General features: G+C 43.5%; 2 protein-coding genes across 3 annotated transcripts; one reads left to right on the top strand and one right to left on the bottom strand.

Annotated features, from left to right (window-relative positions):
• The first annotated feature begins 10048 nt into the window (after positions 1-10048).
• Positions 10049-17918, top strand: TMEM243 (transmembrane protein 243). Its single transcript, XM_005143346.3, has 4 exons — positions 10049-10188; positions 15292-15342; positions 16143-16247; positions 17446-17918. The coding sequence occupies exons 1-4, from the start codon at positions 10111-10113 to the stop codon at positions 17566-17568; spliced, it is 357 nt and encodes a 118-aa protein (XP_005143403.1). The 5' UTR covers positions 10049-10110; the 3' UTR covers positions 17569-17918.
• Positions 17919-18301: 383 nt separating this feature from the next.
• DMTF1 (cyclin D binding myb like transcription factor 1) lies at positions 18302-48236 on the bottom strand. 2 transcript variants are annotated; one of them, XM_034062993.1, is made up of 17 exons: positions 48131-48236; positions 41772-41888; positions 41137-41253; positions 40164-40258; positions 39353-39467; positions 35942-36018; positions 34272-34429; positions 33478-33510; positions 32390-32499; positions 31445-31673; positions 29655-29806; positions 27880-28095; positions 25383-25468; positions 24278-24436; positions 23084-23464; positions 20122-20269; positions 18302-19323 (listed from the first exon to the last, which is right to left on the bottom strand). In XM_034062993.1, exons 2-17 carry the CDS (start codon positions 41878-41880, stop codon positions 19214-19216), a joined length of 2295 nt encoding a protein of 764 aa, XP_033918884.1. In that variant the 5' UTR covers positions 41881-41888; positions 48131-48236; the 3' UTR covers positions 18302-19213. The 2 variants fall into 2 exon arrangements, with proteins under 2 accessions (XP_033918884.1, XP_005143404.2); XM_005143347.4 differs by lacking the exon at positions 48131-48236 and adding an exon at positions 43297-43353.
• Positions 48237-70484: the final 22248 nt, after the last annotated feature.

The raw sequence follows: 70484 nt of genomic DNA, 5'->3' as shown, positions 1-70484 counted from the left end.
CTCTTTAAAGAGAAACAGGTACAGGGATTCTTGCTTCAGTTCAAGCTTGTCTGTGATCTCAAGATAACATTAATGAAGTATAAGGATGTTTGCTTGAGTTAATTCTTAGAATCAGAGTGGTTTGGGTTGGATCTACTTATTCTAATTCACTTGATGCCTTTGTACGAGACAAGAATAAACACTTTCTGTGTCAGTTGAAGCTCATAAAAGGAGGTAAAACAAACTTTTCCAAGACCTACTTTTCAAGCTTTGTGTTTGACAGCCCCAAATGCAGTGGCAAGGCTGCAACCTCTCTGAATTCACCCCTTTACACTGGGGGAATAAAGGCTGCTTTAGTGTGTTCTAGGCTGATTTTCCATGTTTTCAGCCTTCACTTGAATTCATTATGAAGCAGTGCTGTCTGTAAGTGATAACTGTGGTTATCTGATTGTTTTGCAGCCACACAGAAAGACAGTTCAAGCATTTTAATTTTCACTGTGGTACCTAAGTTGTCTCTCCAGCTCTGCAGAAAGTTGGACCTCAACCCTTTGGTTGGTTCACAGACACAGTGCCCTTGTTTTAAGGTGTTGAAAATGATTGAATGGGTTCAGACTCCCTAAAGACAACTTTCTAGCTCACCAGTTCTTGGTGCTGCTGTTCTCATGGTGTCTAATACAAGTAAAGTCTGACTGAAAACAGCTCAAGTGGAGTTGCCTTATGGTCTCTGCAGGGTCTCTCCTGTTATCCCAGTTCCACTGGTTTTATATTTGTTTGTAGGAGGTGCTTTCTTAGTATCCTGCCTGTGCTGAGCACCTCTTGACAAGCTGTAATTACTTAATAAAACACATTTTCTTTCTTGTTGCAATTGAGAATTTGCATTTACTTCAAGTCTGAAGCACAGCGTGCTCTTGAGCAGCACTTGTGAGGGTGACTGGTGAATGTCTGCTGTCAGGAGAGTTCCAGATAGGCACCAAAAAACCCCTGTAATGTAACTTTGAACAAACATCACCATTTGTATGAATGCACTGTTCAGCCAGTGTTTGACATGTCTCACTGCTGGGATTGTCCAATACCTTGTACTCAGCTTTGGCTCAGACTTTGAGTCTTCTGCTCACCACCTAGTGCAGCTTGATATTTCCTAGCATGTTGCATACACATGGGACTACATTCACTAAGGAAATACAGACACAGCCCAGTTGCTGCGCGTGCTGGTGCTTACACCCTCAGATGAGCATATACATTGCCATCCCTCTAGTGATGGCACACAGACCTGCAGTCCCTGTTACACATGGCCTCTTCTTCAGGCTCACAGGATAGACAGTGAGATGGCACTGAAGAGGTAGCTCAGAGTGGGGTTTAGCAAGAAGACAGCCCGGACTTGCAGGAGAACATCCTGCCAGACAGCCTGCTCACATATATCTCAGCCCTCCAACCCTCCTCCTAGCTGTCTGCCTATACTCATTCCACCCTGGTCCTTCTCCTAAACATCGCATTGTAAGTTTCATGCAGTCCCCTAAGATCCTCACACTTCATATTCACACTGATTATGTCTCCTCCTTCTTATCAGCTACAAAATCCAGGCTGACCCTCTCCAAGGCCAGAGTAGTTCTTCTAATGGCCCGTCACTCAGTGCCTGACAAGTTCTGGCCTCTGGTGTTATCTCTTTCATGACCTGCTCATTAGTGTTTGAGTGTCTCTGTGTTTAATTTAGTGTATTCCTCATTATTTGTTATTTATGATATTGGGTAATCCTTAACCAAATAACTTTCTGAACCAGATGCTCTCATACCTCACATGTCCCTGTGCCAACCTCCCTCAGGCAGGCACCGTGGCTGCAGTGTGAAGGACGATGCTGTGTGGAGACACCTACACAGCAGGCTCTCTGCAGTGCTGCTGCACCAGATGTCCAGGCAGCTCTAAGAACACGGAGACAGAGGGAAAGGAATCCCTAAAAACAGGAGTAGGAGGAGGATGGGGGGAAAAGGGCACAAGTTCAGGGGAGGATGAGTGTGTGTAAGGAGTAAGCCACAGATGCATCAACATTTTGCCAGAGATCTGGTACCCGCAGAAGCTTCCTCCCTTGCTGGCAGCGGCTCAGCTCTTGCTGGCTGGGGAAGCAGCAGCACATGCTGCAGATGCTCATCCTGCCTTGGCAGGAGCACCTGATGCCTCAGCCAAGGGGAAGGTGTCCTGCTTGGGTGGGTAAGCTGTGTGGGTTTGCACGGGGGATGGAGCAGATAGGAGGAGGAATGGACATGGGGCATGTTGTTTGCCCAGGGTGTGCAGAGTATGTGAGCTGTGCTGAATTATACTGGGGAGCATCCTTGTGCCAAATACATGGTGTTTTTGCGGAACAGCCAGTGCTGGGATGTGAGTAAGGAAAGGCCAGCACATGGGCTGTGAGTGCTAGGAGCCAGGATGCTGTGCATGGAGAGATGGGCTGGAGCCAGGCCTGTTCGATGCAGAGATGTGTTGGGCAGTGTTTCTGGAGGAAAGGACCTGCAGATCTGCCTCCTTCCATGGCTCTGCTCTCCTGAAGCTACTACAGAGAGCAGAACTCTTCCTCTATAGCCCTGTTATGCACCTGCAGTGGGAAGAGGTGCCAGCTCCCATCCTAACCTCCCTGAGGAATTCATCTTTATCTTGTTCAGCAGGAACTTGAGTTGCAGCCCAGAGGATCCCTGCCTTTCTCTTCCAACTCCTGAAAAAGGAGCAGGTCTGTGTACCAAGGGCTGAACGTCACTGCTGTGAGGAGATGCTCATTAAAACCATGAAATACCTCTGTTGTACCCTATCCCTTACAGCCTTGGTCTCAACCAGTGAGGAAGATACACTTAGAACAATGAAGACAGAGATTTATTTCGAATGTCATTGGGTTAATATTTGTCAGATATCTGTCAGAGCTGTATTTCAGCAGAGAAGAAACATTTATATATCTGAAGGATGAGTTCAGAAGAGGTGTTTAGATGAGATATTCACTGGATATTGCAAGCAGATTATTGAGAATGCAAGAAAAGAGAAATAGAAGAAATCTAAGAGCTTAAGTATGCTGCAGACAGCAAGAAGACATTAAAATGCTATTGGGGATCTAAGTTTAAGAACAGCTTAATTTTACCATTTGTATCTATCAGATAGGAAAAATCCCACAGCAAATGTTCGTAATTCCTTATTTACTATATCAGAGGACAGCAGCAGGACCCATCTACAGATGAACTCATTCACCATCTGTAACTGAGGAGGATGTGTGGCATTACCTCCTAAACTACAAACACTTTCAGTTCAGAAGCCTGGCATCATGAACACTCCCGGTCTTTAAAGCCATAGCTCAGGACCCAGTACTGAGGGGTGATACTAGACTGGATAAGCAGCCTCTAATCAGGGATAAATTAATGAAGTGGTTACATGAGAACTCTTCCAATAAGGAAAGGTTATTGGAAGTGTTTTCCTCTGTGCCCAGCTGACCAGATACATCTTGTCTGATATGAAGTATGATCAGCAAGCCACAGGAAATAGGCACTATAGAGGTTTTGTTTCTGGAACATCTCATTTTCCTCCCTGAGGATCAGCACAGTTCCTCACCACTATCATCAGTCTCAACCCATAGTTACCTAACTATGAGCAGCGTCTGTTGTTGTGAAGTCCCACCTCTGGTGGGAAGGAGCTCTCCCCCTCAGATCCATGAAATCCATAAAATTCCATAAAATACCATCTCTGCTGTGCAAACAGGGTTAAATTCCTATATTAACTCACTCGGAGGCTGTAGGTCTGCAGGTTTTGCATTGCAAAGAGAAGGCTTGTGGCTGCTGACAGTGCCAGCTGGAAACAGCACAGGAGGCAGCATGCTGGGTTTTGTGCAGGTGTTTTAGTCACCCTGAGGCTAACCGCCAATTAATGCAGCCCGGGATCTGAGCTTTGGGAAGGAAGCTTCCTTCTTCTGGATGCAGGAGTCACAAAGACCCTCGCTGTAGTGGGATCACCTCTCCTGGCACAGCAGTGAATGCTTGCTGTGGACAGGGAATGTCTTTTGCATCACCTCTCTGCAGAGAGCATCACAAAGCCCCTTGTTTCAGTGATGTGGCTGTGCCAAGGGGACCGTATGCACATAATGAGGAAGGAATTTTTTCTTTCCTGTTCATCCCACTGTGGAAAGCTTTAATGACAAGACAGAAAATGTGCAAAATCAGGAGGTGGTACTGCTGCTCTATGTCCTTTTGGCTTAAACCGATAGGGTGGAGACTGAGATGAGCTCTTAGGCACAAGTTCTTTCCTGTGAGGGTGCTGAGGTGCTGGCACAGGGTGCCCAGAGAAGCTGTGGCTGCCCCATCCCTGGCAGTGTTCAAGGCCAGGTTGGACACAGGGGCTTGGAGCAACCTGCTCTAGTGGAAGGTGTCCCTGCCCATGGCAGGGGTTGGAAAGGGATGAGCTTTAAGGTCCCTTTGATCCAAACCATTCTGGGATGCTATGATTCTATCATTGTTTTTTTCATCTTGAAAATACAGCCACAAACCAGATTTCCCTATGATGTTAGTGCCACACACACACACACACTCCGCAGCTGACAGGGGATGTGTTCACAGATACAGCAAGGGAGAGGCTGGTTTCGCTGCTCAGGCTCCAAACAGAAGCCACTGGTGTCAGTTTGAGTGTCTTTGCTCTACTCATCAAAGAGCTCTTCTGAAGCAGGCCCACAGGTGCTGCCCCACTTACAGGCTGCCTCCAACCTGAAAGAAGAGCTGTATGTTGGTAAATTGCTTATACATGTATCAGAAGGGAAATTTTCACAATATATGTATATATATATATGTATAAATTAAGCATTTATTTAATTTAAGAGATATTTTCCCTAAACCAAAACATCTTAAGGACGTTTTTCTCTAAATCTTCTGCTGTCAAACACTTACTCTTTCAGGTGAAATTTTAGGGCATGAAGGAGCAGATGAGAAAGCTTCAGTGATACATGAAATAGTGTGAAAGAGGGAGAACCCACAATAGAATGGTTAGGGTTGGATCCTCCTGAAACTCAAACTGCTGGAAAACCCATCAGAAAGTGAGTACTGTAGCAAGTAATTCAAGCAGCACATCCCTGGCTGAGTGTTTCAGCTTCCTCATTTGTTCAGTCTCTCTCATGATCTCCAAGAGCTGACTGTCAATGCAGACACGGTAAAACGGAATAGCTCTGCAGCACGATTTAGAGCCTTCTGCCTTGTATTTCCCAACACGCAGGGCTGAGGCTTGCATTGGATCTGTGAGCTCCTGCCTCCCTCTGCTGACAGCATCTGCCAAACCTCCCTTCCACTGCAAGTGATAAAAGGTTGGGATTGCTTTTCCTGTTCCTAATGTTCGCCACATGTCTCCAGCAATGAACAGAGCATCCCTGGAGCTGGTGGGTATGTGCTGCCCACATCAGACTCAGCCCTGTGGTGCCACATTGCCACACATGGCATCTGCCCCTCAGGTCCAACTGGAGCTCTCCATTAACACCAAAGTGATGCAGAAATCCTTGTTTAAGGGAAAACCTTCAAAAGCTGGAAGGCAGAGCCTTAAAGACAGTTGCTATAGGCTGAGAGAAGCAAGCAAGGGCCTCTGGCTGGCTCCCTACGTGGCAGCTGGTGAATGGCAGAATATTTTTGCTGAATTTTGATTTTTTTACATGTATTTCAGTTTGAACATGTCTGTAACACATGGCATAGCCTGAAAATCATCCGTACTGGCAGCTACTAAGTAAAACTGACCATGGGAGCTGCAAAACATGAAGGGTTTGGGTTTCTCTTCTCTTTTGACATGCAGTTTTCAGGAACCCCGTGTACTTGCAGCAGAGCACATCCCCTTTGCACATGCAAAGGCAAGAAAAGTCCAGTGTCAGCTTTGTTGGGTTAAACTGGAATAAATCATGGGTCTTCCTCTGGGATGGAGGAACAACGCTAGAGGTCCTCGAGCTGGTTTCCCTGTCATGATCTGCCAGAGTCAAGTGACCCTTCCTATAGAGGGAGACAAACACAACTCTTGTGGGACAGCAGAGCTGGATCTGTGTCATAAACACCCACTGTTTCCTCTCCCAGGGCATTTCCTTGGGTTGGGGGCTGACAGAGATGCGTTTAAAGTCCATAATCTATAACCAGGACTTACAAACACAAGTGAAAACAGCTCCTGGGTCCTCCAGGAATTCTGGCTTTCTTTGAAAGCCAGATCATATCCTTTCATAATAAAACATGCCAAATAGAATAGCCAAAGGGTCATTGGTGTGGAAACTGAAGGCTGATTTAACGATGCAAAACCCAATTACTACCCTGTAATCACTAACCGCTCTGTTGGGAAGCTGAAACCACCACAGGGAAGGAGATGGGAGAGTGGTGGCTACTGGAGCTGTGACTAGGATAGATGGCAGCAGAAAGCCAGTGCTAACAGAGTTACAGGACACATTGGTGCATTGGAGAACAGGAGATCACTTGAAAGGGCACACAGAGCATCAGGAAGCTGGGTTGACAAGAAGCAGAAAACAGCATTGCCTGCACAGATGAGTTACAGACTCCACCTTGGGCCTCCCACAGCCAGCTAATGGGGGACAGAGGCAGCAGCATCAGTTGCAGTGATGTATAATTAGCCTTGGGATGTGTTACAGTTCTCATATATGTGCTGAATTAAATCCTTGCCCAGAAAACCCACATGATGGCCTTTAGGATAAATAAACTATTAGGCAGGGGAGAGTTTTTTATGAGTCTGTGGTGCTGATGGTCTGAAAAGGCTCCAAAGCTTGCTGCAATTTATGGGCCAAATGCACTTCTTGGAAGCAATACCAGGACTGTTTCTCAGAAAGCAGAGCTGGAGCTCAGCTTGTAAACCTTGGAACTGCTCTCAGAGCCGTGACAAATGTGAAGCACCATAAACGAGAACAAGTGGAAAGCACATTGTGTCTATCCTGAGCAGAACAAACCTCTGCAATGCACACACGAGGTTCATGTTATTTCCTCTATTAAAAAGCAGGCTGATTTTTATTTCAGACTTCATTTCACTGAAGGTTTATATATTTCAAATTACAGAGGGAAGTGAGCCAGTGTTATGGGGCATCAACACTGGCAGTCATGGATGCCCTTGTTTTGGACTGGGTATCAGCAGCTTGTCTTTGTGCTCAGACAATACAACTTGATTCGATTTTTGCATCACCAAGCAAATGGAGCACATCCTTCCGTCATCTGTCCAATTCCACAGGGTGGTAAAGAGGGAAGGGAGGATCCCCTAAGCAAGCACATCAAATGCACCCAATTCGATGGATGGAGTAGGATCTGCTGCCAAATTGATTTATCTCTCAGTTTGTGCTTGTGTAAAGAGGGCTTCAGGCTGAGAAGGATGTTTAGTTTCCAATGCCAAACCCCTTTCCCCACTTTATGCTATTTTTCACAAGTCAATGAAACTCTGTTTTTAAAGCAATGGCATTTTCTGCTCCCCACAACTCTGCTTGGAAGGATGGCCTAGAGCTGCTTCTACTGAAACCCCCCAGTCTGAACACCACACTTGCAAGAGCATCCTTCACAGGCATTTGCTCTTGTGCCAACATAACCCATTAGCTTAAACATTTATCTCACTCACTTAAACGTTTATTCCTCCCCGTGCTGTGTGTAAAAACAGGGTCCTTGTGCCTAGCACTGAGCTCCTCCCAATGCCTGTTTCAGAGCAAAACAGCCATTCCTGAGCTTGAGTGGCCAAATGGATGAACAGATTCCAGTTGGGATCTCACTGGTACCTGTCACCATGGCAGAAATCACTCCTTCTTCATAACATCATAGAATGGTTTGGGTTGGAAGGGACCTTAAAGCTCCTCCATTTCCAACCCCTTGCCACGGGCAGGGACACCTTCCACTAGAGCAGGTTGCTCCAGGCCCCTGTGTCCAACCTGGCCTTGAACACTGCCAGGGATGGGGCAGCCACAGCTTCTCTGGGCACCCTGTGCCAGCGCCTCAGCACCCTCACAGGGAAGAGTTTCATGTGCAATAAAACCCTCTTTCCCTTTAAAACCATTGCCCCTTGTCCTGTTACTACTGTTGGCAAGTAAGGAGTAAGGAGGGGAGTAGTTGGAAGGGAGGTTTAGTACGTTTGCGTCCTAAAGAGGTTGAGTCAAGCACAACCCACCTGCCCTGGCCAGGAATGTGAAAGGAATCTTGAAATGCCATAAACAACAATGGTTTTGTCTCACGGAACCCACCTCCTGTAAACTGTGTTTCTCAGTGCCACCGGCTGACACCTTCACCTCATCTATTAACTGTTTATCGACGCTGTTTATGTCCACATGGTTTTCACCACAGTTCATCTGTGTTGTGGATTTGTTCTCAATGATGGGTAATTAGTGAACAGATGTTGGAAGAATGCCGTGTCCCTGTCACACAGAGCTGTACCTCCAGGCATAGACACAGTCACAACATGGGGGACTCCCACAGCCTCTCCCCTCCAATGCCCCATCACATCCCTGACCCTCAGCCTTTAATCCCATCAGAGCCAGGGGCTGCTCAGGAATAAACCAGTGCTGAATCACGAGTGCACAAGCACCCATAAGGTCTCTATGTGTCAAGAGCACTTGGCCGTCAGGAAGCCACATGGGATTTATGCTCCTGAGTGGCTCAAGATGACATGGAGAGCCTCTCCACTGAGCCCTGAGACCCTCCAAACCAAACACTGAGCGTGGGAGCAAACGCTGGAGCAGCACCAGGGGACTTTATGGCTTCCCACCCGGTCCTTCAGCTCAGGATGGAGTCAGCTCTTGAGGATCTTCCAGCCTTGCTCCAGTTTAACACCTTCTACTTTTGAAGTCAAAGCGGTGCTTTGGTCTTCAAGTGTGTTGACTGCAGGGGGATGAGTGGGGATGGAGTATGCAGGATGTGCCCCGAGGCCAAGCACCCAAACCACTTCACATCCAAACCACTGAGAGGTTTAGCATGAACAAGTGACCTTGTGGCCAGGCTGGGAGTACCATCCAGCCACAGGAAGAGTTTCATGGGGACCTGGGTGCCGGGGGCAGCAGGAGCTTTATCCCAAAATGGGACAACTGTGGATACCTGTGAGTGGTTTTTTCCTTTCTGGGCATTTCACCTGCAGGTGTGGATTCTGCATCTTTTATACCCAGCAGGAAGGAAACCTCCCTGGTTGTGCCTACTGAATTACACTGATGTGCCAGGCTGGACACAGGGGCTTGGAGCAACCTGCTCTAGTGGGAGGTGTCCCTGCCGGTGGCAGGGGCGGGATGGAACTGGTGGAGCTTTAAGGCCCCTTCCAACCCAAACCAGGCTGGGATTCCATTATTTTGTCCTCTGGGAAGGAGTGACCTGCAGAGAGGTGTGAGTTAGGTGAGGACAGGGGCAGAGCGGGAACACCCTTGCACTACCCCGGCCCAGCACAGGGGCAGTTGCTCCCATTTACCCAGTTTATGGAGGGAACAAGTGTGGATGTGCAACTTGGAACACCGAGTGAGTCCAGTTTCAGCTCTGCCACCAGTGAGTGCCTGTAAAATAAAGTGAAAAAGTTAGAGGGGAAAAAAGAGGGTAAATAAATAAATAAATAAATACTCATTAAACCAAGCTAAAATAAAAAATGTATTAATTTTTATTTTAAATTTAAAAAAACACACGAAAAAGGGAGAAATACGAATTGAATAGAGTAAAATAGAATTAAATAGGAGAGGAAAATAAAATAGAAAAAAATAAAGTAGAACAAGATAAAACAAAATAGAATAGAATACAATAAACCAGAACAGAATAAAATAAAACTTCATTTCCCCGAGTATCATCCCCGATGGTGAGATTCGCTTAAATTACACTGCTCTGCTGAGTTACGCCCCATCCCATTACGCCCCATCCCATTACACCCCATCCCATTACATCCCATTACATCCCATTACATCCCAGTCCATCCCAGTCCCCAAGGCCGGAGTTCCCGCGGATAGCTCCACGTGACCGCACATAAACCCCGCTCTCCCCGCCCCCGCAGCTCTCCCCCCCTTTCCCCTCCCTGTGGCGCGTGGGGGGGGCGTGTCCATACGCGGGTCAGGGGCGTGTCCGTGCGCGCAGCGGGGACGCGCGGAGCGGCGCGGGTGCGCGCGGAGGGCGTTGAGGCGCAGCATGAGGGAGCGACCCTCGCCCCGGCGCCATGGAGGGGTTCGCCGGCCGCGGGTACGGCACGGACGGGCCCAGCAACCGCCCGCTCTTCGGGGAGACCTCGGCCAGGGTGAGCGGCGAGCGGCGAGCGCGGGCACGGCGGGACCGCAGCACAGACCCGGGACCCCCAAACACAGCCCCGGCACCTCCAGTAGAGCCCCGGGACCTCCAAATAGATCCCTGGAACACTCCAATAGAGCCCCGGGACCCCCAAAGAGAGCCCCGGGACCCTCCAATGCAGCCCCGGCCCCCCCGTTAGAGCTCTGGGACTCCCAAACAGAGCCCATGGATCCCAACCCATGGTCCCCTGCGGATGTCCCTTTCCAAACCTCCCCCCTACAGCCCTGGTGAGGAGCAGGGCTGGGGGCTGCAGCATCCTCGGTTGTGTGTGCCTGGGTCTGGGGACATTGCTTGGATGGGATGGGGGCTCTTTGGGTTTTCCAAGTACTTGGAACTGCTGCTACAATGCTGATGTTTAGTAAAAATACAAGTACAGTGATTCCAGCTGAATTTGGGGGTGAAGCAGGAATGGTGTGGGATGGGAGGACAGGCAGGACATCTGAGGGGATCAGTGGAGTGGGGATCGCCCTGATGGGGGGTGCTGGTGCTAAGAGGACCTTTGCCTGGAGCAGCTCCCTGTGCTGGGGTTGTGGGGGCTGGTTCTTGGTCAGCGATTTGGGGAAGTTTCCAGGGATGGGGACTTCAGGGACCGGGATGTGCCATTGGAGCTGGGCAGGGGTTCCAGCAGCAGACCCAAAACTCTCCAGCCCAGGTCAGGCCTTTGATCCCTGATCCCTGTCTCTGTCAGCTCACAAAGTAAGTAATAAACATGGGATGTAAATTCCAGATCCTAGGCTGCAGTGGGGATCTGATATACTGCGTGTCAGCCCTTCCTGCGGCTGCTTTTGGAGCTCATCGCATAGGTTCAGTGGTGGCCATTCCCGTGTCCAGTGGACATGGGCTCGCTGTGCTGGCTGGAGTGGTTTCATCCCAGACTCCCTTGGTTAGAGATGGATGCTGGTGATGTCCAGAGCTGGAAATGTTCTGTCTCAGGAATGGCAACGCTGAACTTTGCTGTGAAGCAGGAGCAGATCTGCTGGGAGAAGGGGGTCTGCCCATGCCCGGCTCTGCTTATGGGTCCCTGCAGGCGATGGCTGGTGCTGGCACACCAGGACCCTCTGCTTGGGCTGGCCATGATGCCACAGGGATGGGCAGGGGCAGTGTGTGTGCCCCAGGCACCCAAAGCAGGGGTCTTGCCCCCTGGCTGGCATTTGGACATGGGGATGCCTTGTTTGTCACACCCTATGTCCTCCTGATGTCCGTGCTGGTGGCTTCGGGGCTGCAGTGGGAGCTGTACAGCAGCACTGGCTTCCTTCCCTTGCCATGGTCCGGCTGCTTGACCCTCCCATGCCAGCTGCTGAGGTAGTGGGGACAAGCTGGTACTGAAGGAGTCCGGTGAGATGCAGGAGAGTAGCAGCAGTGTGGTGCTGATGGGTGGATTCAGCTGTGGTTACAAGGGATGCAGCAATGGCAGTGAGCGGGTATGAGGTGATGCAAAGCAAAGGCACAAGCAGCGTAAGGTGGCAGAGATGGAGCGTTGCAGATGCAGGACTTCTTAGGAAAGGACTTGGAAGCAGGAGTTGCTTGGGCTCCTCTGATGGGAGCGTGTAAATGTAGGTGGGTAGGTGTTAATTGCTGTGGGTTGGATGCAGAAAGCAATGGGAAGAGGCTGAGCAGCTCGAGATGGGAATGAGGAGCCTTTGAGGGCACAGCAGCTTGGTTCCGAGCACAGCTCTTTGCACAGGGAACATACGCTGTCTGCTCTTCCATGTAATTTGGCACGGGATCACGGTGTTCCCTATGGCTGGGATTGCTGCTGCCCATCTGCACTTGCTGATGTAAGGCATAAAAATGGCTTTTCCATCATGCCCGCAGAGATGCCACCAGGTACCTGCCCTCCAGAACCAGCCTGCGCCCTTCATCAGGCTTCTGCCAGGGGCTTGTTTCCCATGGGAACAGTGCCCGCAGGACACTAACCTGGAGGATGGAAGGTGCTGAGCTGGAATGGGGTGAAGAGCAAAGCTGTTGCTCTGTCAAAGCCTGTACAGCGGGCACAGTGGTGCGGATACACCCTCAGTTTTCCTGTTGCAACCATGACCCAGATCCCAGAGGATCCTGGCTTGTGCCCTCCTGCTTTGCAAGGATGCTTCCTGGCCTGCCTCCCTTTCCCAGAGGCAGTTGGAGGGAATCTCTGCCCCGGGACAAGCCTGGTGCCTCCAGCTGCTGCAACACCCTCCCGGGAGCAGGAGGAGAGGCAGAAACCCTCCTGTGTCGAAATGCAGCTTGTGCAATGCTGGAATTCATTGCCTGTGGGGAACAGCTTTGTCCCAGCTGAACTGGGACCCCCATCAGCTGCAGGGCTGGATCAGGAATCAGCGTCCATGTGTGACCTGCATCCTCACTTCTCCTGTGCATGCTGCACTATAGCAGCTACCATAATACAAGTGATGGAGAACAAACCCTCTCTGGATGGGAGGACATCCACCTCCTCACAGCCTCTTCCTGCTACCCACAAGTGTCTGCCGGGGCTGTCGGACACGGCATGGAGGTGAAAGGCTCCATTATCCCCAATCCCTTTAGCCGCCTTGGCCTCTGCTTGTGTATTTTTAACCTTTTTGCTGTGCTAAGCTGCCTGGGGCTGAAGTGTCAGTGGGCACTGAGGAATACAGCCACTGGCCGCTCTGCCAAGCCTGGGATTTCAGGATCAGCAGCTCTAATCCTTGGAGCCTGAAATACCTTCTTCTGCTGGTGGAACATTGTAGTGACCGCAGGTGTAAGCATGGGGAAGGGGATGCTCTGACCTGCAGGGACTGGTTGCCCCTGAGGGCATCCGTCATTCAGTGGTGTGAGATAAGGGGCTGCTGTGCTGGGGGAATGCTCTCATTGAACACTGCATAAAATAGGCAGAAAGAAGTGCTCTGGGTCCAAACCCCTCATTTTCTCTTGTCAGACCAGTCTCTTTCACGGTAAACAGGGTGATTTCTCCACATATTAAAATTGCCACCATCCGAGTCTGTAGTTAATTAGGAGAAACTTAATCATGGCTGAGTGTCTGGTGGTGTATCCTGTCCATAGGTATGTGACCATGTGTCCATCCCTCTATGGAGAGCTGGTTGTGGCTGTGCTCACTGGCTTAGCCGTATGGGATGGTGACCCACTGCTGCTCTGCAGGTGGCTCCTTGGCTTTCCTGCCCCTTCCTCTGCTGTTCAAACCCCATGGTACAAAGGGAGAAGAGACCCAGCTGCTCACCTCCTGCTGCCCTCATGTCCCTTGAGGTGCTGAGCCAGAATGCAAACTCTGGTCCCCCTCCATAAAGCCGCCTTGTTGGGCTCAGCTGGATCTGCAGAGCAAACCCACTGTCCTCTACTGACAGCAGAGTTGGTTTTGGGGGTAACGACCCCTCCACATCTAGATTTAGTGACATGATTTAGTGGCGGCTTTGGCAGCCCTGGGGTGTTTGAGGATCTCAAAGGTCTTTTCCGGCCCAGTTGATTCTATGATTCTATAAATGTATTTCAGTTCAGGTGGAGGAGCTCAGCTGAGCTGTCGTGACTTGCTCCCATGGAGGTAGGGTGCTTGCATTCGCCTGGGTTTATTTCTGTTAGCTTGTTTTTGGGGTGATGGGTACCTTGTCCATGGCTCCACGGGGCTGTTGTGCTGTTGCCAGCCATGTCTGTGGAGATACTGATGAGGAAAAGGTGTTTGTGCCTAGCTGGTGAGGACCTTGTGCAGGGAATGCTGGTGATGGAGTCACTGCTGCAGACATCACTGTGCCCCCATGGCTTGGGGCTGTAGGAGCACAAATGGGCTGGTTTTATGCTGGGGTGTAACAGAAGAGGTTTTAAAGGGTCTGCTGTTGGCTGTGGCCCTTTACTTTGGAGATGAACACAGCATCTGCCTGTCACTGAACCGCAGGCTCTGGTACCTGAGCTCCACTGAGCCTCAGGTCAGGTCTGCAAGAGCATCTCTGCTCTCTGCATCCTCCTCTTTGCTCTCTGCTTTCTCCTCCTGCCATGTGATACTTCATGACCTGGGGCTTCTACAACTCTTCTTCCAAAAATGCAGTGCTAAGAGTGAATATGGATGCAGGACCAGGAGGAGGGAAACCTGGGTTGCCCTGCCTGCTGACTGGGCAAGATGCTGTCACTGCTTGAACTCTTCTCTCCCTTTCCTTTAACCATACCCAACTAATGATATAACAAAAGATACAATCTCAGTATAATGAAGTGAAGTTCTGGGGGTTTATTCTCTGCGCATCTTTTCTGCTGTAGCTGCTTTTCTAGTATTTTATTTGGGGTGTTACACCTGACTGCATGTAACCCAGTTTGACTTTGGCCGTAGATGTTTATCCTCCGAGCAACACCAAGAAGAAAGGGAGGAGGAGGTATCCCAGCAGGGGTGGGAATGTTCTCCTCTTGCATCAAGGCACTTCTAACTCCAGTGAATGCATCACTATGGGGTACTGCCCTGAGCACTCACACAGCCCAGTGTCACTGCCAGTCCTGATGCCATCTGGGGTGGGATCGTGATGCTGACACTGGGGGATTCCTCTTCCCAAAAGGTTGTCTCTTTCCAACCAAGTGTTTTATGCTCCTGGGGAACCACATAAAGAAGCAGGGGGGAATATGTGTCCATCCTAGCAGGGCCCCCGGAGGTGTGTTCAGGTCTGGTGGTGTTGGGGGGGATGTTTGAGGTGCAGGGAACACTCTACCTCCTTGCCACAGCCCAATAATTCCCACCTCAGACAATATCAAGCTATTAGTTCTGAGGCTAAAACAAGCTTTCTTGGCAACCTCCATCTGTCCATTCCCACTTCTTAAGAAGGATTTGCATAACTGTAATTATTTGGATGCAGCAAAGAATCCAGTTGCCAGTGAGCAAACCTGCTGCACAAGGACTTGATCCCTACAATCTCCCTGAGCTCCATGAATTCAGAGGGAGGGAAACCCTCATGCATGGCATAGCTGAGCAGGGAGCCTTGATGGTGCTGCTGGGTATGCTGGGTTTCACATGGGTCCTGGCTGATGCTGTGCTCTCAGTGTGGTTGTTACTAGTCTGTTCTATGTGGGGGGTTTTGGCACGACAAGTGTAACCATCTTCTTTTCTCTTCAGGACAGAATCATCAATCTAGTTGTTGGTGGCTTAACGTCCTTGCTGCTTGTTGTGAGTATCCCCCATCCCATCCTTTGTTTTGTGCCTCCCATAGGGGATGGGCTAAAACCCACAGTTCCTCCCCAAAACGGGTGGTGACACTTCACCAACCCAACAGACTGTAGTCTGGGGCCCAGGCTGTCCCTTTGAGGCACATCTGTGTTTTGAAACTCTTTGATAACAGGAGAAGGACAGTACCTTACTTCAAGCCATGTTTCAAGATCTGTCTGTACAATAAAAAGCCCCAGGTCCACAGGCAGATTGTCCTTCCCCAGCTGGATGTGAGGCTGGGCAAGGTGACAAAGTGCTTGTGACCCAGCAGAACATGTTTACTTCTCTTTACTTCCTTCTACTTGTAATTTATTGCCCTCTATTTATGGCTTATAGAAGTTTTTCCAACTTGTCACTCTCCTGAGCTCTGCTTTCCCCAAGCTTTAAAGACAAACCCAGGGCCATTGTGACCAGAGAGCACCAGTTCCGTGGTCCATGGTGGCAGCATCGTTTTGAGAGCCAGGGTGCCAATGGAAAGCTTTGCTAAGGGATGCTTCTGCATGGGCAATGTACACCCCTGTGCCTGCTGGGTGCTTGGAGGATGTATCCAGCAACAAGCCAGAGTAGCAAACCAAAGCTTTCCGTGTTAATTTCCACCACTCTGAAGTCTGCAGTTGTGAAAAGTGATTTACCTCCAGAGTTTTGCATCCCCTTCCAGCTCTTCATGGGTGGGAGTTAAAGAGCAGGGAGGGAGGTGAGGATGGGAGCCCTGTGGTACACCAGCATCCTCACTGAGTCTTCATGTGTTTGCCTCCACACAGGTCACGCTAATCAGTGCTTTTGTCTTCCCGCAACTACCTCCAAAGCCTGTGAATGTATTTCTTGCTTTCTGCATCTCCTTGTGTTGCATCTCTGCTGGCATACTTGTGAGTACCACCACGTTGGCTGTGTGAGCTTTGGAGTTGGTGAGCGAGGATGGATCTGAGTAAGATCTGCTCAATGTGGTGACACTTTTTACACACTCTCCTAGAAAGCCTTTCTGCCTCCATAAAACAAGCTGACAATGAAAGGGTGGTAACAGTTTTGCATTGAGTGCAGAGTAAACGTGTGGACTAAGCCAACTTCTGCAGAGCAGCAGTGATGCAAGACTTGTCACCTCTGTCACAGTGCTATCTGTAGCTGCCAGTGGGGACATGAAGTAGGAAGCCAGGGAGCAGAGCAGTGGATTGGGAACAAAGGTGGATTATGCTGCAGAATCCCGGGGTGGAGCAAAACACTTGAAGTGGTGGGGCCAGCCAGGCACTTGCAGAAATCAGGTACAGGGCATGAGTTGCAGTGGTAGGAACCTACAGATGGTGGCGTTTCATAAGGGCAGTAGAAGTTCCTCTGCTCAGCAGCTGCGGCATCCCAAGAGAGTTGATCCTAAGAGCTGGCAAAGGGAACTGGTAGGCCAGAGTTCACAGAACAGTTTGGGTTGGAAGGGACCTTCAAAGATGTACTTCAGCCCCCCTGCCATGGGCAGGAACATTAATGGCTCCTTCCGCTGCTGTAGCTTTCACATTTGGAGCATTCTCCTCACCCTGCTGTAACCTGGAGCAGTCACAGTCCTGAGCCTCTGCCCATTATTGCTGGATAAGCTGGGAAGTTGCTCTGTGGTGCTTGGTCAGTGCTGGGTTCTGGTTCATGGTAGGCATGCCTCTGCCCAAGATAAGACAGTGCAGTGCAAAACCTGATGTTTGTCCTTATCCACCAGGGTGTAGCCGGTTTTGAGTGTTTAAAAAAACCCAACCTGCCCCCCTCACAACAGAGCTGACAACACAACCCATGTTTTCATAGCTAACCTGGCACCCTGGTTTTGCAAAGAGCCTGTCTGGGGGAGAAACACCTTGCCAAATCCTTGTTTATGTGTTCCTCAAGCATGCTAAGAAAACAGGTGGTATTTCTTCAATTAATTGTTAAGAAAAATAGCTGTATTCTACACCTGGTCCTCTCTAGGCAGGTGGAGCTCAGTTGTTTTAAAGGCAAAGAAATGTCTCTTAAGAGAGTTGCCAGTTCAGTTACCACAGAAGATTTCCTCAGGAGTACCTGGCCTTTAAAGTAATACAGACTCCTCCTCTCTTCTAGATCTACTGGTATCGACAAGGAGACCTGGAACCTAAATTCAGGAACCTGATATACTATATATTGTTTTCTATTGTCATGTTATGTATATGTGCCAACCTGTACTTCCATGAAGTGGGTAAATGACAGACATTGGAAGCCCCAGCAGTGATGCTGAGGCTGTGTCAGACCGCTTTTAGCTCGGCTCTCAGCTCCGCTCGAGATGTTGAAGCAAGGACGATCAGCCTGAGAGGCAAGAAGTGGGTTGTGCAAGGATAAATCAGTACATGATTTTCATGTAAATGTATATGTAATGTCCCTCTTGGTGGGGAGAACTGTTGCCGTAAACCGTGACATTCTGCTTTCTTTTGAAGAGCTCCTGTTGCGCTTGATGAACATTCCAGTTGTGCTGATGGTTCAGAATGGCACAAGCTTTTTCATTTTAGAAAAACAAAACCCCCTGCATTTTTTATGACTGTACAAACTGCAGCATTGCAGAGGATCTGTATCAGTACAAATAAATGGCATCTTACAGTTCCGTAAGACAAATACTCTTTATTGTGTTGAAACTGAATATACAGTTATTTCTGTTCCCTAGGCAACCATTTGAAACTACAGCTTATTTTTTCTCACGTTAACAAAACCACAGACTGAAAAAAAAGACCCACTTTGGATTATGAAGAGCTAATTACAGAAATAAATAAAATAATTTATACAGGAGTCTTTAGCTTCTGTAGCTTTTTCTTTCGATTCCCTCGCTAAAAGGCTGCTGCTCAGCCTAGTGTCCGTTTCAAACCTTGAATTACTTGGCTTCCTCTGCCTTGGGGCCCTATGCCCAGCTCCTCACAGAGCTGTTTCTCCAATACTTTGCCACCCTGACACCACCCCCCATCCACTAACTTGCTGCATAAATCACCTCTGGAGAGGTGGCTGGCAGTGTCATGTAAACAGTGAGAGAGAAACTGTTCCAGCCTACTCACTACAACCTTCAAAGGAGTTACAAGCTTGTGGGGGGAGCTGGTGGGTGCCACTAGCTTCCCTTTCCCACAGTCCTTCCCTTTTGATTGAGCTTGCTGTAGTGATGGACGAAAATTAAAAGCAAAGAAGAAAGAGATTTTTCACAAGTGGTCTTTCTGAGCTCTGCCCGTTGCCAGCAACGGGCTCCTCAGGAACAGGCAGACCTGGCAAGTCCCATAAGCTTCCGTGTCTTCTTCCTAAGCCGTAGGCGCACTGATCCAGGTGAGATGGGAATACAGACCATTTTTCTTCATGATGCTGCCCATGCTCCCTGAAGTCTTTGATGGAATATATTTCTTCCTGAAATGTAACAGTCTCTTACTCCATGTATCACAAGAGTCAATAAGTGCAGAAATCCTCACCCATTCTTCATGAAACATGTGCAAACTAATCCTTGCTGCAGCACTAAGAGGCTGCAGTCCATGATCTTTGACTTGTGTCCAGTTTTCTAGATGTGCAGTCCAAGCACATCAGTAATGCATCAGATCCGAACTGACCACATGGATGCTACCAGTGAGCACTGCAAAAGAAGTTCTTTAGAACACTGAGACACCCTGGCTGAAATGCAGTACATCAGGCTTCAGCTGACTGCACTGTGACCCTTTGCAGAGGAGGTAACCAGCCTGAGCAGAGAAAGTGCACTGTAGTCATTTCACACTGGAAGTTTCTGTTTAAGGATACAGACTGACTCCTTTCTTTGGAAATGTGGCACAGGGTTGTAACTGATTTCACGATGCAAACATGATCAATAGAAAATGGACACCATTTCTGCCTCTCAGTGACAACTCACTAAATCTTCAACATCCTTTGAATCTTCTGAGTCAGGACTGCCCAGTGATGAGCCAATGATGTGGGACCCATCTCCGTGATGCTGCAGGATAGGATCTGTCAAGAGACATAGTACATCAGAACTACTTACTGTGCCATTATAACAAGATGTAAAATACACTTAAGAGACAGAACTGCCATCTGGAATTTTAAACAACTTTAAGCAATATTGCTCACACTGGGCAGTTCTCAGTTTCCAGTATCAAGGTAAGGTATGACTAATACAGATGCAACCAGTGTCATATCTGATGCTATCTGTGACTACTGTATCAGGCCTACTGCTGACCCTCTGACGGCTCCGCAAGGAGATCCCTCCTCTGGAAAGCAGTATTTGTTAGGTGCAGCAGTGGGAGAATGTATTTGTACTGCTTCCAAGCCTTAGATGACTCTTGGCACTGGGAAGCGTGGCAGAAGCCGAGTGCTGTGCAAACACCCACCCAGAGAGCCCAGCCCCTCACCATGAGAGGCATCAAGTGCATTTCTGATGCCTCTGGTTTCCTCTCAAATAAGAACTAAGTTTCATTCAAGCACCAGGCATGAAGAAATGCACACGAAAGAAGGAGTTACTTATTAGCCTGTATATACTAATTTCAAGTTTCAAGGCTCAAGGGTGATGGAAACAGTTCAGCAGCAGATGAAGCAGCTGCTATTCCAGTGCTTTTCCCACAAGGTTAAGTGGGACTTTCTTCCACTTCTGCTGCTACCAGCTGGGTAACCAACTTGCTTAGTTTCATAGCAATGATATGGAAAACTACTTAGGAGAAAGCAAGGATCTAGAAAATGTTTACAGGAACTCTCAAATGCCATTTATGAATCCTACCTCTGGCATCACCCATCTGAAAGGAATTGTCGTACCTGTTAGAGTTGTCAGGGGCAAGACTGATTCACTGTCTATATCATCCGTTGTCTGGATAAAACCATGGGAAGAAGGAACAATAAGCACAGTCTCATCATCTATTGTAGGCTGATCAACTTGTTCTTCTATCGTTGGAGAACCCAGATCCTGCACAACACAAAAGAATAGGATGTGAGAGTATACCCTTGGTAGCATGAACAGAAAAACCTGCCTTGCTCAGCCACACACCATAGTAAGCAATAGACTCCCTGCATGAATTCTATCTCATTAAATTGAAATATCAGTTTGCCTCAGCATTTATAGAGCATGTTTCATCCTAGTACAGGTATCTAAAACAAGATGAGAAGAATTCTAACTTGTGAGCAGCATGAGGGCAGGAGAGACTGCAAGGTGATGATAAAATGTCAAAGTCAAATGTTTTGTGTACAAAGAGGAATAAGTAAGCTTCTCCACTAATTGCTGCCTAGATGTTCTGAGATGTTGAAGCATACCTTCATAGTACTTACCAGCTCCATGAATGCAATAGCTTTATCTGAACTTAGTATTTAGTTTCACAACTTCTACATTTTAACTACTGAACATGGAACTCAAAAGACCCATTTTAATCGCTGTCTCTTCCCTGCCCTCACTTGCTGACTGCAGGTTGGCTCCAAACTTTTTTAGCTGAACTTCATGACACAGAAAAATTGTTAACACGCTGAATCTTTCCAGGTACAAGTTGTCAATATCCCTGGTCTCTTCCAGTCCTGTCATAACTGCTCCTGCTGCCTCTTCCTGGGCTCTTATAGTACTGCAATGGCAATAATACATCTGGCTTACTCACTGCCACACCACACTCCATCATAATCCTGGTTCTGCAAATGCCGTGAAGACATCCTAGACAGTACTGCCAGAATAAGCACAGGTGTTTGGATTCCAGTTCTTGTGCGTGACATGCTTAAGGTTTATGATCTTTAAGGTCCCTTCCAACTCCAACCATTCTATAATTCTATGAATCACTGATGTAGAATACTAGCAAATGTTGCTGGCAGAATGGGAGGTACCTGGACTTACCACTCTCTTCAGAGGGAGCAGGAAACGTTTGGGAGAGGTTACAGCCCTCTCTGTGCAAGAAAATCCTTCAGTTCCTCCATCTCACAGGTTTTCCTTTAGGAAAACTTGTTCCCCTGCATAGCTTCACAGTATTTTTATAAAGGCACCTGCCTAAAAACCCCTTCCCCAGTGCTGCTGAAGAGGAACTGACTACCTGTGCTGCAGCTCAGTGCACTCAACTTGGTTCTGATGTGCACCCATTCACGCAAGGTGCTGTACACCTGACCTGCAGCAGCAGCTTTCTGCTGAGCACACTGCAGGACCTGCCCACGACAAGCAATATGCTGTGAGGCTTGAAACTAGGAAGAGCAGGCGTGAAAAATTAAAGAAGCCATTATGGCAAATGGGCACCTTTCCCAGCCAGAAATAATAAAACCCTGCAGCATGACTGCCTGCTTCCCACTCCCCACACCCACAGTGACAATACTGTCAAATGTATAAAAATAACACAGACTGAAAGAAAGCAATACGCAGGCATGTCTTTCTAGAGTAACTTCACTCAAGAGTTACTCACAGCCTGTTCACTGTTTCCTGTAATTTAAACACACGTCAAACTTGAATCTGACTAGAAGTGTAAAGCAGATTAGAATTACAAACTCAGGTTGTTGTACTGTATAGCAAAAAGTTTAGTAGCTCTTTATATTCTGCTTGCCAGAAGTGATTTCTACAAAGTGTAACTGGGAAGTAGGTTTATAGCAGAAGTTTACTAATTCTGCCTCAAGAGGCTGCAACTTTAAACTGAGCACAGAAAGCTGATAGGCTGCCCCAGCTGTTGAGAATCTCATCACAACTGTATCAACCATGAGACAAGAAAGAAGAAACTGGAACAATAATCCCCAGCTTTGGATGTATTCAGGATCCAATGCTTCTGCAGTAGCAGACTAGTGAGAGGTACAAAGATCCTCCTCTTTGTAAAGGCATAATGGATATGCAGCATCTATCAGAAACTGTTTCAAAGCAGCAACCTAACAAAGCCAAAACCTATCAACAATGGATTTTCAAGTCTGATAAAGCAAAACTACAGCAGCTGTAGAGCACTGCAGTTTAGATTCAAATACCCCATCCTGTTCTCTAACTCATCTTTTCTCACAGTCTAACCTGCTCAAGTTTCTAAGGAAATTATTTTCCACCTACTAAAGAGAGTTATCTTCTTTGTAGCATCGCTATTTTCCTTGACTTACTCATTATCATAGTTCCAGCAACTGAAAGATGGAGGAATTTAGTATAAACAATCCAAATACCTGAAATGGGTGGGATATACTCATTTCTGCATCTCAGGTGTTGGAGTGGAATAAAACTGAGACCAGAAGGAGAAATAGCTTAAATGCTTTGAATTCCAATTTAACAGATATTTTATACAGGAGTACTGTGTTTCATAGAAGCCCTCAGAAATGGAAACTGTAATGCACCTCTGTTACTAGTTTCAAAGAGCAAAACCTAACTATGCTACCTCACCTCCCTTGCTCAGCAGTCTGTGTGTAAAGTATGTGTTGGACAATTAAAGGCTAGTTTAAAACAGCAGAATCAAATAGTAATCAGATGAAGGTGTCAATAATGTTCCTACTTTCCACATCATCAGGCAAAAGTACCCTGAGTAGTGAAGCAACTCCACAGCTCCTGAGGTATTCCATGTTCCAGATGAAGTCAAGTAAAAGCTTTAGTACCAAATTAAATGTCATTGCTTTCACACCCATAACACATTAATGAAGCTCAAGGATAGAGGGTCTGAACAAAACACTCAGAGAACCATGACATACTTGAAATCACCGACAGATTTCATATACATAGCTTAATGCAAAAGTTGAATATACAATTAAATTATCATCCATGCAGAAATGGGAAAATATCAAGTACCAGGCACTCCCTTACCTCAGTAACGTAAGTGCTGGGTAAATCAGACTGTGTGTCCTCTTCCTGTTTCAGGCTGGCATCTGAAATCTCCTCTTCAGTTCTTACCATAACTCCATCCATCAGTTCACTACTATTCCTGCTGCTGAATTTGGAGGCCTCATCTTCATTGTAGGTTGACTGTTGCTCACTCAGCTTGGACTGATGGATGTCATCTGGGAAGGTATTTGTTTCTAGGGTTGGAGGATCTGTCAGATGAGCTGACTGAATGTCTGAATCAACAGTAAGGTCTGCCTGAGTGACAGAGGAGGAGATATCTTCGGCAGCCACGGTGCGGATTATGACACTCGGTGTGTGGCACTGCACTGTGACATTGTCACTTGTATTTAACAAATGCTCTGGCTGTAAGCAGTATTTGCAAAGAGACACAAACAAAATCCACCAAAAATCAGAGACTTTCCTCCAAGTATTTTCAAATCTTAGACCAAATAAAAGGATTCAAAGAACTCAGTACTAAGTGTAATTCAGAGTTTCACATATATACTTTGCCTAGAAAGGTTGAACCAGATGATCTTTGAGGCTCCTTCCAACCTGGCATTCTAGAATTTTATAATATATATCGTATGTCACCCAGATCATCTGTTGACCTTCCCTGGCCTTAAATGATGAAATTCATAGACTGAATTTGGTGTCAACTGTTCCTTTAAGTCACAAATAAATATGCAATACGAAAGAGGCAACTGTTTAGGTGAGGATCACTGAAGATTCAAAAGATCATTTTTTTCTCCTGAATTTTACTTCACTTTTGTTATTCAATCTCCAGTTTGCTTCCTCTCCCTCCAAGAAGAAATAATACTGTCACTACTGTACAAGTTTTGTGAACACCAACATTCATTTGCAAGTGTAACTGGAAGCTCTAACAGGAAACTATAGTGTTTTGTTTCACTGGGGAGCTAGCCACTAGATGGAGACACCTTATTCAGCCACAGTAAGCAGGAAGTTGCTCCCTAAGCTGTTTTGAAGCAACCTGAAGTTGCTTTTTACTAACAATACACAAAAAGAAGTTCTAACTCTTCAGTATTTTAAGCAAAATAACACTGTTACGACTTAAGAACTGCTTTTTCAATTTCACATGAACACACAGGGGCCTGCATTGTTCTGTTCCTCTCCCCACACTGCCCGAACTCCAGTCTTTTCCCTACTCAAAATACATACCGATAAGGCGTGAACTATGATCTGTTCTGGGGAGGCTGGAGCAGCAGCAGCTGTTAGGGTCATGGTAGGACTAGTCGTTAGCGTTAGAGGAAGGCCTTGGCTTGAGCTTGTCTGTAGTAAGTATGTACCTGGTGTGCCAGTCGGCTGGAGATGGAAAGACTACAGAAGACAATACAAGTTTAATACACAAACCCACTGCCTCCCTGGGCCATGCTCAGAGCACACCTGCTTACAAAAACTAGCTACCTGTAACAATTCTGGAAAACAAACAAATCCAACCCCTACTATTGTACTGCACTGAAAAGTAGAAACTCATCTACAGGCTTCAGCTACCAAGACAAGTATTAAGGCTAAGACTGTATTATGCAGTACAACAGCAGGTAAGAAGGGAACAAATTTAACTTACTCTTAACATTGAGATGAAAGAGAAACTGTGTTATAAATTACAGTATAATAGAACTGAGAGAATCTTTACTTCCTGGGAGCTTCCTCTAGCTCTGTTACAGAATCAAAATAGTTAGGGTTGGAAATGACCTTAAGATCATCCAGTTCCAATCCCCCTGCAATGGGCAGGGACACCTCACACTAAACCATATCACCCAAGGCTCTGTCCAACCTGGCCTTAAACATAGCCAGGGATGAAGCATTTACCACTTCTTTGGGCAACCTGTGCCAATGCCTCACCACCCTCACAGTAAAGAACTTCTTTCCTATATCTAATCTAAATTTTCCCTGTTAAAAGTTTGAACCCATTACCCCTTGTCCTGCCACTACAGTCCCTAATGAAGAGTCCCTCCCCAGCATCCCTATAGGCCCAGAGTTCAAGAGAACAACAACAAGCACAAAGGAAAACTTCACAGCAGTAAAGCATTAGGATTTAAAGCATTTAACTGTACTTCCTATTTTACTCCACAGCCCTAATGAACAACGCTTTTAGATGTACATTTTGCTCTGAACTTTTACGTTTTAGACCTTGTAACTTTCAACTTGACACCTGTTTTTATTCTGGGGGGGGGGGGGGGGGGAATGGAGTTTCATTGCCTAAAAAGTAGCTGTGCTTAAAAGAAAAAAGCACAGTAACAAATATCAGTTCTCTGTTACTTACTGGAAGAATCTCAAAGGTCTGTAGTGTTCCGCTGTTTAGTGTTATTGTCTCTGAGTCAACAGCAGCAGCAGGGGAATCAGTTGAGGCTGCAAAATGAAGAATAAAAGGAGAAAGAAAGTATGTAAGCCAACAGGTTTCAGCCTTGCAGGAAGCACAACATACTATAATTGCTACATAGCAGGGTACTGTTAATTCCAGTAAGAGGAAAATGAAAAATGGCTGCAATCCTAACGACAAGGTTCTTTGATTGGTACCCAAGATACAATACTATTTAAAGAGGCCATTCTAAATCCAAAAGAGCAAAATGAAGAAGGTATGGTTTTAGTGCACAGGGATAAAGGTAAGGCAAATAGTTATCTGATGTGATCTCATTACTTTTGTAATGAGATTTATAAGAGGTTCTGGTACAATGATATCCTTTGGATTATGTACTCCTGTATGTATTAAACTGATGTCAGGGTCTTCTTGTATTTTTAACCTTCTCTGCCCTCCACAGTAAGTCCGCCACTGCTGAAACATCAGATGCTCTTCAAGATCTCTGCCACCCTGTGTGTTACAATTGCAGTGTATAGAAGCTGTCAGTATTCTTACTACAAGCATGTAATTATTTACACAATTAGATTCATTAATTCTAAAAGTAACAAAAAAGAAGCACTAAAACCAGTTTTGATATCAGATATTTCAAGACTGTAATGTCTGAACAGCTTGTACCCACAGATTTATAATACATCAAAAAACCTATTCAGAACCATAATTATGGTTAAAATACAAGTTTTGGGATGCTGGAGGCAAAGTAATATTTTGCCTGGGATTAATTTCATAAATACAGGAAAAAAAGGGCAAAAGACCTACATGATGACAGCAGTGCTGCAAGCACTGGAAACCTGGCCATCTCAGACTCTGTGGCTTTTGTCTCTTAAGATACAAGCTCCAGTTTTGAAACTTTTATTGTTGTAGTGACATGTTCAAGGTTTCCTGATGCAGATTTCCTGGTACCTAGTAGCAGACAGCTGTAAGGTGTGGCCTGTTACCTAGGCAGTTATGTTCACGAAGCTTACAGGAATTACCCCTTTGAAACCTTGAGCCTTCTATCAAATGCAGCTGAAACTGGCTAACAGGTTCAGCTCTCCTGGGGCTGGGAAAGACATGATACAGAATTCACTTTTGATTACACGAACAGAAATTCTTCAGGAAAGCTGACTGAAATGGGGAAAAGGCTTGTGAGGCAGACAGGGGCAAGTGGAATCACAGAATAAGCATTACAGGATCCAATTACAAAGGACTAAAGGTTACAGAACACCAGCACATCTTGCATGCTCATCAAAACCCAACAGCTTTGGCCAAGCTGGGTTGAAAGTCTGAGACCAATTACGATAGGTAAAAAGTTCTTGGCTTGGTGTCGTGTGTCATTCTAATTACAAAATAGATCTGATAAAATTAAGCTGGTGCTTAGTAAGTAGATTTAGGTAGACTAATGTAATGAAATTATAAAGAGAAATTACTAAATGCCTATCCAGTCACTGTCTGAAGAGTTAGTTCTTAACCTGATGAACTAATCTTGCAGTCAGCAAGACTGAAGCACTAATGAACTTCACAAATGACAAACAATGCAAACCAGTATGCAATGGGGACCACAGGCTGCACATGGGGTGACTCAACTAGAGTGACTAGAGTCACTAAGTAAGATTAGTTACAGGAACAAGCAGTAAGCACTACAATGAGAACAGACCTGGTAATAGATGTTTGATAATGAGCAAAGTTCATCCTTAAGTGCACAGGAAGCACCAATTTACAACACAATAAAGTGGTCAGAGCAGATTATCAGCATGACTCAGCAGCTAACACCTTCCAGAGTGTTTGTGCCTAGAAGTAACTCTGTAATGAAGAGCAGGACTAGAAAAACAAAATTATATACCTTCCCTTGAGTGTCCTTCATCAGAACTTAGAGACAACAGTGTATGTATTTTACAAAAGGAGATCTTGTACATGACATTCACTGTTCTGGACAAGAGCTACCAGAAGAAACTTAAGGAATAAACCTTATTCCTTAAAAATAGATATATGCTATCTTGTGAGAAAATTTGTGAGATTTTTAACCATAATTATGGTTCTGAATAGGTTTTTTGATGTATTCTAAATCTGTGGGTACAAGCTGCTCAGACGTGACGATCTTCATTAAGAGGCTTATGTACTGAAGCCTTTCCAAAGAACAGGTCATATGGCAAGATCTTGCGTGCATGCACACAGACAGCTACAGCCCCTATGTGCAGGTGCTCCAATTGCAACTTCTTGGTACTAATGTCACAGGAACAACTACACTTGCCTAACAAAGTTATAAACAGGCAAATGGAATCCAGAAATCCTTAATGTGAAGTTATGGCAACGCCAAAGCAGAATTAACAGAATTCTTTAAGACATGCTCACTCCTCCTTCACCATCTTAACATAAGAAAGCTGTAGGTTTTATTAGAGGACAGTTGTTTGTTTCAGCTACTTACAGACGTGGGTAATCTGGACTGGAATCTGCAAAGCTGCCATAGGGCTTGGTGCATTGCCTGTGTTCTCCTCTAAGCGAGCCACCCGAATCTGCACGTGCTGCACCCCTGAACTGGGATTGGTGTTTGGTAATCCACTTCCAGATTTGTTCTCCAAAAGCTGGTGCCCAGGGTTGTTTTTTTGGTTCTCATGGAGCTGTTTAAGACCCTTTATCAGCACTGAGAGAAAGAATACTCATGCTAAAGCACACTGAAGAGGCACATCTGACAGACATGTGAGATTTATCCACAATGAAACAAGAACCAAAATCCTTCTGAATCACAGAATGTATTGGCTTGGAAAGGACCTTAAGATCATCGAGTTCCAATCCCCTGCCATAGGCGGGGAAGCCTCACACTAGATCATGTCACTCAAAGCTCTGTCCAACCTGGCCTTGAATTTGGAACCTTACAGAGATATATCAACTAGAAATGCAGCACATACATAAACCATATTTACAATCAACTACTGGAGTGAACTTGATTGAACCTAGACATTTTAGGATGCTTGGGGAAAAACTGAAAAGCTCCTAAAATTCTGTAGCTCTCCAAAAGCATGCATGGTATATCCCCAAGCTACAATCAAGTGTCACTAGTTGTGTAATGCTGCTACCAGAAATAAACCCTCTGATCTTACAAAACATGGAAGTGGATCTGCTCAAGAGGTGTCACTGATAATAGGGAGCAAGAGAGAATTAATCTCACAGTGGTTAACCTACATCTTTTCATCAGTTCACGAAGTAGCCCACTGCTACAGTAAACCCACCCACCTTTCTTCCCTGTGATCACTTCAGTTCCATTGAGAGACCAGTTGACTTATATAAGGTTACAAAGGCTGAGGCCTCTGTTTTCCTAGCATTCAATACAGCAAAGTGCTTAAACATCTCCCACTCTTGACAGCATGACATTTTGGCTGGGAAAAGAGAGTGGAGCCTGTTGATTCAGTGGCATATTATGTTATTATTAATTACTTGGTACAACAACTGCTTATTAACATATAGTAAGCATAACAGGGCTACCCTCTTGACTGCAGCCTCCAGACACGACTAATACATAATCACAGCAACGACCACAGCAAAAGTGTCCATTAAATTAGACTTTCAATTATAACATCATTAATCTCTCTGATTTTTTTTTTCCTTCTTCCCAAGTCAAAGAAAAGGAAGACTCAGTGTCATGGAGACTGAAATACACTTTAGCCAGGCACTAGTTCCTCAAACCAAGAATAAGAAAATGCTCTGAGAGGTGTATATTCCAAATTCCTCCCCTCCTCCTCACTGTATAGCTCGTAGTAAATTTACCTTCTGTCTAAAGCAAAGGTTCAGCACCTCACACAGATTACGTTTTAACATTTTAAAGGTAACAGATCTAACCTCAGGTGATACTGTTAGGCTGCAGGTACATATTCTCTTCCACCTGAAGAGGTCACTGCCCTCCATAAAAGATCATCATCAGAGATCTGCCAGCTGAGCTGCTTATATACATGTTCTCACTTTAGCCCGAGTGAGGTAAATTGCTATACAACTAAAGGGTACATTTTACATCAGCTTGGCTTGTTTCAACTGAAACACATAATGACTGCAATCCAGCCAGCAGATCCAAGGGGCCAGTAACTTTCAGCAAAGGAGCAATGTGCTCTTTGGCCAGCAATGCTGTAAGCAGACAACAAAATGCAGCCTTATTCCTTTGCCATCTGTGAAAGGAGCTTTCAGAAAAGAAGTGTGCAAGTAGTACATTACCAGGGAATGAAACATCTTTGTGGTTTGCAATCTGTCTTTTAATGGTCCACCATTTACTCCGAAGCCACTGTGGTGAGCGGACACTACTCCATCCTTCAGCTAGTAAATCCCAATTGATGTCATTTTCATCAGACACTTCAAGTTCCGCTATCCTGGCAGGATACAGAAAATATTTACCTGTTAGAAACTACTCTCCAGCCTGGAAGTGGTGTTGCACATCTCTGGTCTGGTCACACGTAAGAGCAGCAAAATGGCATGCTAATGAATAGTCCAACAGAGCTCATGAATCGACACAGGCTTCCAAGACTCCACGCTGCCAGAGGTCAAGCAGAATCATAAAGAACAGAAGATGGACTAGATCTGTTAGATGATCCAGCCTATCTCCTTGCCATGCAGGATTAATCTCCTTATTTACATAGACATTAGGACTTTGATCAGATTACTGTGAAGCATTCCAAATGGTGGTACTTGCATCTTTTCTCTTTGGAAAGCCATTTCTCAAACACATCTTCAAGGCAGGAAACACTTCCTGAGATTCATTCTGAACGTTCACTTATTAATTTCATGTTAGGGTATTTACTTCTATTTCTCCTAAAAAACACTCATCCATCCTTAACATAGATTTTTGCCTCCTCTCAGATGCTTCTTTGCCAAAGCAAATGAAGTTAACTACAGTATAGAACAGTTCCTCCTAAGTCAATCCCATCAGGCTCTCTAGATAAGGGACAGTCTTCACATAATTTTGGCACATGTTATTCATACACTGGATTAATCAGAATCTGCTTGAATACTACACATATCTCTGGGCTGCCTCCACCTCATCTTTATGAGGAACATATGAAAAAGAGATGAACAGTGACAGAGGAAAAGATTTTTTTGGAAGTCAGGAAAAGTTCTCTTCACAAACCAAACAATAGCACTCAACACTTCCCAACTTAAAAAAAGGGGGTTGGGGATTGGGGGGCGGAGGGAAAGGAAGAAACAAGCTACCAAAACCAACCCTGCAGAATGAGTTAAGGATTCACGGACAGACCAAACCGGATACCATTTGTACACAAGTACTAAGAATTCTAACCAGTGCATTCTGAAATGTGGAATCAGGTTCCTCATTTGGAGTTCATGTCAAACAGCCTCAGTAAATCAGTGAATATTGCTTTGTAAATAATGCTTAGACTCCCTAGATGCCTTGGCTTTTTATCCCCACCCAAAACTATTAACCCACAAAAAATCCACTGGCTAAAAAGTCTGAGTTAAAGGCATTCAAAATGGGAGGAGGACTGGAGAAAGCAAAAGATTTCCAAGTTGCTTTCAGGTTGGTGGTCTACATGAAATTAATCTGCAGTATCAGTTCAGTTCTTTGTAGACAAGATGTCCACATCACAGAAGCCACCACCACACTTGACCCTTGTTGGTCATCTCAACAGAGAGGCCAATGACTGAACGGGCAGGGAGACTGAACTACCTTCCAGTTAAGGGTTAAAGTGCACTGGTGGGGCAATGTGTGGGAAGCTTGCACGGTTGCTGCCTGCGCTGTACATTTTCTGAGGAATAAAGAAGACTTAAGTCTCCAGGGTTTTCAATCTGACACCTTTCACGAACACCAACATTCACTAAAAAAACAAAAACCAAAAAATATGGTCAATAAAAAATCTCTGGGAACTGTAAACACAGCAGTGATTTTTGGTGGGTTCTAGAGTTTTTAGTGTCTAAGAAACCATCAAAATGGACCCCAAGGGAATCCTGCTAGTGTCATGTATTACAAACCTTTAAAAGTAACTAAATTAACAAACCTCAATATGAGATTTATTTCATCTTCCTTGGTCCACTCAGTGCCCCCACTTTGTTTCCAGTTGAGATAGTTGAGCCATTTAGAGCGGCATTGCTTTTCAGAGCGTGTCCCGACCCGTTCTGCCACAGCAGCCCACGATACACCTTGTGTGACAATGTCACCTGGTTCTGTGCTTGTCAGCTCATGCACTACTTCTGCTAGTCTTTTTTCTTCCTTCTCTGTCCACTTTCCTGAAAGAGAAAAGCAGCAGATGCCTTGTTCTGATCCATAACATATCAACAGACTTATATCTTCAGCACATAACACCTTATTTCAGATTGACTTGTAAAGAAAATGTACCTGTTCTTGCTTACCAACAAAATAAATCAATTTTTTGTTAGCAAATGCATTATTGCATTGTTTCATTGTTTTGCTGCCAAGGTCCTTTCCCTTCTTCTCTCAGATGAATGAAACCACAAACAACTTATCAAAATACTGGTCCAAGCAATCTGGTCCAAGCTATGTGAATTGTGTATTAGTTACGTAAATTAACCATGCAACGATTTACCACACACTAATTACATGAGATCTGACTAAATTTTCCTTCCATTTGGATATATACACTACGAAATAAACAGTACTTTACTCCTAAAGTGCATTTCTCTCTTAACTAACACCAAATGTGCAGTGGATGTTTATAATCAAACACAAGGGAAAGTACTTTCTAATCCACCTCAGTAAAATATACTCTGGTGGCATAAAGGTATGATGGATAATGGACTGCAAAAATAAACTGAGTGTTCTGATCTTTAAGAAGTGAAACTGGAGAAACCTATAGCAAATATGTGCTAAATATGTCCCCAGATTTCACACTCTAAGTTCCTCAGTTCAGAGTGACAACACTGACAAAGGCAAAGGTGACAAGTTTAACTAGAGTGTCCATTACTGACACCAGCGTTTACCTCACCTGTGTTGCAGGTATCCTTCATCAATCTACATCGATCTTTTACAGATGAAGCACTTCTTCCCAGTGCAGCTCCTATTGTGGCCCAATCGTTTCCATGCTTTACTCTCAGCCTAAACAGACAAATGCTCATTAGCACTATATCAAGTTATGAGATTATCAAAATACCAAATACCCTTTAATAAAAACCAAATAAATGTGCAGTTTACAGGCTTAAAGACAGAATAGGGAGTCACTGATACTACAGTATTAATGTTTTCTATCATCACTGCTAATTTTTATGTCCTTCTAGACACCTTTTGGGCCAGCTAAGCCACACGACACTCATAAAATGCTTAATATCTGTCTCGCAGGAATGTTCTGAGGTTTAATTACAATATGAATGCTTAGATAAACAGCCGACATCCATTCTACACAAGTTCCTCAAGGATTTTCAGGTGGAACAGAGCTCACTTGAGAAACCTAAATAATGCCTGATGAAAATCCAGGCATTCTACAATTTAAATGAAGTAAATCACTGCATAATTCTGTTCATCATTTTAACTGTTATTTCCCTCCCGCAGATGACAACAGACTGCTTAACATGATGAGCCATGACTACTTCTGACACATCTGGAACTGCTGGCAGCTTGCAAATGACAAACAAACTAAACTGATCCAAACATATCCAGCAATGAAATGAAATACATTCCCTTCCTGATTTCAGTCCAACCTGGTTTCTTCACACTGCTTAACCCTGGAAAGCTGTAAGAGCAGATGAAAACTGCAGCCCCTCCCCTCCTTGATTTATCAGGTTCATAGGCAAAGTCAAAGAGCCTTACTGACAATTTATGTATCTCTAATACTTAATAGGGCAGATCTTACCCTTGACCTGCCACTTTCTTTAAAAATAACTTCTGCAGTTTCATTTCTCCTCTGATTAATTCAGTGGCTGCTGTTTTCTGATAGGGTTGCAACAGTCACATTTACTTGTAAATTAACCACTTCTCAGTTATTTAATGTAACAAAACCTGTAGAAACTGCTCAAGCTACTAAATATAAACAAAGTATACAAACAAGGTAGCATGACCTTGATAATAAAGAAGACTTACTCTTTAAGCTTTTCTATTTCCTCAGGAGTATACCTAAACAAGAGGCAAATAAAAACACATGATTTTAAACATAAAGCATACAGCAGAAATATTTTTGTTTTACTAACCACATATTTAGCTGCAAGAGATTAAGGAATTTCAGCTGTAAGGAACAATCTAACTGAAAAAACATGACGAACAAATGCCATTTTCCACATTGGTGCATTTCTAAGGTGATCTGCTTGGACATTCCTTATTTGCCAGCAAAATCCCTTGTTCTTGGTGATCTTACTACTAAGAACAGAATCAGAATTCTGTGTATTAGTGTCTCAAGTAAACAGCTATTTCTTTGCCCTTCTCAGTTCACAATCACCCTAATGCTGTCCATTAAGCACTGAGGTGGTATTTTTTTCAACTACCTTTAAAAATTAAAATCTAACATCCTTTTCAGTACTTCTGAATGGCTCCATAACCACTTATAGCCACTGCCTTACAGGTGGCAAACTAAGAGTACAGAGATGAAGATCAATTAGCTCAAGGCTGCAGTTCTAGAAACACCTCAGCAGATCCATACTTGTGTGAAAGTCTTCTAATCTTATCAGAATCCTCTCTACATCTTTTAATTTGTGAATACCATCAATTTAACACAATATTGTCAAGGTTGATCTACCAGAATTCAGCAGAGGTGACTTATGATTAAGAAGAGTTAAGTCTGTTTGGCTACAATCTTATGTGTTCAAATATAACATGTCAAATATGAAATATATGACCCTCCTCATACCAATAAAACCATGCAGCATTAGAGGTTTTCATACTTTCCAACATGATTTCTGTCATCATACATGCGAAGAACTCTTCTATAGACAGCAAAGAGAGGCCGATTCAGACCCCAAGCTATTGTCCTGTAGAAATCTTTTCTTTCATCTTTTGACATTTCAAATATAATTTCAGTGGCATCTTTTATACCACGGGCCTAGAAGAAAGAATTTAAAAAACAAACAGAAAATCACAAACAAAACACCTTCGATAAAGTTTCCTAGAAAACAAGAAGCAGAACATGTGTACACGTATATACTATGATGCAACTTTCTCTGCATCACAAATACTAAAGTCCAAAAGCTAAACTGAGTATGAATTAGCTACCTCAAGTACAAACCCCTGAACACAACGTTTGGGGTTTTCCTCATCACAACAGAGTCCAGGTAGACAGAGAAGCTCTGACTTTAACCCACATTTAAACTGTGGATTTAAAAACTGGTCAAATAATTCAGGTAAAAAACTGAACTATTATTTAGAACATCATGGAAAATATACTGTGGTGGAATTAGTCTGGAGTCATAAAAGGGAAGGTTGTCAAATGGTGCTATATCGATTTTGTTACATAATTTTATTTGTTTCTTATCTGAAATAAATTGTTTTTTAACTATTTTTCTTGTTCTGATGGAAACTCAAAGTAAGTCTGATAAGTATAGAGGAGGAAAGTATAAAAGGAGAGCTTTAGTTTAATTTCACCTTCAACTAAAAATCACTGCATTACATTTATTTGAAGCAGTACAAGAAAGCAGGTAAATGGGAAAATAATGAACAGAATAAGCTACGGGTAACTAAAAAGTTATTTAGCTAGCCTAAAAATTCTCTGGATTAAACAAATATTACCTATTAATACTATTTTAAATATATTACAATATATAAGCATATTAATATAATATATAATGATATTAAAATATTTTAAAAATATATATTATAAAAATATATTAAAATACTATTTGTGGCAGAAATTCTAATACACATGTAGGCAGACACACTTTCTACAACTAATACCGATGTTTTTATACCAATAAAGACTAAATTCAGGGCTTTTTCTGATCCACAAATGAACAATGGTGAATCTGTAATATCCAGCCTGTATATTTTCAGCTTTAAGGACTTGGCTCAACTATTCTCAGCTGTAAGCCTAACACAAATATGACCTATGGGCAATTATCATTGTCAGCATACTAACTGTAGGCCTATTTTTGCACTGAACTCTGACACCAATATATTAAGGGAAAGAAAGCAGATCCTGACATTCTATTAGTGTAGTAAACAAATACATATATGGCATCAAAGAAGTCTGCAAGTTGTATTCAATGCTTTGTAGGGAAAATTATCTCTACCCCTAGCACAGTATTTTTCTTGCTTTTACCAAAGGTTTCATGAATCATGTATATTCAGAGAGAGGGATTACGACACTTGAGCATCCTGACAGGGAATTCTAAAATGGATTATATTCAGTACACAAATTAAAAGCAATGTTATACTCACTAGTCTTAAATCTTGTGTATGGATATAATTTTCTTACATATTTCAAATGGGTAATGACCATTTCTACTACAAACGGATCAGAATTACTTCTTGCATATTCTGGGAAGTCCTAAAGAAAACTGGTTTCCAGCAGGAGCTGCATCACCATGCCAACTAGCTGATAACATACTCTAACACATACCTTTAAATAACGCTCGATGTTACTCATCAAAATATCAATTTCTTCTTTGGACCACATCCCCTGCTTCCACTTATGGCCTGAAAATAGAAATGACCAACTGACTACTGAAGTCAAAGTCAGCAAAACAGCAAGAACAGAAGGATCAGAAAACATGACCCTCATTACTGCAATTAACAAAGAAAAGAGTAATTTTAGCTACTTAAACTAACTAGAATTAATATCAAACAGACGTTATTTTAGAACTGATAAACAATCTCTAGTAACTAACGTTTAAATGTGAGTCAAACCCCTCTTCAAACACATGCATTTTTAGAAAGCCAGAACATCAATTCCTTTATGTGCTGTGAAGTCACATTTTCAGTCTCTCTCTTCAGCCACAAGTAGCAAACTTCTGTCTTTAAACTGACATCTGTACTTTCCACACACTCAAATGATTCCAGAAGCTGAGACTTAAATTTGTGACTCTTAATGTTACTTGAGGACTTAGCAACAACATGGGGTTCTTATACACCTTGCCACTTCTCAATATCTGTGTGCAGCACTAGGTACTGTGAGTGCTTTACATGGAGATAAATGCTCTACCTAGTTTATTTTGACAAGCTGGTCCCTATCTGTCTCATTTTTATTTTGCACTGGGAATAACATCAGTGGTCACAGTTAAGATACAGAATCATGGTAACTGTTTCATCTCTGCCTATGCCCTTAGTAACTGCAATGCCAGTTAAACTTTCAAAGCAAACCCGATGGACTTTATTATTCAGAGAGAAATTTTCAAACCTGAGGTCTATCAATAAAACATTAAAACATTCCTACCCTAAATTTATTATTTTTTACTTTATACTTTTTAAACCTCTTTTTTCCCCTCATACAATACTTAATATTAATGGTCACTTATAATTAAGATAATGCTGGTGACCCAGTTTACATACTGGTGTGTGCTGGCTACCCGCCCATTGCTGCTCAGAAAAATCAGGGTACTTCCTTCTCAGCCTGCTAATTACCAGAGCTGAGAGGCAGAACACACCAAGAGCCTGTTTACTCAAATCCAATTATAATGGAAAGTTCAGGCATTATTACTAATTCCGTTGGAAGTGATGAGAGAAAACTCTTCCCTGTGTGCCTGATGGCTTCCATCTCTTCCAAAGCTACAGGGACAGAACAATAATCTACTGCTGTTGCCAATTCACACATCCACCCAAGCACCTGAATTGACTTAAAGGGACACTGGTAGTCTTTCCAGGGAATAATAACCTGTAATACCTAGCTATCTTAGGAAAGGGTATATATTTTACACTTCATGTGTTTGTATATGCAGTGCAAAGATTATTATTACCTGGCCACAGGTCTTGAAAGAAAACATTATCAGGTGGAGACTGCTATAAAATGATGAGCAACACATGTCAAACTCCCAGCTATTGTAAAGGACACATACTGGGATTCTTCCACAAGTGTGACAAAACGTGGAGACTCCAAGAACAGTTCAGCTAGTTGGACTCTAATATACTTTTCTTGTTGTATTTTACTGGAGATGTCTTCCTTAAATTATTAATCTCTTAATTAGAATCACCATATTTAGTGCCCTTGTTAATTCATAACTGTAAATGCCACCTGTGATATATGGCATGTTGATATGTCTGTGAAACAGTTAAAAATGCAGTTTCTAATATATTTATTAGAAAGACACCTATCAAACCTGAGGCCATCATGTCAAATAAAAACAATTACTGATTTCTCTGACAAATCACTAGAACATCCTCCTCCAGTCACAGCTGAGAATGTGCTGTTCCCAAAGTTCTTTACCATCGACTACTGAAAATATCATAAGCCCTGTGCTGCTTGTTACCCTAAAGCACAGAACTGTAGCATGATGATTTTCCACTACTTCCACCAAGCTGCATCAGTTGGACTGAACACTGAATACCTCTGAAGCTCTACAAATGTAATAAATGAGGACAGAGAAAACAGGGAGCAATTATTTATTGGCTGTTATAAGCAACTGTTGGTGCACTTAGGATCAGGGAGTGGTCAGTGACAAAAGTCAACTGGCTCCCTTTCTCTGATTTTTTCATATTCAACACCCAGTTTCGCTGTGCTTCACACCCATTTTTTCACTGACTCCACAGTACACTCAACTCGCTGGAGCTGAATTCGCTGGGTAAAAGATCATTTGCTTCTGTGAGAGAAAACTATTACTTTCTCTCCTAAATTCTTTTAGTAAACAAGGGAATTGCTTTGGACTGACTGAAAAGGCTTAAATTTCCCACCCCCCAGAAAGAGGTAAACTCTGCTTAGGAAACATAGTAAAGACTGAGCAATCTGGAGAGACAACATGCCTTCATTTGACACTAAGTTGTTTCTCTAAGTTTAGAAAGGCACTTCACCTAGGGAAAAGAAAAAAAAAGCCCCGAAGTTCAGCAACTATCACATGATTGCACAGATATGTTTTTAAAAGGGAGGAATGCCAATGGGTTGGCAGTTTTAGGAGTAGTAGTGATTATTTCAGTAGATCTTGGACAGCATGATCCCTCTATTTCTGAAGCAACTCCATGCCAGAAACTGTTCCATATGAATTACAACACACAGCCCAACTAATAAACCCTCCTTGGTGGAAGATGCATTAACCGGAGCACAGATTCTTTTCCTGGTGTACTCCCCTTCTCTGACTGCAGCTTCCCACCTCCTAACAAGGCAGAAGTGCCAATGGAGCAAGCACAACTGTCTTCCCCAACTGTGCCAACATGTTGTAGAATGAATCACAGAATCACAGACTGCTTTGGACTGGAAAGGACCTTAAAGCTCATTCAGTTCCAACCTCCTGCCACAGGCAGGGACACCTTCCACTAGAGCAGGTTGCTCCAAGCCCCTGTGTCCAACCTGGCCTTGAACACTGCCAGGAATGGGGCAGCCACAGCTTCTCTGGGTACCCTCTGCCAGCACTTCAGCACCCTCACAGGGAAGAACTTCTGCCTATGAGCTCATCTCAATCTCTTCTCTGTCAGTTTAAAGCCATTCCCCCTTGTCCTATCACTACATGCTCTTATAAAAAGTTCCTCTTCAGACTTCTTGCAGGCCCCCTTTAGGGATTAGAAAACTGTCAGAAGATTTCCCCCGAGTCTTCTCTTCTTCCATCTACAGAAGTTCTCTACCATGGCCACTAGAATCCCTGTCACCCCTTCAAGCATGATTCCACTTCCTCTCCAAGTGTTCCAACTTTCTTCTTACATACAAAATGCAAAAGCAATGGTGACAACACATTAAATTTCTCAGCATTTTTAGAAATCAGTCTACTCAAATACCTCCACTAAAATAGCCAGACCAGAGATTATGTTATACAACCTGCAAAATGTTAGGTGATGTTTGGAATAAGTTACCTTTTTGCAGAGTGGGAGAACTGTATTTGATATATCCTACCTTTATTTGTTAGAGAATCCTTATCTTCTTTGGTTGTGAACCAGGCTTGACTAACAGCTGATACTTCTTCATTGCCCACTGGGGAGATTTCATCCAGCTGCTCATTCTGAAGAATCTGAAAAGATCAACATGAAATTATCCACTAAGATCTCCAGTTCTATCACTCTGCATTTAGAATGGTGGCATAACTCAAGGGCAAATGAAATAAGCACACCTCATTAACATGCTGACTGCTCAGAAAGCGCCACTTTTCAGATATGGCATGAGAAATACATTCACCTCTCTTACACACCTGAGCAAGATTTAGCATTTTAACATACAGATATTGTGAGAATTAATTTGGTGGCATTCTTCACCCTGTGTGAATAGGAAGAGTATCACTGGCTTTGGTGGAAAGAGGACTGTGTCCACCATCTCCAATCTAGAACTTTCAGACATGGTACATTCAGAGTCAGAACTCTTTGTGTCGCTGACAAGACAAAGCATATTTAGGCCTGTTATAAGGCATAATGACAGAAATAACATACAAATGTGTCTTCCATGCAGATCATAGAGCATAAAATTATCGGTGGAGGGTTATATCTATTACGGTTTACTGACTGCTCTTTGGGCAGTAAGGCACACTGCAAATAATCTTCTTCAATCACATTTGTATGGAACAACATTTTACAACCACATGCATGCTCAAATACATTAGTTTCATACTAAAAGTTATTAATTTAATAAGCCCTATCTGTTATTTGTTTCCCTTTTGTTTCAATTTAGAATTAAGCTGTACATCAAATAGGTCGATTCTGAAGTTTTACTGTACCTGAATCTGAGTAACAGTTCCTTCGTTAATCTCATCTTCAGCTACCTCAGTGGTAGCAGTCATGGTCACCTCGAAGCTCTGATCATTTTCTGAAACTTCAAAATTGGTAAGTCAGTTGAATGCTTTTTATAAATTGCTACTTTTGCACTGAATTAGAGAGGCTTTATTCAGTATGTATTTATTAACACAGTAAAATCATCAACATTATTATCAGCTGTTCCTCTTAACAAATTTAAATATGGGTTTTGAAACCTTCAGTTTTACACTACAATTAAGACTGTGAAACATAAATCAAAGGTGTTTGATTTGATGCAAACATTTGGAACAGAATTAATGCTTCCTTTCCAGCCCTATCTTTAGTGTTATCCAATTACTAAAGGGCAATGTTCAAATCTTTCAGCTGCATTCTTTTTCCCCAATTTTCCTTCAACAACGTGATAATGCCTTTACTTCTAAGGAGTTTCTACTAAGATCCACCAAATAAACAGCCACTCTAGTTATTGTAAATTGGTATTTTAACTTGCTAGATCTGGTTTTGCCTTCCTTGGGAGATTATACTGAACTATCTAATATTTAATCAGTACACAGGTTTTGTAGAACAATCTCTACCTTAAAAAGACCATATAACTTCATATCACAAAACATGGAAATAATAACTGTACTGTCTGGTCATTAAAACAAAACTGATCCCTTCTGCAGGAGGAGAGCATCTAGTTTGCTGTTCATTCACTTCAACACATTCAATGCACTGTGTCTGCAGGCCTCTCTCTGTAAGGCAGGCTTAGTTTACCAGTCATGTACAGACAATGATTGCCGCAAAATCATCCAAGGCTCTGAGATGTAGAGACAATACCTAAGTATATTAATAAAATTTGAAAATAAAATATGCAGACTATTCTAGCGTGATCCGAAGAGGCCACTTTTAACCTTCACCAACAGAAACAAGTGCTACAGGAGTACATGAAAGACTTACTTGGAACTGCAACAACAGAAATGCATGGGGTGGAATCATCAAGGCTTTGATCATCCTCTGATAAGCAAAGCCTCTTGTGTGGAGGTTCAGTGCTGTCTTCAGAGTCTACTTCATCAGCTTGTAACAACAAAAACACACGTGGGTTACTTTCTGTTAATGAAGTGTAGCTTTGGACAGAGTTCTACTAACAAAGTGGACCAAACCAAAAGGTAGAAGCAAATGCAGCAGGTTGGTTTGGTGTTTTACTACTCCCCAGAAACTTAGTGTAAGTTTATAGGCAACAGCAGTTCACATGCTTCCTTCAACATGCATTTTCTGTGAGATTCTCTTTGTAAATTCTGTCTATAGTCCACCACCACAGATAGACATCTACAGAAATCTGGGTACATGCTTGGTTCTAAGAACCCATTTCCACTGACTAAGTCAGAATAGATATATCCTTGTTGGGCACACACATACATAATTCTGTGATTTACACCTATTTTGATACTTTATCCTTTTAAAAACAAACGAGAACTAACTGCAGCACAATAATCTAAATCCAAGTAGCTCACAGAATTTGGAGGCAGCTAAATATGATATGGCTGGACCAATGGAAAAAAAGGAAAAAAACACTATGCAATACAATTCTGTACCATTTTGAGGGCAATGAAGTATAAGGTTCCCTTCAGTGTCCTGAGTCAAAGTCACAGAGTTCACGGTTTCTACTGTCACTGTGTCAGACTCTTCTTCAACTGTGCTCATACTCAAACCTGAAAGAGCAACACACACATTACTTTTCTGCAGTCAGCCTCCCACTTTGACCAGGTTTATCTAAAACAACCAGAAGCAACTCCCACAGAGAGTGATAAATGTCTGTCCTTTCACATGAAAAACTCCATGGTTTAAGACATTCACCTGCCTTTACTTTTCCTACATACTTACGCACTGAAAATGGTAACATCAGACAGCCTAAGAGCTACTTTTCCACTTAAAAATAGTACCTAAATTCCCTATTCCGGATTATTTGCAATCTATTTAACACAAACCTAGGCTATTACTTTCCCAGCATTTCTTAATTCTCCACATCTGATTCCTTTTGTCTCACTAATTTTGTTCCACTGCTCATTTTACTACTATGTAACCTGAGAAATATTTTGTAGTGTCATACTACTCATAGCTGTACTATCCATAGATTGCTAAATTCCAAAGATTTGTTCTTCCATGCGTATAGCTAAATGTGGAGCTAGTATTTTTTCTTTGGCATTGAAACATGAGCAACAGAAAAAAACTGAGTGCAAGCAATCACCAGTATAAAAAATACCTCAGAAAATAAGTTATCCAGGATAAGTAGCATACACTGAAGTCAGTGAACAAGGGCAATACAAAGTGCTTCTGATAATCTCATTTACACTAAAAAGCAATATGAAGAAACGCAAAGCCTGTAGGAATTTCAGTGTAAATGAAGCATTAGCTTGAGATAAAACTAAAGAAAACCCCACAAGGAAGTTCTAATCCACCAAATACACAGAAATTGACATTTCCAGCTGAAGAAGTGAATGAAATCACATCTAAAATATCCAGAAGCTTTGCAATGATTTTGCCAGGTTTGAGCACCTGGGTTCAGGGACTGTTCTGGGCAGAGACTTCCAAACAGAAAATACTGGTTTTGCCTTGAAGTGCCAAGTCCCTTTAATGTGTTTTTGTTTGATATGTCAACAACTGACAAAAAAAATGTATTTTAACTTTTATTATGAAGTTAGTGTTATCCACATTTTTAACTTACGCTGTTCAAAAATCATTGACTACATCTAAAACAAATCATAATTACATTACAAAGCTTCCATGTACCAGGCAGGGATACCCATATACCCATCCATAAATGGGGTTTACAACCTGGATTTTAAATCCCTTGTGTAATATTAATAATACTGCTTCAGCAGGAAATGATTTAACTTTTAATCAGAAAATGTGTTCTTTGGTACTGATGATTCCCAAGAGAAGTGTTTTCTTGGAAGGATAAAACTCCTGCCAGTCTTTCGATAAAATTACTTATTACCTCTCAAGCTTGATGGAGGTTTGGCACATCTTTAAGCACATGTAGTGACTGATTCCTAGAATGATGCTACCCTTCTGAACACATCAAAAAATTCTGATACCATTGACATTTTACAAACTTACTTTCACATCTACCATCAGCAACAGCTCCTTTGCCACATGGAAGTGTAGGAGGCAATAACTTCTTCAGGATTCATCTGCTTCTGAGTTGTACAGCCAATGTCCTACCCTTTACTAGAACCAATGTTTGCTGCACAGCTATAGTACTGCCTTTGAGAGCCAAGAAAGCCATCCTTAACTGTAAAATCTGAAGAAAGAAATCCAAAGTGTTACAGCTAAATTAGCAGACTATAACTTTTTCAACTCAGTTTTGAGTTATTCATTTAGCTTTCTGGAAGAGAACAAATCGGATCATTCTGGAGGGCCAAAAGAAATTGACTGTTTTTTTCATGTTTGCAATGTACTTTCTGAGTAACTTGTGCTACAGGAAATGTGTAGTAAAAAATCCTAAAGTTCCTGAAATGCCATGGACGATTCTTCTTTAATTTTAAATTAACAGAGGGTGGTAACTCTATTTTTATGGAGAGCCTGCACTTTTTCCTGAAATAAGTTGAAAGCACCTACTTTACTTCTTGTCAATATAAAAGCTTGAAAGACATGAGATTTGCTTTTATAAAACATTTTATGTCAATCATGTACTTCACCTAAAACTGATCTAGAAGCAATGGAAAGTACAGAGCTATCCAGAGCAGAAGACACAGAAGACCATTCCTTCTTTTTATTGAAAGAATGCTGAAAACTGAATACAGAGAGAGCAGACCTGGGTCATTCTTCCACCAGTTACTCGGGACTTGCTAAGAATCAAAGAATATGTTTATAGGATTAAGCTCCCAAATCAAAACCAGAGTAATTAGTGTTGTCTGTCTCCATTCTCTCCCTTGCTGGTTTGCCATGTTAGAAAAGGACACAGCATCAAAGGGGACCTGGCATTTCCATCACAGGTGGGGAAGAAGATACACCACAATCAGTAGCTGGTGCTGACACTTCCATACAATCAGAGCTGTAATAGAAGGAAACAGACAATAGGCTGAGGCACCATATCCAACAGCAGCACTGACACTCCTGAGTTAGAAGCCTACACCCATCATCCTGAGCTCCCAGGTACTCCTTATAAAGCACAGAAACTGTGGACAGCACATTGTGCAAATAACTGTGACCTCCTAAGAAGCATTCCTTGATGTAATTCCTGGACTGAGTAGGGTTTTAGAACTTTCTGCTAATCTCCTAAGAACAACATATCCCAACAGTAAGTGCAGGCTCTCCTGAAAAACACAATGTTGCATTAGATACTTGAGATTTAGCACATCTCCAGTTTTCTGAGTAAAGGTAATAATAATATAGGTAATATTATACCTAATAATCATAACCAAGCCTTGATAAAAACTTAGGCCAATCCTTAGCCAAACCCTTGATTTGACTAGAAAATTTCTCATCATCCATTGTTGGATATGGACTTGGACCTCAACTGAAAACTGACTGCAAAGAACACAAGAAGTCAAGTCAAAGTCAAATGAGTATTTTCACCATTAATTTTTATTCATTAGACTATACAAATAAAAGAAACCCAAAGGAAATGAACAAATGTGCTCTTTCAAGATACATTTACACCAGGACACCTAACTCTTGAAGACATGAATTAGCAACTGAAAGATAAGAAACTGGAGCAACTGTAGTGGCTTTTCTTTGTGAATAGGAAATCTCCAGAGCTTATAAAGATAACTTCACCAAGCTGGCTTTTGAAAATGCATTGCTCTCTATCTAAAACAAAAAGCTTGTTTTCATTTTAAATGTGGGACCCAAGATCTTTAATCCTTGATCCAAATACATTCTTTATAGAGATACTGATCTACCACATTTTATGTTCTGAAGGAGGGTGGGAAGAGAACACTGTTGGATGTACATATACTAGCAGTATGGATGTGTATTATGAAATGCAGTAAAGATATCATCACCTTAAATTTTTAAGATAGCACCTCAGAAATCAAAAATTGTGTAAGCATTTTTCACCTTGTTAGATTTTGTGGGGATCTGTTTACCAAACCTAACATTTTTAAGAGTTGCATTGCAATTTTAAACAGGTTTCAACACACATCCAAACAGAAAGCATACCTATAAGAATCATTTAATACAGAATTCCAATATAAATTTCCAGTAAAACCAAGTAACACAGCATTTCTTATTTATCTGGGAAACATGCAGCAGACTTGGGCAGGAAAAAGCCCACAAAGCTGATTTTATACCAAGTTACAAAACATTTTAATGCAAAATTCCTGTACCATTAAATCACCTTCATTAGGCAGATGGGTTCAGTCATTCTGTGTGCTCTAAAAATTAAACACTTCTAAGAAATAGTGTTTTTATCCTTGCAGGTAGAATTCTGTCATTATGCCTCATTATTAACTGAATGGTATGTCTAATCTTCAATGGAATGTTGTAAATCTTACATGAAGCTGTATTCAAGGATCTGTTCTCTGCACTGGGCAAAAAAGTGTATTCCACTAAATGCTACAAAAAGCAGAAGTTGAGATGTATTAAGGGAGGTTTCCAGCTCTTGAGGCATTTAATTGGAACAATCACATGGAAGGCACTGTGTTTTCAAGGTGTTCATTCAAGAGTAACAGAGGAAACAATGTAATTACAGGACCTCATATTTAAGGAAACCTGAATGTTTAGTGTATTACATATTGAGTCAATACTTCAATACATAATCAGTTTTTACTAATCAACCAGGGACAATTGTCTTGTCCTGTTATTCAACAAAAATCCTTTTCTCCACACTGCTCAGATTTAAAATTCCACCAGACAGAAATGATCTTTAACAGGTGTAGTAAGAGACATAAGAAGGACCAAAGAGATCAGTTATCAAACAGAAGGATGCAAAGACCCAAGCTGGAGACATTAAAAGATTTATTGAATTGTATTAGCATGAGATTACAGCTCTTCAGGAACAGTTACATTCTACTTATCAGTGGTGTCAGTTTATTTATTCCACATCACAGAAACGGAATATGTATAGGAGGCAATGGGACAAACTGTTTTCATTTGCACAGGTCAAATTTTGGCAGAACTCCATGAGTTCACCTATCCATTGATATTTCAACAAAAAAGCACTGAGCATGCTTCAAATCTCACACAGGGAAAGAAAAAAGAAAGACAACCCCCCAAAGTTGTAGCTCTTTCAAAACACAGAAAGTTGCAAGTTTTCAGTTACAGAAAATGACCCTGAGGCTCCAAATTATGACTATGGATAAGTATCTTGATGAATATAATGCATACTAATATTCTTTCTCATTCATGTAAATCCAGTTTCATTCTAAGCATTCAACTTCTTCACCTTTATAAACAGGCAGAAATTCAGTGTGCAATAAAACACAAAAAGTTGATTGTTATCCTAAGATTGATAACCAAAGCCAAAGCTCTGTTGCTTTCTGATGGACAGATGAGCACAGAATTCATGCTGACGTCCTACTAGAGTACGTAGAATACAGACATGGAGGACTTTGTCTCCTATAAACCAGCTTTTAGAATTTTGAGTGATTCAGACAAAACTCAGTATTTTTAGGCATTCTAATTAAGGAGTTTTAATGCTCAACCTTTTCGGTAAATCACAAAGCATCACCTAGAAAGTTTCAACAAGTGTCTGTAAAATAAACATGAAGTTGTCATTATTATATTCATGTGGCTTACTGGAAATGAGAATCTGAATCTCACTGCAAAGCCTACACCTCTTGCCTTTGCAAAGGGATTTCAACTATGCTGTCAAGAAGCCAACGTACATCTCTGGCCAGAGGAGTGCTGGCAAAAGAAAAGCGTTTTCTAGATTACTTCCAACACATAAGTTACAACGGCCAGGTGGGGCTGATCAATGATGACTCTTTGTGAGTAAATAGATCCAAATACTACCTGTCAGCTAAAGAGGTAACCAGCAGTAGCATAATACACTGCACTGTGCCAACCAAGAATAGAGAGACCTCAAAATAGAGCTAAAAAAAGGGAGGGGAAGAAAAAAAAAAAAAAGGCTTGTCTAACCGGAATCCTTTATTTCGGCAAAACAGAGCACAACTCTAGCACAGAAAAGACTGGTAGCGCTTTTAGATGAAAACCCTAATCTTGGCAGAGTTACACACTTCAGACTCGGCTTAAAAATAACGCCCCAAGCAACCTCCCATCACAGCTCTCACTGGAAGTATTATGAAACAAAATAGGTAAAAAAGCCACAAGCTTCGGATATCCCAACCAGAGCCAGCCAGGGGAAACAGGGAGACTTAAACGCGTGCGTGCAGGTGGCCTTTTATCACAGCCATGAAGGGAAAGGAGTTTAAAGCAAAAATAGCAAACGTAACAACCAAAACCCCGTCGCCCTCCCCAGGGAGCCAAGGCTTGGTAATGTCTCGGTTTTCCTCTATTCTGCCGTCCATCCGCCCCCTTCCACCTTTCCTCCTGCGCAGCGTTCCCGATGCCCGGCAGCGCCCCGGGAGGGCGGGGAACACCGGCCCGGAGCACAGCGGTGCGGCCTGCCCTACCCTGCCCTGCCCTGCCCCAGACCAGGGCACTGCCCCCAGGGCGGGGCGGCGGCTCCACACCTCAGGGCCCGCCTCAGCCCCCCGCTGCCCCCTGGCCGCCAGCGCCGCCATTTGGTCCCTGGCTGGCGCCGACGACGCCATTTTCCCGTCCTCTGGGCGGCCAGCGGCGCTGGCTGAGACCGCCACAAGCTCCGCTGCTAGCACGGCCCGGCCCGGCCCGGCTCGGCCCGGCTCGGCCCAGCCCGACCGCGGCTGAGGCGCGGGGCCGGACATGGCCGCCGCCGCCCCCCTCTCCCGGTCCCCTCATCCCGCCGCGCTCCGCCGCTGGCCGGCCGCTCCCGGCCCTGTCATCCCGCAGGCTCCCGCGCACTTACTTCCTGTTTTGGGTCCGGGCACTTGAGAAACCAGGATGGAGACTCCAAGTACCAGGATGGAGGCGCCGAGCGGCAGCGAGCGGCGAGGGGCGGAGGCGGAGGCAGCGGCGGGGCACGGCTCAGCCAGCCCGCGAGCCCGCCGGAAGGGCCCGCCGCCCGCCCAGCCCGGCGCTTCCGCCCTGCCGCGGCGCCACAAAGCGCACGGCGCTGGGGCCTGGGCGGCGGCGGCGCCAGAAAGCGCACAGCGGCTGTCTGTCCGCGCTGTGGGGGGCGGGAGAGGTGACCCACTGCTCCCCGCACGGCGCTGAGGGGGGGGGGGGGAGAGGCGCGGCGGCCGCGCTTTATCGGGGGTCGGGCCGCGTTTGCTGCCTCTCTGACGGCGTGAGGAAAAACAAAACAAAGTAAATAAAGGGAATATTAGGACAAAAAAAGAAAAAGAGGCGTATTCGCAGCCCAGAAAGCCAACCGTACCCTGGGCTGCATCAAAAGGAGCGTGACCAGCAGGTCAAAGGAGGTGATCCTGCCCCTCTACTCTGCTCTCGTGAGACCTCACCTGGAGTATTGTGTGCAGTTCTGGTGTCCTCAACATAAAAAGGACACGGAACTGTTGGAACAAGTCCAGGGGAGGCCACGAGGATGATCAGGGGACTGGAGCACCTCCTGTATGAAGACAGGCTGAGAAAGTTGGGGCTGTTCAGCCGGGAGAAGAGAAGGCTGCGTGGAGACCTCATAGCAGCCTTCCAGTATCTGAAGGGGGCCTACAGGGATGCTGGTGAGGGACTCTTCGTTAGGGACTGTAGTGATAGAAGGAGGGGGTCTGGATTTAACCTGACAGAGGGGAGATTGAGATGAGCTCTTAGGCAGAAGCTCTTCCCTGTGAGGGTGCTGGGGTGCTGGCACAGGGTGCCCAGAGAAGCTGTGGCTGCCCCATCCCTGGCAGTGTTCAAGGCCAGGTTGGACACAGGGGCTTGGAGCAACCTGCTCTAGTGGAAGGTGTCCCTGCCCATGGCAGGGGTTGGAACTGGATGATCTTAAGGTCGTTTCCAACCGAAACTGTTCTATGGTTCTATGATAAAGGTGAGAATAAACAATTGTTTAGCAGTGTGTGGCTTGTGGTGCTTGCTCTGTCATGAGCTGGGTGCCTGCAGCTGCTCCGACCCTTGGCAAAAAGATGTCCCACACTGTTCCCTGTCACAACAAGCCAGGAAGATAAGAACTAGACAGCAGCAGCATCCGTGCCTGCAGTGTTATGTGTAAAAACTTCACTATGCTTTAACTATAAGGCCCCTTTTTGTCCACTTCTCTTGAGCAGTGGATCTTTAGTCACGTCCTCCCCCAGACCCTGGGAGCTTTAAAATGTGTCCTTGTTCCCTGTAAGAGCTTTTATGGCAGTCTTCCTCACGGGCTGTAGCGATCCTGAAGCCTTGGGAGAGGCTTGAAGAGTCTGTTTGCCAGGCAGGGTTGAGTTGTCCTAAACATCTGGTGCCTTTTATTACCTAAAACTCCCATAACACCCAACATGCCTGCAGGGGACTGGTCAGTGTGACTGGGTACCCCTGGGGAATTGCAGCAACAACTGAAGGGAGGCAAGGCAGAAGAGATGCCCCATCTAGTCTAGGATATCATAGACAGAGCTAGATGAGCGTGGTGGGGCAATTGCACCTTGCATGTAAGGTTTCAGGTCACTGTGTTTGCTCTGAGCATTCTACAGCTTTGAGATACTGGGGTGGACAGCATCCTCTCTGCAAGGCTCTTGCCAGGGAGCTTCTGTGGAAGGAGGAGCAGTAAAGCTCAGTTTTGCTGTCTCTTATTCTAGAGTAAAACATAGTAATGAAGAAAAGGTGGGGATTTGCACTTGTAAAACAAAGACTTGTAGCTGGGATGTGGAAACAGAGGGGCTAAGGCTCCGAATTGTTATGGGGAGACAGGACAGGGTAGGGAGGCAATACTGCACATGAAATTATAGTGGTGAAGGAATGGAGATGAAATGCATGGCTGGAACAAGGCGGCAGCTGAGATAAGGAGCTGAAAGTAGGATTTATAGCATCTGATTTGTTTGAAGCACGCTTAGATTAACTCATGCCTGGGTACTTGGTCTTTCTGGACATCAAACCTCAGGGATCTCAAGTTCCACATCCAGTAGTTCACTTCCAGGGAATAGTTTGGTTTAAGTGCCCAGTGCCCTTAGGCACTCCTTGGCTAAAGGATGGATACAGTTTGCTGTTGGACTCACCAGCTCATGGTCTCTTGCAGCTCCCAGACTTTTTTCCCTACTATTTTCAGCAAATGAAGCACTGACCTTGTATTTGCCTTCTTTGAAACATATCTCTGCTTTCTTTGTTTTGTTTTCAAGGTGGCTATGAGCTTGCTTTAAAAATAACAGGGTATCACTTCATTGAGCTGTACCAAAATGCATCATCAGGAGGCTGAGTTCAGACTGTACAGAAAGCAATAATTTTGACAATACATACAAGTCCTTACCACATGAAAATGTCTGGAAAGGCCTCATGTGGTAAGCAGGAAACACAAAAAGAACTCCTTCCATGCCATACTTGTTCTCCCCATACATTATACTCTCAGTTACTAGCATTTTTCATTCTGGGTATAAAGTCTTTCTCCTTGTCCTCCTTTTATCTTATTTATCTGCATGTACCTCAAAAAAGCCAATATTTTAACTGCAAAATCTGTACTTCCTTTTACATTGTGGTGTTGTTTTGGTGATGTGTTGTAGTGAGATGTGAAGCTGATAAGCTGTTGCTACTGCTGGATCACACGGCAGCACTTTATGGATGGGGGCACCAGGAGTTGCGTGCCATTGTCCTGTGTTCTGGTCACAGATCTGCAAGACTTTTTTGCAGTTTTAGGATTATGACCTCTGTGCCACATTTCCTGTTTGTGCAATGGTAATAATGTCCCTTTCCTCACAGATACATGATATAACCACACTCAGGAGCAGTTACTTTACGTCAAGTTCAAGGTACATGTATTAAAAACAGTGACTGGTGTTCTCTGGTGTTTCATGAACAAGATAAAATCTTACTCTGTAATGGACTCGTGTTCTGTGGAGCAAGTGAGATTCATTTGTCCTGTCTCGTGTTAAAGGAAAAATTACACGCATATATACCTATGTCAGCTGATGAAAGAATCAGAGTTTGCTATGGACCTAACCATGCCTTTTTTAAAGTAGCAGTTGGGTTTTTAGCCATCCATAAGGTTTTCTTCAAGAGGATCTCTCTTCCTGGGTAGCCACCAGGTGTCTCCATTGCAGCGTGCTCTGGATCCACCAGTTGCATCCCGCAACTTTTCTTCCTTTGCTGGGGTGAATTTAAAGCTGAATTAGCATTGTGCAGTATGACAGCACGCTCACTCCTCATCGGGCATTAGCGGAAAAGTGAAACTGTGGCACTGCGTGATGAGAAGATGTAAGATGGAGGTTCATCAATATGCTGATGACTCACTGTAAATCCTGAAGGCAAAGCATGAATTTAATAATCCTAAACCTGATTACATGGCAAGTGACAGAAAGTACAGAAGACTGAAAGTTTGACATAGATCCTTTTTATTAATAGCAGAAGAAACTTATTCTGCAAGATTCAAAATGCAAAATGGAGAAGTTACAGAAGGCCTTGAACTGGGAGGTGGGCAGGCTGGATGATGGCAAGATGAGAAGTGTGGCTGGCCTTAGCAGCTTGCTTTTGAACTGACCTAAAAGAGTTAGTGTGGTGTAAATATGAAGTAAGTGACAGAGAGAAGCAGTAATCAATATAGGAAGCCCTGGAGCAGATTTTGATGTAGATGGAAGAGAACATTGTAAATCTTGATTATATGATCAAATCCATGGGCTGAGGTATGAACATGTCGCTTATTGCCTTCTGTGTCTCAAGTTAGGGAGACATCCATGGTGATGTGCATCTAAGGGCTGGAGGATGGGAAAGGCTGGTGGAGCATTTGCAGGGAGGGATGGGTAGCACAGATGACACATGGATGTCCTCAGCTCCTCATGATAACATGGTGTCAGGAGGGTGCTTCCTTGGCATGGAGCATCTCCAGCTACACATCTCCTTGTCTCTCTTTACCTGCATCTCTTACTTTTGCAGCAGCCTTGCTTTCTCAGATTTGCCTGAGCAGGGACTCCACACACTCCCCTGACCAGCTGGTGTTTTGGCTCGTTTTCAGGGGTTTCAGAGCTGGCCCAGTGCAGGCCATATCTTCCGATGCAGGGTACCTGCAGACCCTGGCTGCTCAGACCCTGCCCCATTGTGCCTCCTGCTTCTGAGGCAAGACAGCTTTCCATGCCCTATAGTGCAGAAAGGATGGGGATCTCAAGAATTTTGATTTCTGGAGGTTCATGTTATGCATTAAATTATTAAATGCAGAAGGAACTACTCGTTTCAGTGGACTGGATCACACTGGGGAGGTCTTTGTTTGTGTGTCCCTAAACTGACATCAGAAGGAGCTTTGGTGCTCACCAGTAAGGTGTGCCTTGCTTAATGCAGTTTGGTGCACTGGTCCCAGTTCAGACCCTGGACTGGGTTGCTGTTCTTGTCTGAACCACTGATGTCCACTGCTGTAACTCCATCCATTCTCAGTCGCACTGACAGGCACTGGGGTGCTGAGCAGCAGTTCAGGATTCACATTCCAAAAATGCATCTTCATGTCAGTCATAAAAGTTTTACTCCAAGGAGAAGGCCACTTCACAGAGAAGAGCTGGACTCTCTTGTGGAATATCCCTTGACTAAGCCTTTATACATGGGTTTTTCCATTCTTTCATGAGACCTGTATTTTGTTGTTGCATGCACGGGGATGTTACTCTCAAGGGAGGGTACTTCAGAGTCATAGAATCATAGAATCCATTCCATAAAATGGAAAAGACCTTTAAGATCATCAAGTGCAACCATTACCCCAGGACTGACAAGACTAGTGGAGGTAGTAGTTGGCACAAGCTGAAGGAAACAAACCCAGAGATAAAAATACCACTCCTCACTGCACTGTGCTGCAAAAAGTCTGATTCCTGTTTGTTTGAGACTGTTGATGTTTACATAGTTTCTATCTGTATAGATATGTATCTCATCACATATAGGTATAGCAAGTATATTCATTATTTATATCAAAATGTATTTTTGATATAAACAATCTAGTATTTATATCATACTTGTTCATTTATTCATTCATAGTTTGGTAGGTGCTGGCTATGGAGGATTGCTCAGGTTCTGAGAAGCTGCCATGAGAGAGGTGCCAGAGAAAGTAACAGAGCATGGTGTGATCTTGTGTGGCTTCTCTGCTGCAGATTGAATCTCCTGTAAGAAACATTATTACCCTGTGGGCTAGGAATAATCCTGTAGAGAGCAGTCACTCATTTTGAGATCTTGTGTTTGGTGACAATCAATCACATGTATTTCCTCACTTGCATCTGAGTGAGGCTGAAATGGAGTGACCTAAAGCCTCTGGTGATATATGTTGAATGCCTGCTGTGTCCCCTACCCTCTGTCAGAGTCCTGGAAAACATTGGAGAATGTCAATGTATTCAGGAGCCTAGATACATGGTCTGTAGGAGGGTAGGGGGCATTTTCCTTTCTTTTTACTTGAAATCTCTACTGAGACACTTAAATGATAACCACAGTCAGCCTACACTGCATGGACTAGCACACTGACCCCCTGGGTTGCCATCTAGAGGTGCTGAACTTTCCCCACAGACTGGGGCCATAGCAGTAGTGATCCCACTAAACCTAACCCAAGACTAGCAGTGTTTGTGTTGATACAGCTAAATATAAAGAAGGAAAAGGAACAGAGTCCCAGAGAGTGAGAGGAGGGCAAGCTGCCATCAAGGGTCTGAGCAGCGGCATTGGGGTGATGCATTCTTCTTACTGTGAGTACAGCAGGAAGCTGTACAATTCACAGTATTCATAAAGGAGCTGGTGGCTGGAGGGGATACCCGGGAGAACAGGAAGGAGGAACAGTCGAAGAGGAGAAGGAACAAGGTTTCACAGAATCACTGGTGGAAGGGAAGGGAGAAAAAAGATCAGAGCAGATGGGAGGAGCAGATGGATCCCAGCTGGGAAGCAACTTATTGTGTGCCACCGAAATTGAAGGTGCTGATGGCAGGAGGAAGCATGAGGAGAGGGTGGCAAAATTCAGTTCTTATTGTAGGAGGGAAGGACAAAGTGGACAAATGCTTTGCTGGGCATCGTACACGGATTGTGTGCAGGGGCTATGGGTGGGCAGGGGAGCTCAGCTGCATAGGGCAGCACGGGGACAAGCACTGGTTCCTTGGCCTGTATCACCCATGAAATTCCAGTAACGGAACTGTGTGGTCATGGTCTTGAACTCTTTTGAGGAGCTGTGGGAGGAAAGTGATGGATTCCACACTGGAAACGTGTCCTGTTTTGGAGCTGCAGGTCAATCTAGCTTTCATATAGGTTCAGCTTTTTGGCAGTGTTTGCCAAATGCTGGTTACCGTGAAAGCAATGACAAAGCTCCTGTGCATTTGAAGGGGGCAAAGTTTTCTTCAGGCAAAATGTACCATTTATCGTGTAATTCTACTCTCTGCTGGCAGATGGTGCTGCAATACATGCAGGAGCTGGAAGCCAGCTTCCCCTCAGAGAGGATGTGAGCCAGCAGCATCTACTTTGTGTTTTCATTCTGGTTGGTTCCTATATTTGTTTTACTATGAAATTAATTTATTCTCCTCTTTTTTTTTTGTTCTGCTTCCAACTTCGACTGTCTAAGCAGGTCAGCCAGTTTTATTTTTGTCTCTTTGGATTAGCACAGAGCTGGCAGACAGAACTGAATTCCAAACCAAATCTTTCCTTTGGAAGAAAAGCTATGCATGGCATTATTGCCCTCAATGTAGCATTTTCTTGTGCTTAAAAAACCTGCCTTTTGGCCCATCCTGGTCTTGCAGCCTCCCTTTAATAGTAATCTGGAGTTTCTGCAAGTAGATACACCAGAGACACAACCTAAACAACATCTGAGGGTCATTTCTGGCCCAGTTTTTGATGTTTCTTCTTATCTCACTTGATAGTGTGGGCCATTTCTGATTGTTTTTCTTGCAATGTACAGTGTAATTAAAAGTTTCTCTCTGTTTTCTTTCTCGCAAAAAAAAAAAAAACCCACCAGCATAAGCCCTTTCCTATTGAAAAGAAACCCTAAAAAAGAATATTTGGAGGAAGTAGTGAAGGTGGGATCAACCTATTTAATCCTTAAATTTAAAGGTCTAAAAAGATGCTGAAAAATCAGTAATAAATCTCATCTGCTGTCTAGAACTGCTGTCCAAGAGGTGCTTAAACTCTTCAGACATCTCCTTGCTTTCCTTGAAAGGACCCTGCACCCTTGTTCTTGTAGAGAGGATGAAAATGCTACAGCTGAAGACCAGGAGCACCAAGCAGAAGAAAGACCCTGTTCCAGCAGCCAGCACACATGGAGCCAAACAAGGATTTCTGTCACTAGCCTCAGGTTCCTCCAATAAGGGTAAAGGCACTGCACACTCCAGGGAGTTCAGTGTGAAACCCCCTTTTTGTTCTGTCCACATGAGCATCAGGATTCCTACGCCAGGCTTGTTAGGCTCTGTGTGAGAAGGAAGGGAGCAGATCCTCCTGCCTTCAGCTCCCATGCAAAGAGAAGTGAGCCCTGGTGCTCCTCTCAAGCTCTTCCCTTTCCATAAGTAAACAGTCCATTAGGAGCATATTCTGAGGTGATGGCCAATGGATGGGTCCTTTTAGGATGCAGGTGTTTATCATTCCCTCATGGATGCCTCACATTCAAGAAGAGACAGAGACTAACTTAGGCAGACAAAATCATCCTCCTGAAATCTCCAGGGGCACTTTGCTATCTCCTCCAACATCTAAAGAAACATTTGCATTTACATCAGAAGCACCAGGGAGAGGCCTCTAATATTTAGGTGTATGTGGGCCTCAGGTAGTTATTTTCAAACTCAGCACTTAATAACATGAGTAGCGTCAGTCCAGTCCTGTGTGACTGTGTTCTTCAGATACATTTATCTTGCTAATTGCAATTCCACCTGAAGTCACAAAGAATCAGGAGCCTCAGTGCAAGTAAGTACCCAAGGGTCAGTGCCCAGTCTCAATGGTGCCCATGTCCCTCATCTTGGGCTCTCTCCTGTTCAGAGCAAGGCTTAGACATGCAGAGTGGATTTCTGTGCCTATCTGCTGATGCACTGATGTCAGGGAGACTTGAGCACAAGTGCAAGAAGTTACTCTTTTGGAAAATCCATTGCAGGGTAGGACCTGAAACCTGACCCATACCTGGTCTAGGTTTTTACTATCACAGATGTGGAAAAACTGGTGAGCAATCAAATCTTCAGGAGCAATCAAAGCAGTAGATAGCATTTGGCAGCTTACATGGCAGTGGCCAGGATAACACTACCCATTTCCAAATGTGAGAGAGTGATATGTTTCTGGACCTTGAACAGGCCTCTATTTCCATGTGAATTAGCAGAAATATGTTTCATGTTCTAATCTGATTTTCTAAGCTAGAGAAGTGACTAAATGAGCTCGTAATTTTACTTGGCAGTTGTCAGACGACTTTTTACCATCTAGAAAGAAAACGGAAGAACATAGGTTCTGAACTCCTGCTACTCAAGTTAGAGGATGAAAGAAATAGAAGGGGTTTAAGTTGAAAATGAGATCATGCGTTATGCCCTTTGGACAGTGTGTAATCTGGCTAATGGCATCACAGAGCTATATAAATAGTTTCATTAAAGTGAACTTGTTTCAAACGAGCTAAATAAATCAGACTCATTTGTCAAAGAGCTGGGATGAAATAATCAGGTTAATTAAAGCTGCTCACTGGGGGGACAGTCCCTGAATGTGTTCCACTAGGGGAACTGCCTTCAGCAGCTTCAGACACCAGTGGAAGTCCTGAGCTCAGCATCTAAATTCAGACTTGGTCTTCCACATCTGCACTTTCAGAAGCCCCCTTCTTGTGTCTGTAGCACAGATTCCAGAATTCCATGGCTGAAGGCATGTGTTCCAGGGCATTTAAAGGATTGTTCAAGACCCACCAGATCTAAATGCTTCGCTGGTCATTGTGAGCTGTCCACACTCTGGCTCTGAATGAAAGGCGAAATGAATTTCCTGGAAAATTACTTGCCTTTGGTACCTATCCCTGCCTTGGTGGGAGGATTATATGATGCAACAGGTCTTTACTCCACACTTAATTCAATGCTTTCTGCCTAAATTTTCCCTTACTTCATTAAGCCCTTTGCTTTAGCAATTTCTGCAGAAGTCAGTAGGACGAATCCAGTTCTTCAGGCTACAGACGTGCTCCTCAATGGTTCCAACAGCCTTTCCTTCCTAGGGATGAATAATTTCCTGCTGTAAACCCACTCCACTGCACAGTTGAGCTGTGCAGATTTACACTGCAAACCTCAGGCTTCAGGCTGTGCTCCAATGTGACAAGAACTGCCCATGTGTCATCATCATGTATTGTACGTCCCATCTTTATGATATGACCAGTTTTGCTCTCTGTTGTATGTTGGATACTGTTTTTCTCTGGAGTGAAGGGGAAGGATGAGAACATGGATCTCATGGAAAATGAGTTTACAATCAGCATGTACAGACAGCCACATTTCAAACAAAAGAGTGAGAAACTGATTCTTTGGGTTTGTGTCTTCCAAGATCGGAGTTTGGGGGGTATGGTACGCTGTGCTTTTACCCAAAGAATCTGCCCTGAAGTGTTCGTAGCTGACAGGTATGGATTTATCAAGCCTTGGGTTTATCAAATGAGAAACTGCACTGTGAATTCAACTTTCAGCAATAAAAAGCCTTTCAGCTCTTTAATAAATCTCAATCCTGCCCTTTGGTTGTGATCCGGTAATGATCCCCCAGCTCAGGTAAAGGCTTGTCAAATTACTTCAGGCTGCAAGAGAAATTCCTTGTTCGCAGAGCACTGATTTATCCAGCTTGGTTGCTGATAGCAACATGTGGGCTATTCTAGCCATCTGAGATGAAAACAACTTTAGGGAGACCTTAGAGCAGCCTTCCGGTACCTCTGAGGGGCTTACAAGAAAGCTGGAGAGGGACTTTTTACAAGGGCAGGTAGTGATAGCCAAGGGTGAATGGCTTTAACCTGAAAGAGGAGAGATTCAGATTAGATCTTAGGCACAAGTTCTTCCCAGTGAGGGTGCTGAGGCGCTGGCACAGGGTGCCCAGAGAAGCTGTGGCTGCCCCATCCCTGGCAGTGTTCAAGGCCAGGTTGGACACAGGGGCTTGGAGCAACCTGCTCTAGTGGAAGGTGTCCCTGCCCGTGGCAGGGGTTGGAACTGGAGGAGCTTTAAACTCCATTCTAACACTAACCAGTCTGGGATTCTGTGATTCTATGATCTCTTCATCAGAGGCATGATGGATACTCCAGCCTCATGCCGTTCTTTTATATCAGCTGGGTGACACACTGACCCAGAACTGTCCTGATCACAGCTTCTCCTCTAGTTTCCAGCCTGCTCTCTAGCTGTAGATGGCTACATAGCTGTGTTTTTTCTTATGCTTCCATCTAGTCCTATAGGTTTTGGGTTGATGTTTTTTAAGTTCAGTGATGCATGGGTTTAGCATTTGGGAACTTGTGGTTATGATGAAAACTGTGCAGTCACCACACACTTCTCAGTGGAGTCAGATCAGGAGCAAGTGCTGGGAAGAAGTTAAAATGCCTTCCCAGAGTCTGTGGTACAGGGGAGCATTGCAGAGATCCCTAGCTAAGAGCTACAGGATTCAGCTCACAGACATCTCAAGCTAATAAATTCTAACCTTTATTATCAGGTTTTTCCATTGGCTGAGATTCCCTTTTCCCCCTCAGGTCCAAGTTACAGGGCAGCTTTCTCCTCTGATAGGCATTAACAAACATACCAGCTCACTGAGGAGCAGCTGCAGTGTTCATGCAAATCACATTGATACCATATAGCTACTATATGTGTGAGGCCAGAGGTTCTGCTGCTGCAGTACATGCGATGTGATGCAGAATGATGTGCTAATCCATTAGTAAATGTCAGCATGCTGTCTGCAGCGGAGATCACATCCAAGCAGGAAACTTTGCTTCAAGTATGGGAGTGATTTTTGTTATTATGAGTTTCTTCATTACAATAATTTTGATAGTGACATTTTCTTTCCATTTGACTAAAACACATGATTCTCTTACTTTGATGAGCAGAAAGGAGTGATCCTCTTTGGGGCTAGAATGCATTTGGAAGATCTTGTCATTACATGGGGGTTCTTTATTCACGCCAGGTGGGTCATATCCTGCTATAGATCTGGATTTATCCCACCTGGCTGAGATTTGTCAGATGCTGTCCAATGTTTTATAACAGATTTTCAGTTTAAACTGATGCAGTTAGCCAGGAGGCTCACTCTTCCTAGTGAAGTGAGCAAGATTTATGTTTCAGATATCAGACTTATTCCTTCACCTCATTTATAGAAGCTTTCTAATCATCTTGAGCCAACCAGAATTAAAGCACCAAATATTACACTTGCGAACATATGGCTGCTTTCCTGTCTTGCAGCTGGAACTGCTATAGTGCAGCCTGCCTCCTGGTTCCTATTATGGTTTTTCTTTTCATCTTCTCACCTCCGTTTGAGAGGAATTTGTTCTCAAATTAAATCAGCACAAATCTTTAGCTGGGGCTGCTGGCAGGGCACCTTTCAGTACAACTCGTTATCTAGGACACAGGAGAAGGAGGTGCTGGTGATGGCAGAGATCACTCAGTGCCGATAAGGAATTTGGAATGGACATTTCAGCTAGAAGCAGAATCTGTGTTTCCATCTCCTTCTCTTACGAAACCCAAAATGTTCTGGAACTCCAACCCACAACTTCTCAAACACTGATAACAAGGCAAAGCTACTGGCAGAAAATGAGGCATTATATCATAAAACCCCCAGCTTTAGCCATCAATCTGACAAACAGTGAAAGGATAGCTGCGCTGCCTCTAACAGGTGATTCTGAGTTATCTGTGTAGGAGATGCTTTTTTATCTGTGCAGCAGATAAAGGATGTCACCAATGATAGAAAAATCAGGGGAAAAAAAGCATTTCTGCTTACAGGGCTGACAGGAAGAAGAAGGAATTCCAAAATCACTTTTCCCTCCCCTCAAATGAATGATATGCCAATTAAAATATCCGTCCATCTATCAGCTAGTTTGGTTAGAGAGTCTAAAATCCTCAATGTTAAGATCATAGTCTTGAGATCCACTTCTCACATGTTCTCCCCTTTTAGACAATGTGAGCATCTGGATGAGCAGGAGGAAACGTGTTCAGCATCTGCAGGATCTTCACCTTTATCAGGGTGCCTGCTAGCAGAAATACCAGCTCTCAGGATTCCAAGCATGTAAATACTTAAGTATATTCTTAATTTCAGTCATGACTGTTTCTCTGAATTTACATCAGAGAAACATTTTTTACATTGTTGGGAGCCAATGCTGTGTAATGTTTTTAACCAGTATTTGGGTATTTAGGTCCTTTTTCAGCATGCCTGAAATCCAGGGAGTCACAGAGTTTAGAAAGCCTGGATTTGAATTCCTTGTACAAGTATTGCAGATCCCTTTTAGACCTTACTTTGCAAACACCCTGCTGAGAAGCATTTCCAGCTATGGCAAACAGAAACACTTGCATATATATAATACCAGAAATGATAACAGCTGTGACAAACAAACAGCACTAGGATTTGAAACCCTAGCAACTTCTAATTCTTTTGGGGAAAAAAACACCAGTTCTGGTTACATATATGAAAAACTCTTGCTAAATACCCTAATAGAATGCATGGTTGAAACAATATTGGTTGTAACATCAGCCCTGTCAGATATCTCACAGCATCTCAGCCCTCTTGAAAAGAGAGCTTTTAATAATTCATTTACCCCTGTAGTGTGTATTAGGCGTCACATGCAATTGTGAGGAGTAAATGGAAAAATACAGAAAAGGCCACAAAGAGGTACACTTCAATTGACAGCAAATATTGAAGTTTTAAATTCATTAAAAGAACGTAAATACTGTTGATAGATATGCAGTGATGAGGCTGAGACCAATGATTTAATGTTTGAGGGGGTTTGGGTTTCTTTGCATCTTTGCTTTTCGATGCTGTGCCTTTAATCTCAGTGCTGCTTGCTGCCTCCTGCGGCAGCAGCTGTAAGTCAGGTCAGTTATCTTTCAGGTCTGATGCAGGATGCTGCACACCAAGTCCTGGCTTTTTCCTCTGTCTTTCCCTTTCTAATGATGATTTGACCATAGAAGCCCTTCTAATTGACACTAGAGAGGATTTAGCCTTTTATATCCTGCTCTCTCAGGCTGATGGAATTGTCTATTCAATCTGTTCATCGATGCTGTTCATTGGTAAGAGTAAGACTCCAGCATTAAAAAGTAGGTTTCAGTGCAGCTTTCCAGTGTGTTTCAAACTCATCTCTGAATATTGCTAAATGTGAAGCTATTTGTACCTGAAGCCAAGGCAGAAAGACAGCAAAGGCCACTTGTAGTGATTATATCTACACCCAGCCTTCTCTCAGTTTTGGTAGCATTCAGATGAAGGGATTTGAATGTTCCCCCCTGGCAGAATTCAGTAGGATAAGGTATTTTCTCTGAGTGCCATGTGAAATTGTGTGAGGTGCCTCTTGCTCTGTGACCTTTGTGGAGTCTGCCTGTCAAGTTCAGTCTTTTCTGTGCAGCTGTATTTTAACCTTAGAGTGTGTGAGGTTATGATGGGCATTATGTGCATGAAGAGATGAGATTGCATATAGCACTGAAGAAGTGACAAAAGTGTGCTATACTTTCTCTGAAATTATTTCTATGCAGCTTCATTACATTGGTTAGTCTCGAAAAATTGAAAAGGGAATTAACTTCTCAGCAAATTAACATAAATATCCATTTTGTGTTTTGGCAATGGCAAAAAGATGAACCAAGCTTAGCACAAGAGGAAAAAAACCCTGAAAAAAGCACTTCACCGACAGCCCAGCAGCATATATGAGAGACAGACATATTAATTTAGGAGTTTCTTTCATTTCTGTTTGCTCATTGCAGGTTATCATTACCTTTTGATTTGAACAGCTCTGTACAAAGTCATTTTGTTCTGCATCTGTATATAAGAAATCGTGACTACTGCAAATCTATGAAAGGAGTGTGGTATAGACAAAGAGCCACACACAGAGCAGGGAGCCAGGGGTTCTGTCTCTTCACTTCTCCATTGCTGCTTTAAACCCTAAACAAAAATGTCCTTTTGTAGAAAATGTATTAGTATTTCCCTTTCTCTAAGAAGGAAAAGTCTGAGCTGTCCTTTTAAAATGCATTATCCTCTGGGGCATCATCTGTAACACAGCCTTCCCATGGTGTGACATATCCTAGTCTGGGCTGCTATACAGGTGTTCACAGTTCTATAACATGATTATAGCACAGTTTAGTTCCACTCAAAGGTGCAAGACCAGTTTTAAATGCCAGCCCACGCACTGTCATATTCTAGTGTGATTTAGCACCTCTTTCTCTCTCATCATTGTGAGCCTGGCAGGTTTTCCATTTTTGAGATCATGGGAACATAATTTAATCATTCAAAATGCCATGAAGTTTGATTAACATTAATGCAATTCATAATTAGCAAACATTTTTAATTATTTCTTTATTGAGTTTGAAATTGTCCCCTTAATTTTGCCTTCTAACATGGCCACTTAGATAGCCATTGCCAGTTTGAGATAATTTTCAGTGCTGCATGAAACATACACCTCATAGCAGCCTTCCAGTATCTGAAGAGGTCCTACAAGGATGCTGGAGAGGGACTCTTCATCTGGGACTGTAGTGATAGGACAAGGGGTAACAGGTTCAAACTTAAACAGGGGAATTTCAGGTTAGATATAAGGAAGAAGTTCTTTACTGTGGGCATGGTGAGGCACTGGAATGTGTTGCCCAGGGAAGCTGTGAATGCTCCATCCCTGGCAGTGTTCAAAGGCAGGTTAGACAGAGCCTTGGGTGACATGGTTTAGTGTGAGGTGTCCCTGCCCATGGCAGGGGGGTTAGAACTAGATGATCTAAAGTCCTTTCCAACCCAAGCCATTCTGTGACTGTATGATTCTATGATACGTGGATTACACTGTGGAGGATGTATGGCTGTTCCACCATTTGGCCATCACGATTTGGGAACCACAGTCCTCATTAGAACACGGGAAACTGGAGAACAGCTTTTCTGTACCTGCCTCTGTCTTTGCCACTGAGTTCCAGAAGTAAAACTTCTCTGTGGCAGAAACAGGACAAAACTGATAAGATTAAGGACTCAGTGTGTGAGAGCATCAGGCTTGAATCCTGACCCATACCTCAGCCTCCCTCCTGAATACCTCAGGCACTGCTTCCTGGAGTGGATTTTAGTTTCTCCTGTGAGGTTTTACACTTTGTCTAATCAAATAGCCTTTGGGTCAGTCAGAGATTTGCTCTGCTTTTTAAGTAGCCAGTTTCACAACTGAGCTTGCTTTGTGGTGTAGAAAGCAAGCTGACAATAAACCTCAAATTCAAATGATGGAAAAAATATTTCCTGGTCATCTGTGTTGAGGTTACAGCATTGGCAAACAAAGAAATAAATAATGGGATAACTTGTTTATAGAGCTATTAGGACAATTATGAGATTTTTCTTGTGATAAGCATGAAATGGGATTATTTTTACTTATCTGAGGCTAATGCTTCTCATAGGAGCCAAGAGTCTGGATCAGCATCAACATCCGTGTGGCTCAGTATCCTGCCCCCAGTGTGTCTGCACAGCTGCATCAGAAACTTCACATGAGCAGACAGGGGAGAAACCAGCTCCAGCAATGACCTCACCCACACTGACCTTCTCTGGGCTTCGACCTGCTATGAATGAATATCCTCGGTATCTGCTGAATCGCTTTCCCAAAACATCAGTGCTTGGATACCAATGTGAGTCTTGTGTATTTCCAGGAGCTCTGCACATGTCAGTGATTAAAGGTGAAATATTATCCATTATTGTTACAACTGTGTCCACAGATCCAAAGTGTCACAGCCAAGACCAGAACCCATTTGTGTGACCCACCACAGAAAGAAAGAATAGAAAGATGGTTTTGCTTCTAACAGTTTACAATCTGTGTGTCAGAGGAAAGATGGCATGCAGATGCGAATCCACAGGCTGAGGAATGCTATGAAACAGGGAGTTTGGTCAGCAGGATCAGCAGCACTTTTAGCCTACCAGCTGCCTTTTCATTGCTGGTTTGTCTGGGGCACCACTCCTGTACATGCTGGGAATTGAGGGACTGCTGGGGTGAGGAAGAGCTGTCTGCATTACTCACAGAATCAAATGAGGTTTTTTTATGGACCAAGCTTTCATTTTGTTTTTTGTTGTTTTGAACCAAACTGTGTTGTTAAAAAGCACCATTTGACCTTTGCTCTCACTTTATTAGCATCCAAAGTTCCAGCCTGTTGTTTATGACCCTTACCTGAAATTCATATTTGTGGAGCCAGCTGCTGTTTGTTTTGGCTCTTGTTTGATCTTTTTCTGTTCTAACTGCAATAGAGGTTTTATCAACTTCCCTTTTCCATAATGCTTGGAAAGAGGGTTGGAGAGAAAGAATTTCTCGACTTACAAAATAGATATAGGCAAACAGTCACTATAATGTACAGTATCCAGTGTGCTGAAAACAACCTTTGCTGGCAGGTTTCTTGTTCTCCCCATCAAACCGTTTGTTCCCGAGGGGTGAATACGGTGCTGAGTATCATCTCCTGCTCAATGGAGTTTATGAATCAGATTTTGAAGCCTCATGTTCTTGTTGTTAGCAATATCATTCTGAATTCACACCTACTTTCAGCAGTGCCACAAAGTCAGGTTTTAGCTACAAGCATCTGTTGTTGCCTCTAACTCATCTCTTCCACAGCACAAACCTCTGAATCCCACTTAGTAATTTCTGCAAGGAGCGGGAAATTCTGTTTCAGCTGTAGCAGACCCTTCAGAATAATACCTGGCCATGATTTAAAGATTACTGGTAATATACAACCCACACATGTTGTTCCATGACTCATCTTTCCTGTCACCTTGCTGTACCTTATCTTATTTTTAATGTGGAATTATTTAGAACAGCTTCCAGCTGGAGCTGATTCTCATGATGTCTTTTGTTCTTTTTGTGGGAATGAACCACCTAGAATCCAAAATATGTTTCTCATAGAGGCTGTGAACAAGGTACCTGTGAACAAAGCACCTTTTAGCCTTCTTTGAATGAATGAAGGAAAAGAAGTCTCTTTCCCCTTTTGCTGTGAGCCATGTTTTCCACACTTATTTAGATTAATTATGTCTGACGTTTTTCAGTTGCAGATAGGATTGGGTGGTTTAGGTGTCTGCATTTTCATTCCACTATTTCACGACCTCAGAAAATACCTGTCTATGGCTGAGCTGACAGTCACACCCTATAAATAACTGTGGAAAGGCACGGACCATTACACGTACATCTTCTATAGCCATGAAGAATCAGGGCACCCAGCACTGCAGCTCCCATGCATTGAATGAAATGTTTATTGTCTTGATTAAGGGAGTAACCTCCATGTTGAATGAGAATTAACTTGAAGAGCTGTGATTTCAGGAGCTGCAGAAAGCCACTCCTTTTTTATTAGAGCTCTGTTAATTGTATATGGAGAAATCAATCTCAACAGGAATAACCTTTCTGGAACGTAATTGCACATTTCCATTTTCTTTGACAAATCCAAAGAGACCTGCAGGATCTCTTTTTTGCTCCAAGCAGCCCAAGGTTTGAATTAGGACATGTTAAGTCAATACATTTGTCAAGTGAACAAACAGTTAACAGCTAAATAGTTCAATGTGCTGTCAGTGTAGGCTTTCAGGAAAGTATTAAATAGTCAAGAAAAATAAAAAGGGGGAAACAAGCAGCTGAAAGCCTCTTTAGTGCTTTGTCTATATCCTGCTAATTTCTGCCCTGACAATCCTTCATGCACAGTTGCCTCTGTTTGGTTTACCAGTCACAGGCAATCCTGACTCAACCTAGTCCTGCCTGTAGGCTGAAAGACATGAGTTCAGTTTCCATTTCCAGGGTACATGTCCAGCAAGGGAATTCTATTGAAAATGCTAAGTCTTTTCTTGTGAATTTGGAGCAAAGACGGTCATGAGCTCCTGCAGCCACTTTTGCGGTAATGCATCATCTTCCTTCAACTTTCAAACTTCTAGGCACTAAAACCCTTTTTCCTAGCCAACAATACCTCTGCATGCTGATGAGAACTAATGACATGATGCCCCTTTCCTTTTTCCTTTCCTTCCCTTCCCTAGTACAGACAGCAGCAGACTACTGGTGCTGCTACAGAAAGAGCTAATTTCTCTTTTAGGGAGTTAATTACATATTGACTCAATCTTCAGCCTCTGGGACTGGTACTTACACAAACCAGCTCTGCAAAGACATTAAGAGGCATCATAACAGTGTGGAGCTTGGGGAAACTCTCCTGCTCAATCAGTGTTGATGTGGCCCAGGTTTAATTTATGTGAGCTGTGCTGTGGCTGCAGGCTGGGTCAGGCAGGGCTATAAGAGCAGCAGAGCTGGGTTCAGAGGCAGAGAAATGGTGTTAGTCCACTGCAGCTCTGCAAGTCTTTTGGGGAAAATGGCTGCATTGTCACTCTATTGCTTGGACACAAAATAGCTTAATTCTCTGGCAAGCCCTGGAGTGAATGCTCACTTGTAGTTCAGGTGTTTATATCTTATTTATGGTAGAATCATAGAATCACAGAATCAGCTTTGTTGGAAAAGACCTTTAAGATTAAGTCCAACCATTGTTAGCAGTTTGGAAGGAAATAAAGGGAGGAAGGAGGGGGAGGGAAAGAAGAGCAAAGAAAAAAGCAGGTTTTATTTGCACCTGGTCTTTAAGTACGAGCCATCTGGACACTGAAAAACCCCTGACATACCTGAAGGGACAGTACTGGGTAAGTGGAATAAGGCTCACTCACTACTTGTGTTCAAGTTTCATGGGTGTTTTAATGCCATTGGTATGTTTTATGGGGTCCAAACAGTAATAAAATCTGTATCTAGCCTTCAGAAAATTGCTGACAGGAAAACCTCTGTGATACTTAAACTCTGTGAAAGGAGACCTAATCTTTAAAAATTAGCCCCAAATAGAACTGTATATGCTTGTTTTACCATTGCATTATCTTTATGAGGAGCTTTCCAATATACTAGATGTAATTACACTTAAATAAGACTACACAGGAATGAGTGATGGTTCTTCAGGATAGTTGCACCGGAGGGTCATTTTCAGTGTTGTGCATCTCCACTAACATCAGCAGGACTGCAGCAGAGCTGGCCTTGAGGAAACTGTAGAATACCTATGGAGCCAGAATCCCACTGGAGACCTCATCTGCAAAGGACTGAATCACACAACTCACATCAAGTAGAGATGGGCAGAATCACTTTCTGAACAGATGCTCCCTCTACACAAATCAGCTTTCATACCGAAGAGAGATTTCATGTCTGGTGTGTAGCTATTTCAGGCCTGGTGTTCAGCTTTGTGCTTTATTCCCAGGAGAAAATGGCTCAGGCTTCATTTTGCCAAATGGGAGAACACTTGCATAGCCGGGAGTATCAGGATGACACATGAAAAAGCCAGAGATGAGAATTCAGCTCTGCCTGTTTCCAGACTTCTCTTGCTTGTATTTCGGTGGACATCCAAAAGGAAAGATGAAATGAGGAACTGAAGAGGGAGTTCCTCTATAACCTTTTCTGTCTCTCCTATCAAAGCTTTCACTTCCGTCTTAGCAATACACTTCACATACTTGCGTTGCTGTACTTGGCGATTTCAACAAGTGCCTTAAAGATGTGTGACCATTAAAATGAAAAAGAAACTGGTTATTTCTGTGCAAACTTTGCCAGAAATTTAGCATCCTGCTAATTGTAATTGCAAACCATCAGCATGAATATTCATCTATGAAAAAAACAAGGTCATGTGAATGATTTGTAGATCCAGGCAGACTTGGAAGCGATTTTGCAGCCGGCACAAATGCAAAGAGTGAGTTTGTCTTCATGAGGCTACAGTCATTTACAGACTGCAATAACCTCAGCATTTTCTATTTGTTCCCCGAGGCTTTTATAGGAAGGCATTCCATGTATTGGGAAACCCAAAGGTATATTTCACAGGAATTAAGGATGACATTCTTAAAAATCTTCTCATGATTACATCTGATCAGGTTATTTGTCTTGGCAAAGGAAAGAGGCTTTTTCCAGCCTCGGTTCACTGATACTCACATCTCATGCAATTTTTCCTGTACAAACTAGCTGCAAAGTGAGCAATACTGAGAGAATGGCAAATGTACAAATTGCACGGGAAAGACAGAAATAATTGGAATAAACCCAGTCTGGTCTAATCTGCAGTAGTTTGGTACCCAAGTATTAAATGTTGCAGCAGCTGGATGGTTCAGAGAGGGTTTTTTCTGGGGGGTTTTGACAAGCTTATGAGTGTCACATTGACAGCTATGACTGAAAATACATGTATTTGGGGTGAAAAATAGTACTGGATATAAGATTTGAAGGTGGGAGATGGACATCTCGATTCCATTGTAATCTAAAGGAGTTGCCATTGCATCTGCATCATGCCCATCACGCATAGGGAAAAGGGTGAGTTTACTAATACTGCCAGAGATTTAAAATGTATTCACATCCATGTGCTTTTAAAATAACATAGCCTGACTAATCTAAAAGTCATCTGATTTCAATTCTCACTTAATATAGGTTAAAAAATCCCAGGGAAAACCATACGGTATCTGCTTTTCACTGCAACTCATCTGGAAAATTAATTGAATTTAGTTTTTTTTAGCTGGGTAAAGGGAATAAAGTGTCTAAACTGCTCTTTTCCTTTAAAGGGTTTGTTTGTCTCAGAGTCGAGTAGGGCAGAAATGGTTGATTTTAACCTCTTATTTTCCAGACAACTGCGGGAAAACATATGAATTTTGAATATTAACATTTTGGGAAGCTGGGATTTTAGTAATTGAGAACATGTTTTCTGAAGTATTTTTGAATTTCAGAGAATAAAGACTGATGTAGCCAGAATTTGCATATTTTACTGAACAAAAAGCCCTGCTTTTCAACAATAATATAGGGTAATTAATTGGTTTTACTAAAAGAGACAGGGACATTGCCAGCTTCTAGTTACGCTACAGCTTTGGCTATGTTTATATGCGTAAAGTGAAACACAGAAACAAATAGAAATCTTGCAGTTCTTAATGGATGTTTTTAAGGGCACATATGTATCTTGCTAGTAGATCTGAGATAAACAGGGTTACAAGGAATGTGTGCCATGACTTGTTCTGGAGTACTTTTTGGTATTTTCCAGCTTTGTTAGCTTTTTGGTCCATTGCTCTCCTCTTTTTGGGGTACAAGTAATGGGGGTTGTCACAGTTCTATCATTTCTTATAAATCCTAGGGAACAGCAAACATTGCTACCATAATGCAGACCCTGAGTCAAATCCAGCCATCCTATCAGGAAAAATCTAGAGAAACCAACAGTCCCAAATGCAGTGGCCCCTCCAGGATCCAGTGGGGAGCAACAGTTTTAAACTGGAAGAGGGTGGATTTAGATTAGACATTAGGAAGAAGTTCTTCCGTGTGAGGGTGCTGAGGTGCTGGCACAGGGTGCCCAGAGAAGCTGTGGCTGCCCCATCCCTGGCAGTGTTCAAGGCCAGGTTGGACACAGGGGCTTGGAGCAACCTGCTCTAGTGGAAGGTGTCCCTGCCCATGGCAGAGGATTGGAACTGGATGAGCTTTAAGGTCCCTTCCAGCCCAAACCATTCTATTATTCTATATGCCTTCCCACACTGTATAGAGACTTCCCATCTGTAGAAGCTGGAACACCTCCAATAAGGGCATAGTCCCTTTCAGTAGGGCAAGGTTGGGCCATAACACCAGCCCAAGGGCAGCAGCATGTGCTGGTGGTGCTCAAGGGCTTCATCCAGAAAAAAGTCTTACTGAGTCCTTGCCCAAGGTCAATGTGTATTTATGGTGGTTCTTCCGTGCCTTTGCTGCTGCCACTGACAGTGTCAACACTGCCAGTGTGACCTTGCCTTTGTCCCTTGTTGCAGCTTTCTCAGCCTGTTGATTCCTGAAGCTGCTTCATTCCTAATTCGGCTACTTCATGGCATCCTCCCTCTGGCTGAATCCTGTTTCAGCTTCCTGAGTTAATCCTGAGCATGTGTCCTGACCCAGTCTACAGCAATACCAGTTCTTATTCTCCATTCCCCTGGCCATGTCCTACCATGGTTGAAAAAGTCCCTGCAGGGTCACAGTGATGCTTTTGCAGTCAGGCATAGCCATTTACTTTAAAATGCATGAAATTGTATCTGAGTTTCCTGATTTTTTTTTTTTGGGGGGGGGGGGGGGGGGGGTAAAGAGATATCTTAACACA

Source organism: Melopsittacus undulatus, chromosome 5, assembly GCF_012275295.1.
Source record: "Melopsittacus undulatus isolate bMelUnd1 chromosome 5, bMelUnd1.mat.Z, whole genome shotgun sequence".
NCBI classification, from domain to species: Eukaryota; Metazoa; Chordata; class Aves; order Psittaciformes; family Psittaculidae; genus Melopsittacus; species Melopsittacus undulatus.
The sequence above is the reverse complement of the archived record's forward strand: the minus strand, read 5'-3'. Positions and strand labels throughout refer to the sequence as shown.

What these genes read in the sequence shown, in the direction of transcription:
- TMEM243 (XM_005143346.3), top strand. Translation starts at nt 10,111, where the DNA reads ATGGAGGGGTTCGCCGGCCGCGGGTACGGCACGGACGGGCCCAGCAAC. An exon ending in TAACGTCCTTGCTGCTTGTT is followed by an intron (nt 15,343 to 16,142) that starts GTGAGTATCCCC and finishes GCCTCCACACAG; the next exon opens with GTCACGCTAATCAGTGCTTT. An exon ending in GCATCTCTGCTGGCATACTT is followed by an intron (nt 16,248 to 17,445) that starts GTGAGTACCACC and finishes CCTCTCTTCTAG; the next exon opens with ATCTACTGGTATCGACAAGG.
- DMTF1 (XM_034062993.1), bottom strand. Translation starts at nt 41,880, where the DNA reads ATGAGCACAGTTGAAGAAGAGTCTGACACAGTGACAGTAGAAACCGTG. An exon ending in GACAGAAATCATGTTGGAAA is followed by an intron (nt 33,511 to 34,271) that starts GTATGAAAACCT and finishes CCTCTTGTTTAG; the next exon opens with GTATACTCCTGAGGAAATAG. An exon ending in CCAGCACTTACGTTACTGAG is followed by an intron (nt 20,270 to 23,083) that starts GTAAGGGAGTGC and finishes TGTGTTGTGCAG; the next exon opens with GATCTGGGTTCTCCAACGAT.